This window comes from Aotus nancymaae, unplaced genomic scaffold (genome assembly GCF_030222135.1).
Source record: "Aotus nancymaae isolate 86718 unplaced genomic scaffold, 86718_ANA_hifiasm-v0.15.2.pri h1tg000010l, whole genome shotgun sequence".
NCBI classification, from domain to species: Eukaryota; Metazoa; Chordata; class Mammalia; order Primates; family Aotidae; genus Aotus; species Aotus nancymaae.
The window spans coordinates 31038026-31109640 of NW_026988421.1; the positions used below are offsets into that span (position 1 = coordinate 31038026).

Here is a 71615-nt window from a genome sequence, read left to right on the forward strand (position 1 = left end):
AACAAATCTGTGTACCTCCCAGATAATTCATTCTCAAGATGGTCCCAGTGAGACTTTGAAGATAACCCTTCTCAATGAACCAGGAAATAGGTATGAAATATTGATGAATCTTGCATATAATTTTAAGTTGTTCATCACTTTTTTATTATTTGAAACCCTCAACTTAAAAAAGAAATTCTGGGTTATTACTCATATTTCAAATGAATCCTTCACTTTACAAAATAATTCAGTTTGGGATAAAGAACAAAGTCCAGTGATGAGTTTAAAACGTACTCAGTTTTTCTCCCTATCCACGGCAAAAAGCTCTTTGCATACAACTTTCCAAGAACTCATTGTGTCACACAAAGTGAATTTCACTGGTATTTTAACATAGCAAACACTTTGCTTAATTTCCAACATATAGGTGGTCAATGGTCAGCTGAGGTCCATCCAAAAGGAGGTGTAACATAGAGCATCTAATTTGATCCAGAATTTCAAGATCTGCACTAGTCGGTTTACCCAGAGGAGAGAGGTAGAAAACAGAAATGTTCTTAGTGGCACTGGGTGAAAAGTCCTATTGAGGTTACTGCCACTGTTTACTTGCTATGGCCTTTCGGGAGAGTGACTTAACCTCTCTGAGCCTCAGTTTCTTCATGTGTAAATAAGGAATCCTCACATGGCTATTCTGAGGATTAAAGAGAATGTCTACAAAGCAACACACACACACACACACACACACACAGCCTGACACATAGTAAGACATCTCCCTACTGCCTCCACAGGGTTGACTTTGCTTTACTTCTCAGCAAGCACACCCAAGGATTGTCTTTTGTTTTTGTTTTTGTTTTGAGACAAAGTCTCTCTGGGTTGCCCAGGCTGGAGTGCAGTGGTGCGATCTCAGCTCACTGCAGCCTTTGCCTCCAGGATTCAAGCAATTCTCCTGCCTCAGCCTCCCAAGTAGCTGGGACTACAGGCATGTGCCACCATGCCTGGCTAATTTTTTTTTCTTTTTTGTATTTTTAGTAGAGATGGGGTTTCACCATATTGGCCAGGCTGGTCTCAACTCCTGACCTCAAGTGATCCTTCCACCTCAGCCTCCCAAAGTGCTGAGATTACAGATGTAAGCCACTGTGCCTGGCATGTTTTTGTTTTTGAGACAATCTAACCCTGTTGCCCCAGCTGGAGTGCAGTGGTGAGATCATAGCTCATTGCAGCCTTGACCTACTGGGCTCAATCAATCCTCCCACCTCAGCCTCCCTAGTAGCTGGGACTACAGGTACACACCACTGCACCCAGCTAATTTTTTTTATTTTTATTTTTAGTAGAGACAATGTCTCACTATGTTGCCCAGGCTCCTCTTAAATAACTGATCTCAAGTGATCCTCCCACCTCAGCCTTACAAAGTGCTCAGATTATAGGTGTGAGCCATTGCGTCCAGCCCCAAGGATTGCTAATGCTGTTTTACACATGGCAAAGCCAAGCCACAAACTAAAACTGCAACCAGAACAAAACCTGGCTTCTCTACCCTGGTTGCAGCCTGCCAAGCAAGCTCACCACCTCCTCTGGTGAGGCATTCTAATAAGTAACAGTAGAAGAGGGGACACTGATTTTGAGAAGGCATAAAGTAACAAGAGTTATGGGAGATGGAGAACCTCCAAACACGCACTCCCTCCCTCGTGTCCTGCTGATGCCTTAGGTCTAGTTCCTAAGGGAGAAGGCTGATGGAGTGGGAGGTCTGACTGCAGGCGGGGTCATAAAAAGGATGAGCTTTAGACTCTCAGCCTCTCTCAGCCTCCAAGAAACCCCCAACCACCACCGCCACCACCATCTTCTTCTTCGCTATAGTTACATGGCAATTTCACAATCTTACATAAAAGTGAACAAAAGTGGCTGGGTGCACCTGTAATCTCAGTACTTTGGGAGGCTGAGGTGGGCAGGGATCACCTGAGTTCGGGAGTTTGAGACCAGCCTGACCAACGTGGAGAAACCCCGTCTCTACTAAAAATACAAAATTAGCCAGGCATGGTGGTGTGTACCTGTAATCCCAGCTACTCAGGAGGCCGAGGCAAGAGAAGTGCTTGAACCTGGGAGGTGGAGGTTGTGGTGAGCCAAGATTGCACCATTGCACTCCAGCCTGAGCAACAAGAGCAAAACTCAGTCTCAAAAAAAAAAAAGGAACGAAAGTCTCTTTTAACTACATGCTCACCAGAAAGAGAAATGAAATAAAAAAAATACTAAGTATTGGGGACCATGTGGTGCTGATACTGGTAGGAGTGTAAATTGGTTTAACCAACGTAGAAAACTGCTTGGTAGAACCTGTTAAGGCTAATATTTATATCTATGACATAGCAATTGCACTCCTAGGCATATACTGAATAGAAGTATGTATTATGGTCACCAAAAGACAAGCTAGAACTGTGCTGTCCAATACAGCAGCCCTAGCTATGTTAGCTATTTACATTTAGATTAATTACGATTTTAGAAAATTAAAAATTCAGTTCTTCAGTCACACCTGTCATATTTTAAGTGCTCAAAAGTCACATGTCACTAGTGGGTACCATGTTGGATGGCACAGATATAGAACATTTTTATCATAGCAGAAAGTTCTACTGGACTAGAATATTGTAGTGGTGGTATTCACAACAGCCTAAAACTATAAACAATCCAAATACCTATAAACAGCAGAATAGATACACTATTGTGGTGTATTCATTCACACCATGAAACACTCTAAAGTAGCTGAAATGAACGACCTACAAACACACGCAGCCGTATGGATAAATCTCACCAACGAATGACGCAGGCGCACAAGAGTGCGATCTATATGATTGCATTTAGATAGTGTTCCCAAACAGGCAAAACTAACCTGTGCTGTTAGAAGCCAGGACAGTGGTTACCCTTGTTGGCTCCAGGCAGTAATGACAAGAAGGGAGCTTGGGGGAACTTTCCTGGGACTGATAATGTTCTGCTGTTTCTTCATCTGGGTATTGGTAGCATGGAAGAGTTCCGTTTATAAGACAGAGCGAGCCGTACGCTTGGGGTTTTCAGAATGTATCTCTCACTCCAGTAAGAAGTTTACTAATCGCCCTCTTCTAAAAGGGCGATTATTAGAAAACCTTAGCTGTTATTAATCTGTCACTTACAATCTAGGTGGGGTGGGGGTGTATTTTAAAGCAAAGCAGACGTGGTTTAGAGATCAGTGCTCCTCCCCCAGACGCCTACCCAGGACTCCTTGCAGAGGCCTCCCCTGGCCCCCTAAGCCCCACCCAGGCCGTCCTACCTCCGCGAGCAGGTTGCTAACGTCAGGACTGCTGGCTCTTGCAGTTTGGGCTCTCACCCGCAGAGTCGGCTAGGCTCTCCCGGGGCTCGCCGGGCACTGCTGGCCCAACTGGCTCTGACCGCGCCGGGCCCGCCTGGGAAGCAGCTGCCGGCCCCTAGCGCCCGCCCCGCCCCGCGGCACCTGCGCTGCCCCCGGCGTTTCGAAGGTTCCTTCCCTCTCGCGCGTGGCCAGACTGCGGCTGAGCACTGAACTCTTCTCCAGTCTCGGACAAATCAGTCCTTCCAGGGCTCGGGCCCCTGGAGTTGGGAGAAGGCGCCCAGGAAGTCCCCACTGGCGTCCTGAACCAGAAAGCGAGGGACTCGACGGCTGCGACTGGGGCCTCGGACCTCCCGGTCTCCTGCACGCGCGAGTCTCCAGGGAAGCGCCCGCCCACCCGGCCCCACCCTGGCAGAGGCGCGGCCCCGAGTCACTCCAGCGGCGCCTGCGGACTGGGGAGAAGCCCTGTGGAGAAGTGTCGGGTTTCCCCTCTTTACCCTCTCCTCCCTGCAGTGGTGGGCTAGAGAGGACGCGTGCCTCCTTCAGGAAAGGTCCTTTCACCTTCCCCTTCTGTCAAATGTCCCAGTTGCGCCTAAGTCGAAGCCCTGCAGACCCCCCAGGCGCCACTTGTCCGGGGTTTGCCCGCAAAGGCTCTGCTGGATCTCTGTGGAGAGGCGCCCCGCGGAGCTGGGGTATTCGGTCCTAGTGCCGACCTGCTTCCCACTCCCCCACCCCTGTCTCCAGCCCCTCACGCCGGGGACCTGGGAGTGCCTCAAGGGCAGAATGAAGTCCTAGACAACTTCCTAGAACGTCGAGGCAGAGCCTGATCATCTCATTTTGACTTTCAAAGCCAAAATGATTGATACACGAATGTTTACTATATAAACATTCACTGAGTTGTATACTTAACTGCTTGCATGTTTTTCTGTAGGCAAAAAACAAACCAAAACACACACACACACACACACACACACACACACACACACAGAGAGAGAGAGAGAGAAGGTGCTACAAGCATACCCATTTTATAGAGGAAGAAACGGATTCAGGGTACTTCTAACTTACTCAGGGTCTCCAGTGCTGGTTGTGGTGGTGCTGAGATAGAATGGATGCAGTCTGACTTTAGAGTTCACCTCTTGACTCCTCAAGGTCAGGCTTGGGGAAAAAGTTCTAGCCACCTAAAACCTATCCTACTTCTTCCACCCACCCACCCTGAGCTTAGTGGGTGGGGAGGGGTTACACACTCATCCAAGGGAACCTAGGAGGGTTGAGCCTGAAGTGACCTCTGAAATCATATGGTTCACCCTTCTCTCTGCCATAGATCTCAAAAACCAGAGCCCAGAAGAACAACTTACCTGGCCTGTTCCAAGTCTCATGGGTCATTAGAAGACCTGTGTGGATTTTGATTCCTTCTGGCTCAAAGGACAATTTAATGAAGGAGCAGTCTGTCCTGTAAGGGGGAACTTTTCCCCTGGAGAGGAAGCCCAAGGAAGAGGTAGCACATTGGTCAAGGGTTTTCAACCTCCAATGGCCTCGGCTCTGGAACTCCAGCAGTGAGCAGTAGGGAAATCCTTCAGTGAAGTGATGGGAGCTATCTATACCTGGAGACTGCAGGCTCTGGAGCAAGGTAGGAAGTGGACTGGTCTAGGCTGGCTTTAAGTATCTAAAGACAAGCAAACTTGTGGAAGTCAATCCACAGAACCAGTTCTGTTTCCTCTATGAGGATCACAAGCCACTTTTCCAGGACAAGAGGGAATGCAGAGTGAAGGAAGACCAACGTAGGGCAAGAGGAAGCCCAGCAAGGAAAATGGAGGTGTGGTGTGGGGGGCACTGAGAGGCCAAGGCCCAGGAGGATAGGGGACTGGATTGGAGACAAAGTAGTTGCTTACTCAGGAAACCCCCAATGGAGAAAGGGCAGCTACTCCTAGAGCTAAGGTGCTGAAATCCCACCTGGGGAGTGAGCTCTCACAGGGTGCTGGCCCAGGTCTTGCTCACCTTTCATTCTCTGCACCTAGTGAATGTAGGGGAAGTCAAATTGGGTCCCAGATGTGGGTCCTGGGTTTCTTACACATCCTAGTTTTCCCCAGTCCCCAAACTTTGTGTCCTGGGGTCAAGGTCTTCACCAAGTTCTTAGCCCCTATCCTAGGTATTGAGCTGTAGGGTGAGGTGCAATATTGTGAGGAGGGATGCATCCTGAGGTAGCATCATTGGGTACAGAAGAGGGGGACCTTCTGCTGGGTTGGGGATGAGTTGCCAGGTGTCCTGCTACTAGGCCCAGGGAAGCCAATATTCCAGTTCCACATTTCCCTCAAAGCCAGCAGCCCAGGCCACAGCTCAACAGCACCAGGGCAATTCATGCAGCCCTGGAGCACCAGGGAAGAGGTGTTGAAGGAGCCTCAAGGGCATCCCGCAGCCTCCTACAGTGGTACCTGTCCCAAAGGGAAAAGATGCCAACCTGGCCCTCCACAACCTCCTGGGGAGGGAGAGAGACAAATAAATCTTTGCATGACACCATGTTATGATATTGGAAAGTACCTAAGACTCTGGTGGCACAAATGTGAGAGTGATTACCTCTACTTGGGTGGTTCAGGAAAGAAGCTTGGCCTTGAAGGAGAGGCAAGAGTTCACCAGAAAAATGGGGGTGGAAGGGAATTCCAGCTGGACGGGAGGGCCTGTGCAGAGGCAGGGAGGCTGAGATAGCAAAGCACTGTTGGAATGACTTCCTTCTTGTCATTCAGGTATTGACTTAAATGTAATCTCAACAGGCTTTCCCCATCGCCTACTTCAAAGGACCCCCACTCCCAGCGTTTGGTTCTATTTCCTTTTTAGATTTCATCTACTGTTTTTGCATTGTTTGTTGTCTCCTCCTCCTTTCACCCACACCTGCACACCTGAAAATAAAATCCACCAGTCTAGGGACACTTTCTTTTTCATAGTTCCCGTCAACAGTGCAAGTGAATACATAGTAGGTTCTCAGTATACTTGATTGAATGGATGGATGGATGGATGAATGAATGAATGAATGAATGAAAGTCTGCAGCTGCAGGCTGTGAGAAGCAAGTGAGGAACCAAGAATTCCCTCTCCAGCCCTTTGCCTAAGCAATCCATGGGAAGGTAACGGCTCCAGAAGAGAGAGCGCGGTAGGGAGGAGGATTGGGGCATCACCGTGGTGGGAGGCTGTGTCTCAGCTCGGGGGCGGCGTGAAAGAGGAGGGACCCGGCCTCGAGGGGCTGCGGGACGGCAGTCGGGCGCACTGGCTCACGCTGGGCTCCGGGTCTTTCTGCCGCCTGAGAGGCGAGGGGAGGGGAGAGAAGGTCTTCGGCCACCAGCGCCGCTTCTCCAGCCTCCCGCTAGGCCCTTTCGGAAGTGTCCAAGTCGCATCCTGGGCGGTCAGAGGGCTTCGGAGGGCTCCCTTGCCTGCCTGCCTGCCTCCCTCCCTTCCTTCCCTCCTTCTCTTTCTTTCTCCTCCTTGCGTCTCTCCAGCTCCCCAGCCGGGCGGCCCCGCCGCAACCTAGCAGCCCCACCCCCTCCTGTAAGGGTGAAATTGCTAAACTTGTAGCAATAATGACCCAGCATTCAGGCTGCCGACTCCCGCTGAACGTCTCAGCGCCCCGGCCGACCAGGCCTAATCAGTGCTCCCCTCCCTGCTGCCCGCCCAGCCCCCGTTCCCCTGTCCGCCCCCTCCCCCAGCCCACAAAAAGTGGGGAACAAAACCCCGGCGCATTTCTCCGTCCCTCTGTTGAGCAGACTGCTGCACAAAGCCCCCGCTCTAAGAAGCAATGGGGAGCTCGGGGGGGACGTCAATCCGACGCGCTGGGGTTTTTGTTCGTGCAGGGGACCTCGCCTTCCTACCACACCTTTTGTTCGGGACTCCAATAAAAAGCCATTCTTTCCGCACCTTCCCGGCCCGGAGCCGCCTTTCAGCGAGGCCCGGCCCCACAATGGCGCGGCGCTCTGAGGCCTCCCCATTCACCCGCCTTGGCACGCTCACAATCGGCCGTGTGGCAGCACAGGCCTCGCACAGGCATTCTCCCCAAGTGACAAGGAGCCACATAAAGCCGCGGCAACCGGGGAGGAAGGGAGGGCGGCCGAGGGGGAGAGCTCGGCTGCGGCGGGGCGCAGCGCAGCGTCCCCGGGCGCGCTGGGAGCCCCGGCTGCAGTCAGGGAAGGAGCAGTCTTCATGCCGCCAATAGCTGGGCCTGGGGGCGAGGCTTCCTTTTTCCCCACGACCCTCGAGGTAGGGCAGAGTCCAAGACTTGACTGAACGCAGGTCTATACAGCTAGTCCAAGCATCTGGGTAAAATTTGGGGGGACCGCAAAGTCCGAGACTTCAAAATGGCCCTGAGCCTTCGAACTGTCCAGCCGGCAAGAGTAAACAGAAATTAATGAACAAAGCCACGAAGAGACCAGACTTGCAGCCTGGGGCCTGGCTCATGGGAGACCAGGCCTGCGATCTTCCAAGGAAGGTGGCTTTCCCCCTCGCACCTTTTTCTCCCCTTCCCGCCCTATCTAAAGGATTCTTCTCCACTCTTTGGGGCTAAGCAAATTCTGTAGCCGGCCAACGGTATGAAAATATTGCACCTTGTTTATTGACTCCTGTAGTGTGTGGCAGCGGGTGTGTACACGGCGTGTGGTTATAGTTATATAGATAGATAATATGTGCTGAATATAGAATACGAAACAGAAAGGAAACCCGGTAACACCTCCGGTGGGCCACCGGGTCCCATTATTTGTTCAGCCTCCCCGCCCCAGCCCCAACTTTTGATCTTATTTGACTGGTTATCCTCGAAGAGTCCTGAGTCCCTCGACAATCCGACAATCCGTAGATCTGGACCGAGGTATCTGCTGCGGAGGGGAGGCAGCTGGAAAATGAAATCGACTGTGCTATGGCGCTCCAGGCCCGCAAAGGTGGCAGAGGATAGGTAGGGCCTGGGATTTCTCAAGCCACGACCCCTATTTTTCTCTCCTTCATGCTTTTAATTTGTTCTGTCCTTGGGCTCCCCGACAACGCTTCGCCAAGTCCGCAGAAAGGCCGAGGGAGAGAAGCCCTTCTCGCTTTGGAAGAACCAAACGCGGCCAGGGTTCTAGCCTCCTGCACTCCCCTCGGTGCCAAGATCGCCGGGGCCATCGTCCTCCGCGGCGCCCAGCCCGCGTTTCTGCCTCAGAGACAGTCCTGGCGAATAGACCCGGGCATCCTCCTTGCCCCTGAGCCCCCTTCCCTAGGCCTCGAGTGAGCTGCAATCCGAAGCCCTGAGGAGCGAGAAGTATATATATATTTTTAACGAGGGGACCTGACCCTTAGGTCCGGCCCTTCTCGCGCTTCAGTCCCGCGGCGCCAGGCTGCGCTGGGGTGCCTGCCGCGTGACCCGCCCAGTCCCTACCAGGCCCGGATGCCCTGCAAGGTGCCCTGAGCGCACGCGGCCCCGGTTGCAGCACCCTGGTGCAAAGGCTGTGCGCCACCGCCGCCGCCGAAGCCTCCTAGATTGCTCACGTTCACAAAGGGGCCGCCTCCTGCTGCGCTGCAGGCGGGCTGCATGGCAGTGGTCGCCGCGGAGGTCCCGCTGCCACCGCCGCCGCCCGCCGGGTACGCACAGCCATAGCTGCCGCTGTAGGCCGCGGCGGCCGCGGCGGCGGCAGCTGCGGCGGCGGCGGCCGCGGCCGAGTTCCCGTAGCCGTAGGCGGGGAAGCTGTTGTAGGAGTAGGCGCTTGCGCCCACGCTGTAGGGCGCGCCATAGGCCTGCGCGCTGGGCGTGACGCACGGCTTGCCGTCCCGCACCAGCACCGGGACCGCCACGCGGCGGGGCGGCGGCGGGGCCGCGTGTGCGCCCAGCTCCAGAGACTTGTCCTGCCGCTGTCTCTTGCACTTGTACCTGCGATTCTGGAACCAGATTTTCACCTGCGTGGACGTGAGCTTCAGGCTGCTGGCGAGGTGCTCGCGCTCGGGCGCCGACAGATACCGCTGCTGCTTGAACCTGCGTTCCAGCTCGAAGACCTGGGCTTGCGAGAAGAGGACCCGAGGCTTCCGGCGGCTGCGTGGCTTCGGCCTTTCGCTCTCCTCCGCCGCCTTGCAGTCTCCGGCCGCCTCTAGAGGCTTCTTCAGCTGGCAGCTTTCTGCAGAAGAAGCAAACAACAGCGTACTTAACTGTTCCCGGCCGCACCGCGGCTCCTGTCCTGGAGCACCGCGGCCCCTTTTGGTGGCTGCGCAGAGCGTGCGGTAGTAAATGCCTGGACTTTTTGGAACGTTTGTGGCTCCTGGCGCTGTGGGACCCTGCGACAGCCCCAGTACCCAAAGAACGCCCTCCGCCGGCGGAGGCGCGTTTCGTGGGGAGGGGTAGTTAGTGCGTGTTTATTTGGATCTTGAGCATCTGCAAGAGAAGAGATTACTCTGTATTAAATGTGCGGCTCGACGTGCTAATGACTATTTTCAGGATAAAGGCTTGCAACTACATAATAACTACAGTATTTGCAAACTCGTTTGCCTTCTATTCCACAAAGATAGCCGAAGGTGTGAGTCGTGTTGGTATAAGTGGGGCGGTGTGCATAGATTGCGTGAAAATCTGTTCCTAGTGTAACGCTTGTGCATGGCCCAGGGACTTGTGTGTGTGTGTGTGTGTGCCTTATAAAAGACTACATGCAAGTGTGATGACAATGTCTGTGTGCCCTTTGAAAATGAAGTTTGATTGACTAGTTATAGACAGTTTCATGCCGATTTTAGGCCCTGGAAACTGTGAGAGCATAGGCCTTGGCCTCTGCCACATTAAATCGCCTCTTGGGGAAAGACTGTGATTCTGTCCTCTCAAATACACTTCCTTGGGGACTTTATTCGATTATCCTGTCTCCCTATCAATTCACTTTGGATGTGAGCAGCCAGGATCTCGGACTAAGTTCGGCGCGTTTTCTATTCCGCCCGCAGCCTGAGACACAAAGCAAAACGTTACGGATTTTCAAAAACGGCTGGCGCCTTAGGGGTGTGAGAGCTATGGCCCCTTGGAATAGGCAATGTTCCCACGCACTCTCTGACCGTCTTCTCTCTCTCTACCCGGTACCATGGATTTAGGGAAGCTGATCTCCAAGCCGAGAAGGGAGGAAACCACCCAGCTGGCCTCCACCAAAGTTCCTGCGCCCTGTGGATGGCACACAGGCTGCTTGGGCTGTCTTTTCAGAGACGAAGGGGTGGCTGCCGTGGGCTAAGAGAACTCATCTCACCCTGGAGGGAAAGTGAAAAACGTCCAGTCTCCTGCCTTTTTTGGGGGAAGAGTCTTTTGGGGTCGGGGGGGAAGAGCAAAAACACTGCCTGTTATGAGGACCCAGGCGCTGAACACTCCTAGCCTCTCAGCATCAGGGCAGCAGTAACCACCTCCCCTTTCCTTATTTCCCCCTTTGGTGGAGAGTAGTTGTCAGGGTCACCTCATCCTTGTCTCTCCGCCCCGGGTCCCTTGCAGGTACCTGCGCTTTGTGGAGCTGTCGGTGACCAGGGCGGAGGCTTGGCCCCAGCCAAAGGGTAAAGGGGTGGGCAGCCGCGTTGGCAAGGTTTGTGGGCTGTTTGCGGGCGCTCTGCCATTGCTCCAGGTGTGCGGGTGCGTTTCCTTTCCCCCTCTACTCACTTTGGCTCCGGTCCCTCACGACCTCGGGCTCCTCTTCATGTTCCTTGGGTCCGCTGCACGAGTCTCGCAGGACCGTGTGGACATAGCCCTGGGTACACAGCCCTGAATCCCCGTGGCCATCGGCTGCAGATAGTGAGTTCAAATAGGACAATTTCTCGCCCTCTTCTTCCTCCTCCTCCTCCCCTCCGTCAGAAAATTGCGTCCCGTCAGCTGCGGCCAGCATGCAGGGCGCTGAGTGGAAGTGGTGTTCCAAGTCCGCCTGCAAGTGCGCACCATGGAAGTGCTGCTGCTGCTGCTCCAGATTCAAAATGTCTTTGACTGAGAAAGGGGTGGAGGTGACCGGGCTTGGTAACATCATCAGGGCCACTTAATTGTCCAGTCCAAATAATAAATCCCGGCGGGGGCGGGGAGGCAGCGCGGCGGCTCCAGCTCTCCTCTTGGACTCCGCCGCTGCTGCTGAGTCGGGCTTTTGACAGACGCGGTCCCACTCCAGTCTAAATCGCCTCCATTGGCCGGGACCTGGGGGTCTGGGTTTTGTTACAGCCACTGCAGGGACTGGGGCCCGGGCTGCGAAGCCTCTGTCCGGGAGCCTTGCGTCACGTCGGGGGGCGGGGCCGGGGCCCCAGACTCCCTCCCCATTGGTTCCGGCTCATGGGGCTACGCCCCCTGCTCTCACCAAATGGGTTGTTGCGGCTCTACCAGAAATTCGCAAGGACTAGTATAGAGTCCTGAAGTCCGAGACGCTGCGGGCCGAGGCTGCACGGATCCGGTTCCTGAACCACTGATTCCCGCGTGGCTGCACCTTCCCGATTTAGGCCAGTTCTGAGAGGTTTGCTGTCCACGAACCAACGCCAGGGAAGGGTGCCCCAGGAGTGTGTTTTTTTCAGCTGCCGCGCGGGGCAGGAAAACTTCCTGGCGGGTAAATACCCAGCGCTGGATCCACGCGGAGACGGAGTGTTTTCTCTGTCTACGGGTGGGCGACACGTCCGTTTCCAACTTGTTGACTTTGCTCAAGCTTTCTGTCCGCTTGGAACATCTTTCTTACCCGTATCCTCCACGAGTGAAAAGCTGTTCTCCAAGGAAGAGCTCCTAGATCCTCTAGCCGGAAGTCCCCTCTCTTCAGCCTCTGAACCTGCAGCTCGTGTTAGCAAAGGACACGCGTGTCACTTATCACTTCCCACTTAATTCTATAGCTGTACGTGCCTGCCTGGTCACCCCAGTTAGACTGTAAGCTCCATGAGGGCAGGGTCCCGGGGTTGATTTTGCCCTTGTATCTCTGGCAGCACAGAGCAGTATGTAAAAGGAAGACAGAGTTGTGACTAAACTTTGGTATTCGACAGCTCTTGCTTGGCCTCGTCAGTGTGTGTATCTTGGGCATTTCTAAATCTCAGTTTCCTTGTCTATAGAATGAAAGCAATAATACCTTTTTCAGGGTTGTTGCTAGGGTTGAATGAGGCAAAACGGCCTCACGCATGTTAAGTGCTCAGTACGTGTCAACTACTGCTTTTCTGTATGGGAGGTGAATGAGTGTTTGTTGACTGCATTGGTGGTGCGTGGCTGGAGTGTGGAACACACTGGGTGGCTTCATACGGTTTTGAGAGCAGGAACTGTCCTCACAAGGGAGGGACCCCAGCCTTGTCGGCCTTCTTTTCCGCCTATTGAAATCAGGAGGCTGAGTCTAGGCCTTGACTCTCTGACAGGCTTTTAAAATTTCTCTACCTACACGCCTTCTGGCACCTTCATGAGGCCCTGGTTGTTTTCTGGGGAAATCTATGCCGTCCCCATAGATTCTGGAAACTCCGTGCTGGTAGGGACCATTTTCTTCCTGTGCAATAGGCATTTGATCGCTGCTATCAGGCCTAGCCCAGTGAGGAGCAGCGGGCGGTGCTTTGAGGGCCATAGAAAGACCTGTGTGCAGCGCTGGCCTTGAAAACGTAGGGACCGGTTCCAGCTCAACCGTGGCTCTCCTTATCCGGCCCCAGCCGCTCCAAGCATTTTTTGGCAGTCAGGATGGCGGAGCTGGAAGAAAGCCGTCTCAACTGGAAGGGGCGGATGAAAGGTGCAGGGAGGGTGGACATTGCCTCCGAGCGGCATAAGACACCGGCTGAGAGTGGGTACGAGGGTGAAGGGCTGCCACGCGGGGCCCGCAACGGCGACAGGAGTGGGTGACCATGGCTGAAGGGAGAAAGAACAGCCTGTCAGGAGGGGGGAGAGGCGGGGCTCTTCAGAAGGGAGCGGAAATGTTGTGGAGAGGCAGCCCCTAAGTCCGCCGGGCGAGCTGGGATGCCGCGAGGGCCACGTGCGCCCTGGAGTGCTTAGGGTGGCGGCGGCCCGCAGGCGGTGGGGAGAGACCCTCTGTGGGCAGTGTCTTGCGCCGGAACCGCCATTCCTCAGCCACAGGGGCGCCCGGTGTCTTTCTGCTTTAAATCCTGAAAGTATTGACGCCCCAGGCGGAGGCTGGTGTCTGCAAACCGGGCGGTGAGTCTGCAGAGGGAGGAATGTGCCTGGTTTTGCCGTGGATCCCGAGCGCTCCGCTCGGGCGCAAAGATTCCGAGGTGGGGGCAGAGGGGTGCAAGGCACTGCGGGGTGGGGTGGCGGACCTCGAGTGTGAGTGCATTACGGTGGCAGCTGAGCACACAGGCAGGAAGCTGAGCTCCAGCCCCACTTCCCCACTCTACCTCCGGGGCAAAACCGTCTCGGGGAAATGTTTCTGCTCTCTTCTAGTCCCGTTTTCTTCTCCTCTTGGGTGATTTCATGATTCTGGAAAATAAAAAGGACAAAGGCTATCGAAACAATCTCTCTCCCCCCAGTTTCCAACCGAAGCCTGCATTTCTCCTTGCTACATTCACTTGCTTCTCAGCCTTGCTTCTCTCCTAGGCCTTACCTAAATCTGGCCCCAACAATCCAGGTCTTAGAACTGCGATCGGGACAAAGCGCCCTACCAGCGCCTGATGGCCAATACACGCCCACAGACGCGCTGCACCCGCCGGAGCCCGCCAGGGCCCCTCTGTCAGCTCACGCAGAGGGCCGTCTCCTTCCCACCAGCAGGCCCACGCAAGCCTCTCTACCCAAAATTCCACCTCGGCGGCCCCGGGTCAGGTATCTTACACCAGGCCTAAGCAGTTGTCTCTTGAGGACCCTGGGCAGGTAGTTCACCAGGGCCTGTGAGGACTCCCAGCGTGGGGAACCCAGGAAAAGTGGTCTAGTGGGTGTCATCTAGGCCTTATCGCCGCTTCCTTTCCCCATTTCCAGCCCTGCGCAGGGCTGATCCAGCGTGCGGAAAACCTCTATCCACTACTGCATCCCTAAGGTTGATCTGAGTTTTATGCCCAGAGCAGGGGTTTGGGTTGTCTCCAACTGCCCTCTCAGTGTTGTTCAGGCTTCCGTTGGTTGCTCCGGTTCCCCAGTGGCCGAGCTTCCCCGCAGGGATTCTCCCAAAGCCAATCCCATCTAGGTGTCCTCCTTTTCGCTCGCGCGAAGCCGGTACCCGCGACGGCCGCGGGCCGGAAAGGAGGAGAACCCGAGAGCGGTAGTTGTACAGCAGCAGTCGCAGGAGTCACTTAGCAGAGGGTGGGATCTGGTTCCAACTCCTATCCAGTTACGATCGCCTTCTGGGGCATTTGCATTCTCTTGTCTGAAAAGGAGATCTTTGAAATCCTCGAGGTGTGCTCTACTAATAATAGGTTTTCGTTCCAGACAGTTTAGCTAATTACTAACAGATAAAGTAAGTGTGGTTGCATCCATGGAAGCGTTTGATTTTATTTTAATCGAGTGTATCTACCTTCCTACTCTTTCATCACCTCATACATTTATACAAGCTCTCTCTCCCACCCTATGATTAAAGATCATCAGTAAATGGTGGCAAATTCCGTGAAGGGGAAGTGCTGTATAGATGCATAAACGTTTGTATCTTTTTTTTTTTTTTTAAAGAAAAACCACATGCTTGCCATTACAATAAATGCATTGTCAAATGAAAAATGTGACAATTTTTTGAAAGCTATAAAGTGTTCTCATAACTGTTATTATCTGCACAAACATTGCTTAATTAATGTACCTATAAATATAGGCAGATAATGGATAATTTTAGTTATAAATGCCACTGCTTATCCCGTTGTCTCTCAACTATTCAAATAGTCATTTAATTATGTAACCAATGCCACAAACAGGTTGAAAGTTATCGTGGTTTCTAATCGAAATGTAACAATGTAACACTATAATCCGAAGTGATTTTTCTATTAAAGCATGAAAAATTATCCTTTGATGAACTCGGATAGCCAAAACATTTCAGGGAAATCTTTTCATCATTTTTTAATTGCTTTCCTAGAAGTTTCATTTTCAATGACAACTTTTGAGAGAGAAAGAGAGAGAGAAAGAGAGAAGGAGAGAGAGCCACTAAATGGGTTTTTGTTAATTTGTTGGTGGTAGTGGTGGTGGTGGTTGTGGCGTGCGTGCGTTTGTGTGTGTGTGCACGCACGCACATGTGTGCTTTGCTTTGGTTTTTAGTTAAGGAATGTTAGAAAGCTATCCAATTTTTTTTTAAAAAGCAATTCAGAAGCAATAGCATTTTAATTTCGAGACGGGTGAATACACTTTGGGCTTTTAAAGAAATGTCAACTGGGTTGGTGAGTCCTAGAAGGCATTAAACTGGTCTAATTTCTTCAGAGTTTTTTTCTTGTTGAAGGAATTTCATAAGAGATTTTGAAATGCTGTTTTCAGTATTTAGTTTGTTTTGCATGTGTTTGTAGGAATATCAAATTTTCCTAGATTTTATTTGGAATTGAGTTTTCAAAATTAACCAGTATTTCTCTTTCCTGGGAGAAAATTTGTCCAAAATCAGTAATTTGTGTAGTTCTTTGTAAATTATAGGCCCTTGCTGAGAATGTGACTTTTGATTTCTCAGGGAGATAATTTTACAGCTGTCTTTGTGGATCTGCCCCCTCCAAAAATTTTAAAGATAAAAATGTAAATTACACTTTCTTTAACAAAGCCAGTTCTGTCAATAAAACAGTAATGTTGAAAACACTGTATCTTTGTTGAATGAAATCAATTCAAAATTTTTTCAAACAAAAACACATGAAAAAAAGGACGTCTGTATACAGACATTTGTTTGTACTATTTGCGTGTGCTATTTGGGCGTGCGGTGAGCAGTTTTAACTTCAGGATTAAATTGGAATTCTGAATGCATTCCTTAATTTTTTTATTGTTGCTAGCGTGCGTTTAGCTTTCTGTAGCGAAATTTCAATGTGTATAACCCTTTTAAAATGTAATCTGACTTCAGAAGAGTGGCTACAGTCCTGGGCAAATTAATTCATTTGAACCAGAGCTCCTGCCTGCTCCGTGAGGATTGCTGAGCAGTAAGTAGAGGGGAAAGAGAGAGAAATGTGGTTTCGCGTTCCAAGAAGCAAGAGAGATTCTTTGTGTTTCTTCCAGCGCTATCTACTCCAAACTGTCTGCTCTCAACCGAACACCCGCTCAGGATCTCGGCCTCCAAGGACGTAGAAAGCTTCCTCCAAATTTCCTGGGGGTCACGTTGGCACACCGTCTGGGAACAAAAAAGACCTTTCTCACTTGGAAAGAAATGTTTACTGCAGTCTTTTCTAAGTAACATGTTTAACGTCTTATCCGGTCCTCACCGCGTCCAGCCTGGAGATCTGGGTCTTTGGTCGGCACTGGGAGAGCGATCCCCAAGATTCGTCGAGACCTTCGCTGCGTCAGCGGATGGCTGGGTCTGCGGGCCTAACCCCTTATTGCCCTTGGTCCTGAAGTTGCAGGGACCCCCCAGCCATCAGCAGTGCCCCGGCGCAGTCCCAGCTCGGCTCGCCTGACCCTGCAGATATGTGGGGGTTGGCTTGGGCCATGGGCTGCTGGCCTTGCTCAGAATCAGCCAGAGAACCGTAGCGAGGGCCGAGGCACCAAGCGGGCGCGATGCGTCAGGACGCACGCTACAGGGGTCAGGAGTGGCGCTCCCTAGGAGCCAGGTCCAGGCTCTGGACCTCGCAGCCTCGCCTGGGTATCAGGTCGGAGGTCCCTGGTTCGGTGGCTCCAGGTTGCAGGACTGTAAGGGCTTCAGCCCTCACTGTGCCCTGCCCGCCTCTGGCGCTGCGTCTCCAAGCCCGTGCAGTTAGGGCCTGGCAGTGCTGGTTTTTTTCCTGGGCATCTCTCTCCAACCTCCCGCCAAGGGCCCTGGGCCCTAGCGAAGAGGGCTAGGGAGACTCGGTTGGCCCGCACAAGCTGGGCCTTTATCCTAGAACATGCCTCTAGGTTCTCCAACTTCCCTCCGCCTCCCTGCGCTCCTGCCAACCGGAGGCAAGGACCTTCTTACCTCTCGATGCTCGCCATATTCAGAGACCGCGCAAAGCCTCTGAGTCTGGGACCCTAGAACCGCTTGTGATCTTCCCCCTGCAGTCCTTCTCCACTCCCTCCTGCCAGTCTTTTCCCCCTCGTGGCCCCTTCCTCTTTCACAATCCCATTTTACTCTGCCACCCATTTTCCCTTCTACACTCCCCCCACTTCCTTTCTTCCTCACCTCCTCCCCCATCTCCTCAGCTTCCTTTCTCACTGTCTCCACTCCTTCCCACCCATTTCCCTCCTACCCATTTTCTCACTCTTCCCTTATCTTGTTTCATTCCCCCTTTCCCTCCCTACTTAACCCCTCCACTCTGATGCTCTCAGTTTTTTGATCATGACCCCTGCAGATGTTTGATGTGAAGGAAATCAGGTCAGCACAGGAGGGCTGCAGGAGGTGGGGTGAGACTAACTGAATAAGACCCCACTCCTGAGCCCCACACTCCTTCCCCCATCCCACCCCTGTATTTCTGACTCTCAGGGGCTGCTCAGGAAAATGCCCATGCACCCCTGGGGCTGGTGAAAGGGAAGCTACTCTGTCCCCTGATCCAACTGGTAAGACCTCTCCCACCTCCCAGGCCATCACTACCTCATAGCCTCAGCAGTATGCCCTAGCTGGTCTGTGGGGCTCCAGGTGGCAGGCTTGGCCGCCCTCCCCATGGAAATCTCCACTCTAGGCAGATCATGAGGAGCTTCCATTTCCTGCTATTGTGGCAGTCCGAAGAGAACCGGAGCAGAGCTGGAGGTGACTGTGAGGCCTGGGCTCCAGGCATCCCCTGAGAGCAGATGGGGGCTCCCAGACCAGGAATGCCCCACCACCACAACACCACACAGGTGAGAGCAAACTGACCTGCCTTCTTACCCAACAACCCCACTTTAGACTAAGGGTTGTATCACCTTGAGATCAACCCAACTGGAAGGTGTTTCAGAGATTGCCTTAAAATGCAGGGGCCAAATCTAGAAGAGAGTGGGGTCCGGGCTTCTCACACCAGCCAAGGACTGAGCACTCCAGCTGCTCTGGGTTCACCAATAATCTCCTACCTTCTCCCTAACTGGGGCCAGTTGCGGGGGGCGGGGGCACTGAGTCACTGGCCTCTTGGGAGGAGACTAAGTCTCATGCCTTCTCTGGGAGCTGGGCTCCCCAGGTGCACGGCAGGCAGCCAGCCACCCTCTACCCTTTACCTTCCAGCTGCAACCATATTTTTGAGATTGGTGGCCGTTTCATCTCCTGAGAAATATAGGTTTCCAGTAGGTAGATGGAGACATGACATAGATGTTTCTATAGACTTGTCTTTTTGAGTGAGGAGGAAAGTGCTTTCCTGTGTGAACACATGAGTGAATGCACATGTGGATGGGCATGGGAAAGAAAGCACTCAGGACTCCCCATAAATGTAAACTCCACATTAGGGCTCTCATCTTTCAGATCATGTGGTCATTACCGCAGGGCTGACCAACACTCATTCTAAATTCCCTCCCTCCTTTTTTCCCCCCACAATAATGTGAATTACTGGTAGTGACACGAGATTTGGAGATACATGTTTATATGATCCAAGATGAAAATTAACTTCCATGACTATCAGATGCACTATTTCTCTAAGACAATTTATGGGATCATTACAATTAGCTTTGTACAAAGGGGTTTCATAAAGGCCTGTCTAAGCTGTAGTCAGAGAAGAGGGAATAGATTTTATTACCAGAGTTGTAATGACCATGTGTGTTTTTGAAAGTAATAAAACTACATTGAAATATTCTGTAATTTAGACTTTTAAAAACTCCATGTGTCATGCCCTCCACAGTAGTGTAGTAGAGAGGGTGGCTGGTGTGTATATAAGTGTATGTATGGTGCCCCCACATGAGTGAGCAGATGTGAATATCTTATACCTCCCACAACCGGCAAGTCAGTAAGCGTGTACATGAGTGGCTGTAGACAGACCTCCTGAGCATTCATGTACAAGGGTTGCCCTGGTGACACCCTCCTCTGCAAGGACAGCCCACAGATGAGGAGGTTGAGTTTGCCGTATGGGGCTCAGGGAGACAGTGTTTTCTCTAAGTCATAATCATACCTCATGCCTCTGTCTTGGGCTGGAGCACGGGCCCTGTAGTCCACCAGATCTAGGTGTGGAGTCCTGCTGGTTTTGTAGTCTTGTGACATTGAGCCAGTCCTTCAACCTCGTTAAATGGCAGTTTTCTCACTTACAAAAGAAGATAGTAACGGTGTGGACTTTGTAGGCCTGGCGTAAGGATTAAGGAAATGATGGAAGAAAATCGCTTACAGAGCATTCCACACCTATGCGAGGAGAAAACGGTTCTTGTGGTGGCGCTGGGGGTGTGCGTGTGAGAGGCGATTGTTAGGCACAGAGGTGCCAAGCATCTCCTCTAGCTGAGCAGAGATTGGAGAGTGGGGTTCCCAGGCACTCTTTTTTCCCACTTAGAAAAGCATTAATTATCCATCAAATTTTGTGCTTTTTTGAGGTCTTCTAATAAGGAGACTAATCCTCTTAATCATTAGTTTTAGGAAATACTCTCAGAATGACCAGCAGTCTCCTTTCAGTCTCCCCACTCCCCAATAGCCACTCTCCACCATCTGAAGCCAAAGAAGCTGCAAACAAAACCCGCCCTCCAATTCAGCTTCCCACTCCCACAAATGCATCATTTTTAGCTGCTGTAAACAAATCCCTGGTCTCCTGTCATTGTTATCGTGTTGAGATAAAGATCTGCCCAATTAGCGTCCCTGCTGGAAAGCAAATAAATCAGCTGCTGGGGACCTACCCTTACGGTGGGCGTCCTTCTCTCACCCAGTCCTCGCCCTACACCAGGCTGTGCCCTCTTTCCTTTTCCCTCTGCGGTGGGTGAGAGCCTCTGGATTTGCTTGGTTTCTTATCTCTCTCCTTGGCCCCACACCTGCTGTGTGACTTTAGGCAAGTCACTTACCCTCTCTGAACCTGTTTCCTTTCCATAAAGGAGTTAATGATGACTACCTTTTAGGGTTGGTAGTGAGCGGCTATGGCAATAGAAATAATGTAGCTGACAACAATAACATTAACAATCCCACCACCAACAACCACATGGATAGTACTAGCTACTGTTCATGGCTGTTCTACAAGCATCAATGGGCTCAGAGGTTAAGAGCCTCCCCGCCCCACCCAGCCCCCACATAAGCTGGCAGACCATGGTCAAGAGACTTCTACTGGGCTAGGAGAGTTCCCTGTCTCATTGGGTATGAAGATCCCAGAACATCGCCAGGCTGCTACAAACTCTTGCTAAGTGTCCGCCATTGTTACTGCTTCTACTTCTTGCAACAGCTCTTGTCTTTGGCCCTATTAATATAACCATTTCAGAGGAGGAAACCGAGGCTCAGAAGGGTGAGGTAAATTGCCCAAGTTTGTTAAAATTTCTTGCCTTGAACACTCAGCTTCCTCTCTTCCCGCTTCTGCTTCCCCTGCGCGACGTAGGGACTGCCTGTCCAGACGCAGTTTTCTCTACTCTGCGAATTCCTCCTCCCTACTCGACAGCCCTCCCCCTCCTCAAATCTTCCTGCAGAGCCCAGACGGTGGTTCACAGCCCCCGAAAAGAATGTGCCCTGGTGACAGGATTGACTGGAAGCTGCCTTGAAAATAAACACGACCGGACGGTGGGGCGGAGCCACCTCTAGCCCCCTCCCCTTCCCTCCTACGTGTACCCCCACCTCCGCCCCCAAGAGCAGTTTCCTTTCTCCCCACCTCGGTCCTTCCCTTTCTATTCTGTCTGGGGCTGCCAGCCCTCGTCCCCGCCTTCTGAGGTGCCTATTGTCAAGTTAACACTGATCATGATAATAAACGTTCCACCGGTGAACAAAGCGTTCCACACAAAGGTCTCTTCCGATCGCTACATCCCTAGGAGACAAGTATCATCGCCCCCCGCCCCATGTTAGACTTTGAGGCACCAGAATAAAATTATATGTCCAAGGTCACGAAGCAAGTAAAGAGTGGGTGCAGGACGCCTCTGCTCCATGCCTGGGTGGCAACGTCCCGCCCCAGTCAGATTTGGGGAACCATGACTCCCGGCTATCCGACCCCAAGGAGGCGTTTATCCAAGTGCCCCCACCCCCCACCCCGCGACCCCTGCAGGGCTGACCTACTGTCTCCGAGGACTCGCTTGCCTTCTCCTGGGGGGCCTCTGCAACCCCGACGCCAGAGCAGGGCCCGCTGGGAGCCTACTACGGGGTCCCTGGGAATAGGTGACAGGGCTTTCCGAGGAGGCTCCCCTCCTGCCTCTGTCCTGACCCCTCAGACCACTCTGCCCAGGCTCTCGGGAGAAGTAGGAACTTCCCACTGGAAAGCAACCCCCTGCGGCCCGGCGGGGCCGAGGATGCGCTGGAGCTAGGCTTCAGACCTCGGCTGCCAGGCACCCTGGAATCTGCGCAAGTGGCTGCTTCTCGGGTAGACACCGCGGGCTTCCTGGAGCAGAGTTGTGGATTCAAATTCTGTCTCCATGAGTCTCCAGGAAAATTCCGTCACCTCTCTGAGGTTTCTGCTTTTCTGATTTGTGGAACTGGGAATACTAGAAGCATCTAGCTCTTAGGTCGCCTGAGGATTCAAGGAAATTACCTCTGTGAAGCACTTAGCGTGGTGCCTGGCACAAGAAACGCCCAAATAAATGTTGGTTTATTATTACGAAGCCCGGGAGAAGTGGAGGCTGACTTTTTCCGTTTGGGGTGTGAGCTCTGTGTCCCTGCGCCCACGGAGGCTGTGGATGTGACCAGGTGGCGCCCTTTAAGGCTGCGTCTGGCCACAGGGGAGCGAGAGTTTTTGAAGAGCCAGGCTCACCCTAGTTCCTCTGTTTGGGGCGGGCCCCGGCAGTTACGTTAATGCGAGCTGCGGCCGCGCGGCGACCTCACTGTGTGCGTCTGTCCTGAGCCGCGTGCGTGTCGCGGCCTGTGCGTGTTAGGAGCCGGGTCCCCGTTGACGCGCTTCAGGGGACCTCACCTGCGCTGGATTTAGATTTCAGCCGGGACAAGAATCTCAGATTCACCTGATAGATGCGTGGCGTCCACGCTGTGTACACAAATCCCAGCGAGGCTGGAGTCCCGGGTGCTCGGCCTCCGGTTCATCAAACAATTTGCGCTATTAATGGTTATTTTATTTATATCGTTAGAATTGTTCCCCCGAGTCTGTTTACACCAAACGTCTGGCCGTTCCAGCCACAGTGTTTGGACAGAGGATTATACTAATGGATAGCGAGCTAGGAGGGGAGAAGAAGGCGTGGCTGGAAACGGGGCTCCTGGACACCGCGCCGGGTGGGCTTGGTGGGAAGGGGGAGCAGGCCTCTCCCAGGCTCGACCTCTGACCTCAGAAGGGAAGGAAACTTGTCTGCCGCAATTGGAAACCTTGGCCTCCAGCGGGGTGGAGGCTGGCTGCTCCCGGGACCCTTACCCTTCTTCTCGCAAGGCGGACACCAAACTCTAGGTCGTCTTGCTTGGGTGAGCTCGCGTCAACAAGTAAACAAGACCGGGGGCTACCAGGATGGCGGCCGCTTTGATTTCCTCGCTGTCGGTGGCGGCCGGCTTACTGTTTCGGCCTCCAAATCCGGATTAGGGCCAAGCCCCGGGCGCCTGGCGGCCGGCGGGGTTAGGACTGCGCTCAAAGGGCTGCCGCCCAGAAAGTGCGCACCTCAGGGAGCTGGAGAGGCCCTGCAGCGCCGGCGCAAGATGCGCACACACTCACACACTGCTCGCCCTGGAACAAAACGCGTCCTGAGCATCCACCCAACGCAGTGGAAAGACTGCCATTTGGCAATGGAAGAGTTGCCCACTGGCGCCCAGGATTAACGTAGGGTTTCATGGATCTTGGCAGCCTTCAGTTTGAAAAGACTAGGCCTGGAATTACTGACTTTGGAGACAAGTGTCTTTGCTACAGGGATAGGGGCTGATGCGTGAACATAGATAATCATTTAGTTAGCATTTACTATGTGCCACACACCGTGCCTAGCGCTTTTACTCCCCACAAAATCCTAGGAACGATTATCCCTTTTTACAGAAGAAAAAACAGGAGGATTCGGTTACGAGCAAGATCTCACAGCTAGTGAGTAGTAGAGCCAGGATTCTAGCCATGTAGTCTGTCTACAGAGTGGTCTGAGCACTCGCTTGGGATCCTCTCCCCATTAGAGTGCGCATGGTACACGTGACCCTTTGCCAACAATTTCAGGGCCTTCAGGGAACCTCCTAGGTCGGGTTATACAACTCTCATTTGATTTCACGTTAATTTTGAACACAGATTAAGAAGGTAGTACTTTCTGTTTTACATCTGAAAGTTCCTGAAACTCAGAAGGGTAAAGTCACTTGCTCGAGATTACACCAATGGTAAACGTGGAGTTAAGTCTTTCGAGTTTATGAGAGGGTTTTGCTTTCGCGAGCACCACTTCTCCAGTCTCTCCAGACCCTGAAGTTCTCCTTTTCCTTCCCGCTTGGCTTCCTATCGCCTCTCTGGCAGGAGGACGTGGGATCAGCCCTTGGGAGGATCTGAGTTTCTTGGGGGGCCTCTAGGAGGTGATCGGCTGGCGGGGGCGCAGCGCCAGACCCGAGTTGCCCTGTGCTCTGCGGAACGCGCTGCCACAACCCGCGCTCCGGTAAACCGTTTATCTAAAGACAACTTCTGTTTCTCGTTCGTGATCTGGAGTTGCCCTGCAGGCAGCAATGAAAAATGCTCCTTTTCCCGAGACTCTGGCGCTGGTGATTTATGTGGGAACCGTGCTCGCCCGCGAGGCCTGGGCTGCTCAGCCCGGCCTAGCGTGTGGAGGGCGGAGGCGCCAGCCTGAAGGAGAATCTGGTGCCCCCGCCCTTCCAGCCCCCGCTTTTACGGCGCCCCCTTCCATCCCTACCCCCAGAACATTTTACAGCCTCTCCCCCAGGAAGCCCAGCGCTTTATCGCGGTAAAGTAAACACCATTATCGTAGATCCATTAACACGGAGATTTCGGCGTTGTAAATAGACTGCGTGAGGGAGAAGGGCAGCCCCTGCGAACTCCCCTTGTAAAACGGTGAAGGTTCTCTAAGATTTATGGCCGCTGATTGGCCCCGCAACCTTCTAAGAAATCCCAGGCTTACCCAAAGCCAGAAGATGGGGCATTCCCCCTAACCTAGAAATCTCGCCCCGAGTGTTAGGACTGCGAGGGTAGGGGGTCCTTAGGACGTGTCTGGCTCAGTCATTAATTTTCTTTAAGTCACAAGCCTAGGAATGCCGATTCCTTTCCGGCTGTGGATGCAGAGATAAACTCTTAGCAGGAGCTGCCAGCCCAACCACCAGGATGCTTGTGTTCAGGCTTCTTTCTCATTTATAAACTGGATAATGCTTTCAGCAGCTACTTTAGGAGTCTATAAAGCGGAGGGACTTGTAATTGGTGGGCACTGCCCAAACACCCATGAACCCAAGGCAGGCGTCTGGCCGGCTTGTTTGGCCTTACTTCTTTAGTCTCTCTTTCCAAAATGATATGGCCACCCTATTTATTCTTGGGCCAGCCTGTAAATATGAAATCAAATAGGGATGACGGTGCTGGCACAGAGTGGGCAGTCCTAGTTCTCCACTTCTCCGAGTTTCTATTTCTGAAGGGTATTTTGTGAATGGTTCCAGGAAGTTTCTGCTCATCTATAGAGTGGTTTTCTTAACCCCTCAAGTCAATACTGATATTAAACAATGGATTTTGAACTAGAAAGGGTGGCTCAGTTTGATTGGGAAAACAAAGGGACAAGTTGTCCAGGCCCAGGGAAGCTGCAGGAGAACCCAGCCTCTCCTAACCCTTGCCAAAAACATGTTCAGGACACAGTCCATGCCCAGAGTGGCTCCCTCTTTATCCCTGAGAACTCTGTAATTCTGGTGCAGTCTACCACCTGGCTGAAAGGTTGGCTTTTAGGGAGAAACAAGAGAAAGAAACCAGAAAGCAGGGTTGCCAGAAATTGTTTTCTGGTGTAACTGGCCTAGAGCAGGACTCTTTAAACTTTTTTTTTTTTTTTTTGTGCCAAGGACCTCAGTTGGCAGTCTGGTGAAGCCTATTGACACCCCCTAGGATAGTATTTTTAAATGTATAAAATAAAATACATAGATCACAAAAAGAAATCAATAATATTAAAATGCAATTATCAAAATATTTTTTTAAAAATAATGATATGGTAATATACAAAGTTTTTATTATTTGATTAAATAACAAAATCTAGTAGCAGGTCTATCTAAACAACAACCATAATTTTAAAGCACTGATGAATGTAAATAGAATTTCAAGGTATCTGCAGTAGCAGTAATGTGCTCTAACAATATCAATGATTTCTACTGGTGGCAGAGTCACAGGTACTACTAATACTACCAGGTTTGTTGCCTATATCAAAAGACTTTTAGAAGAAAGAAATGCTAGGCAGGGTGCAGTGGCTTATGCCTATAATCCCAGCATTTGGGGAGGCCAAGATGGGAGGATCCCTTGAGCCCAAGAGTTCAAGCCCAGCCTGGGCAACCTAGCAAGATACCATGTGTACAAAAAATAAAAATTAAAAAATTAGCTGGGCATGGTGGCACGTACCTGTTGTCCCAGCTATTCAGGAGGCTGAGGTGAAAGGATCACTAGAGCTCAGGAGGTCAAGGCTACAGTGAGCTATGATCACTGCACTCCAGCCTGGGTGACAGAGTGAGACCCTGTGTCAAAAAAGAAAGAAAAAAGGAAGGAAGGAAGGAAGAAAAAAAGGAAGGAAGGAAGTAAAGAAGGAAATAAATGTTAACATCTAGTTACAGCTAATAAAAATAAAAAAGATGCACAGATAACCTCATTTTATTACACTTTGTTTTATTGTGCCTCACAGATAATGTGTTTTTAACAAATGGAAGGCTTGTGGCAACCCTGCATTGAGCGAGTCTATTGGTGGCATTTTTCCAAAAGCGTGTGCTCACTTCATGTCTCTGGGTCACATTTTGGTAATTCTTGCAATATTTCAAACTTTTAGATTATTATTTTATCTGTTATGGTGATCTGTAATCAGTGATCTTTGATGATACTATTGTAATTGTCTTGGGGTACTATGAACTGTGCCACACAAAATTTATTGAGCTTAATCAATAAATGTTGTATGTATTCTGTCCGATCCACTGACAGGTCATTTTGCCCTCCCCTCCTCAAACCTCCCTATTCCCTGAGACACAGCACTATGTAAATTGGGCGAATTAGTAATCCTACATGGCCCATAAGTGTTCAAGTGAAAGGAAGAGGAGTCCCATGTCTGTCTTTAAACAAAAAGCTTGAAATTTGACTAAGCTTAGTGAGGAAGGCATGTCCAAAACTGAGATAGGCTAAAAGCTAGGCCTCTTGCCCCATTTAGCCAAGCTGTGAATGCAAAGGGGAAGTTCTTGAAGGAAATTAAAAGTGCTACTTCAGTGAACATACAAATGACAAGAAAACAAACAGCCTTATTGTTATACGGAGAAATTTTGAGTGGTCTGCATAGAAGATCAAACCAGCTACAACATTCCCTTAGGCCAAAGCCAAATTCAGAGCGAGACTCTACCTCTTTAATTCTACGAAGGCAGAGAGGTGAGGAAGCTGCCAGAATAAAAGTTGGATACTAGCAGAGGTTGGTTCATGAGGTTTTCTGTTTGTTTGTTTTGTTTTGTTTTTTTGAGACAGTTTCAGTCTTGTTGCCTAGGCTGGAATGCAGTGGTGTGATCTCGGCTCACTGTAACTTCCGCCTGCTGGGTTCAAGCAATTCTTCTGCCTCAGCCTCCTGAGTAGCTGGGATTACAGACGCATGCCACCATGTCCAGCTAATTTTTTGTATTTTTAGTAGAGACGGGGTTTCTCCATGTTGGTCAAGCTGGTCTCAAACTCCTGACCTCAGGCGATCCACCTGCCTCAGCCTCAGTTGAGATCTGCTGCTCAGAAAAACAACAACAACAACAACAACAAAACACATTTCCAAATATTACTGCTCATTGACAGTGACCTCGTCACCCAGAGCTTTTATGGAGAGGTACAAGGAGATTAATATCATTTTCATGCCTAACACAGTATCAATTCTGCAGCCCATGGATCAAAGAGTAATTTCCATTTTCAAGTCTTATTTAAGAAATACACTGACTGGGCGTGGTGGCTCACGCCTGTAATCCCAGCACTTTGGGAGACTGGGGCAGGTGGATCACCTGAGGTCAGGAGTTCGAGACCAGCCTGACCAACATGGTGAAACCCCATGTCTACTAAAAATGCAAAAATTAGCTGGTCATGGTGGCACATGCCCATAATCCCAGCTACTCGGGAGGCTGAGGCAGGAGAATTGCCTGAACCTGGGAGGTGGAGGTTGCAGTGAGCCGAGAGCACACCATTGTACTCCAGCCTGGGCAACAAGAGCAAAAAATAAAGAAAGAAAAGAATTAATTGTGTAAGTCTACAGCTGCCAATATGTAGTGATTCCTCTGATGGATCAGTGCTAAGTCAATTGAAAACCTTCTGGAAAGGATTCATCATTCTAGATGCTGTTTAAAACATTTGTGATTCATGGGAGGAGGTAAAAATATCAACATTAACAGAAGTTTGGGAGAGGCTGATTCCAAGCCTCATGGGTTACTTTGACAGGTTCAAGACTTCGGTGAGGGAAATAACTGTAGATGTGGTGGAAACAGCAAGAGAACTGGAATTAGAAGTGGAGCTGTGACTGAACTGCTGCAATCTGAGGATAGAACTTGAATGGATAACAAGTTGGTTCTTATAGATGGGCAAAGAAAGTGGTTTCTTGGGATGAAATCTGTTCCTGGTGAAGATGCTGTGAACATTGTTCAAATGACAACAAAGGATTTAGAATATTCCATAAGCTTATTTGACAAAGCAGTGGCAGGATTTGGGAGGATTGAGTCCAGTTTTGAAGGAAGTTACTACGGGTAAAATGTTATCAAACAGCATTGCAGGCTACAGAGAAATCTTTTGTGAAAGGAACAGTGAATTGATATGGCAAACTTGCTTGTTGTCTTCTTTAAAGAAATCACTACACCCATGCCAGCTTTCAGCAGCCACTGCCTTGATCAGTCAAAAGGCCCATCAATGTCAAGGCAAAAGCCTCTACCACCAAAAAGATTATGACTTGCTGAAGGCTCAGATGATTGTTAGCATTTTTTTAGCAATAAGATATTTTAAAATTAAGGTATGTACAATCCTCTTGCACACTTAATAGTCTATAATATAATGTAAACATAACTTTTATATGCATTGGGAAAGCAAAAAAAATTGTTTAACTCACTTTATTGCACCATTAGTTTGATTGCAGTGGTCTGGAACAGGATATACAGTATCTCCGAGGTATGCCTATATTTTTTCCTTTTTAAGTTCATGCACTTAACTGAGGACCTGGATTTGGTCCTCAGATCCCTTGGGAATTTGTAAACTGTCAGGTTAAGAACCTGTGGTCCAGGGTCAAAACCTAGATCACTTCATCTGAAAGAGTGATCTTTGGATCATCTACATCAGAATCTTCTAGGGGAATTTGTTAGGAGATTCTAGAGTCCCTTCTCTTTCTAAGACCTCCTCTGTGGGTAGATCCAGAAAGCTGCATTTTCATCTTAATGCTCAGAGGATGTCTTTCACACAAAAGCGTAAGAATCATTGTATCTCATCCTCAGTGATTAGCATCAACACTTTGGTTGGCTGCTTGGATGATGAAAGGAAGATCTCCTTGGAGAGCTGGGAGGTGGGTGGGAAAGCAGGGATTCTGGGCTCTTCTGTGGCGACTGCTTGGAGGTGGTGTACATGACCTTGGTGGGCACAGCAGGTGAGGCATGTGAGAATAGCAGGGAAGGAAGTGGAGATGGGGCATCTTGGTGAAGGTTCCCAAGTGCTGGCAAAGGCTCTGAAAAGACTTCAGAAATTAACTGAAACTAATCCTGTATTTAATCTGAATCCCCATTCCCACCTTGACCCAATATCTTACACACAAAAAGAGAAGGTCACATTGTTGGTGGAAGAGGTAGCCCACTAGACTTAAGTTTTAATTCTTACCCTTGGTGGTAGTGAGTTCGGAGTGTAACCACATCAGTGGCAAGCTGGATATAACTTCTCCTTCTTCTTTAAGCACTGTTCTGTGCTCCTTTACAGAGTCTTCCTGAGTTGGCACATTTGGAGCTTTCACTTAATAAGAAATTACTTGCCATGGACCAGGTGTTGACCTAGATGCAACGGAAACTACGGAAATGAAAAAAAAAAAAAAAAAAGAAATGATCACTATTCTTCAGGAATTTTCACAGATACCCTCTCCAATACATCCAAAATATTTTGGATCTACTCTCAGCAGATTTCAAGTGTACAATACAGTACACACAGTACCTGACTTATGATGGTTCAACTTAGGATTTTTCAACTTTATGATTTTTCAACTTAATGTGTACATTAATATTCATCTGGCCAGTCTGTTTTTCACTTTCAATACCATAGTCAATAAATTACATGAGATATTAAATAAATACTTTATTATAAGATAGGCTTTGTGTTTGATGATTTTGCCCAACTGTAGGCATCAGAACACTGTAAGTGTTCTGAGCATGTTTAAGGTAGGCTAAGCTATAGCTATGATGTTTGGTAGGTTAGGTGTATTAAATGCATTTCTGACATGATATTTTCAATTTATGGTGAGTTTATCAGGATGTAACAATATTGTAAGTTGAGGAACATCTGTATTATGAACTATACTCATTATGCTGTACATTAAATCCCCAGAACTTATTTATCTTGTTAACTAACGTTCATTCCCTTGGACCATTATCTCCTCATTTCCCCTGGTCCCTAGCCCCTGGCCCCCACTATTATTCTCTCTTTTTCTATGAGTTCAGTTTTTTTAGATTCCACATATAAGTGAGATCATACAGTATTTGTCTTTCTCTGTCTGACTTATTTCACTTAGTATAACGCCCTCAGAGTTCATCCACATTGTTGCAAATGGCAGAATTTCCTTCTTTTTTTATGGCTGCATAATATTCTATCTATAAATCACAATTTAAAAATTCGTTTACGAAATTTGTGTGGGTAAATAGCTGTGTATATTTATGGGACATGAGATATTTTGATTCAGGCCCACAATGTGCAATAATCTCACATCAGGCTAAATGGGGCATCACCTCCAACATTTATCCTTTTTTTGTGTTATAAACATTCCAATTACAGTCTTTTCATGATTTTAGAATGTACAATAAATTGCTGTTGACTGTAGTCACCCCATTGTGCTGTCAAATACTAGATCTTATTCATCCTATCTAACTATATTTTCCCCACTCCTCACACCCACTCACACACTCACTACTCTTCCCATCCTCTGGTAACCATCATTCTACTGTCTGTCTCCATGAGTTCAATTGTTTTAATTTTTAGTTCTTATAAATGAGTGAGAACATGAAAAGTTTGTCTTCCTGTTCCTGGCTTATTTCACTTAACGTAAGGACCTCCAGTTTCACCCATGTTGTTGTAAATGACAGGATCTCATTATTTTTCATGGCTGAATAGTACTCCATTGTGTACATGTATCACATTTTCTTTACCTATTGGATGTTCATGAGCATTTAGGTTGATTCCAAATCTTGGCTGTTGATATGGTTTGGCTGGATCCCCACACAAATCTCATCTTGAATTGTAATAATCCCCACATGTTAAGGGCAGGGCCAGGTGGAGATAATTGAATCATGGATGTGTGTAGTTTCCCCATACTGTTCTCATGGTAGTGAATAAGTCTCACAAGATCTAATGGGAGGTCCCCTGCACAAGTTCCTTTTGCCTGCCACCATGTAAGATGTGCCTGTGCTCCTCCTTTGCCTTTCACCACGATTATGAGGCCTCCCCAGCCATGTGAAACTGTGAGTTGATTAAACCTCTTTCCTTTATAAATTATCCAGTCTTGGGTATGTCTTTATTAGCAGTGTGAGAACTGACTAATACAGCTATTGTAAATAGCACTGCAATAAACATGGGAGTGCAGATATCTCTTTGATCTACTGATTTCCTTTCTTTTTGGTATATATTAATACTTAGCAGTAGAATTGCTAAATCACATAATAGTTCTGATTTTTTGTTTTTTGAGTAATGTCCATACTGTTCTCCAAAGTGGTTGTACTAATTTACATTCCCACCAACAGTGTACAACGGTTCCCCTTTCTCCACATCCTTGCCAGCATTTGTTATTGCCTGTTTTTAGGATATAAGCCATTTTAACTGGGATGAAATTATATCTCATTATAGTTTTGGTTTGTATTTCTCTGATGATCAGTGAAGTTGAGCACCTTTTCATATGCCTGTTTGCTATTTGTTTGTCTTCTTTGAAGAATCCCAGCACTTCGGGAGGCCAAGATGACCTGAGGTCAGGAGTTCGTGATCGGCCTGGCCAATATGGTGAAACCCCATTTCTACTAAAAGTACAAAAATTAGCTGGGTGTGGTGGCAGGTGCCTGTAATCCTAGCTACTGAGGAGGCTGAGGCAGGAGAATTGCTTGAACCTGGGAGGCGGAGTTTGCAGTAAGCTGAGATTGCGCTATTGCAGTCAACCTGGGCAACAAGAGCGAAACTCTGTCTCAAAAAAAAAAAGTCTATTCAGATCTTTTGCCCATTTAAAAAATTGGTTGTTAAATATTTTCTGCTGAGTTGTTTGAGCTCCTTATATGTTCTGATTATTAATCCATTATCAGATAGATAATTTGCAAATACTTTCTCCCATTCTGTGAGGTCTATTCACTTTGTTGATCATTCTTTTGCTGTACAAAACACAATTTCTTCAGCCTTTCATCTGTTGGAAATGCAATTTTTAATTTTACAATGCTGTAGGTCAGAAATCTGACAAAAATCTCACAGGGCTAAAATCAAGGTATAAGCTTTCCTGGATGCTCTAGGGAAGAATCCATTTCTTTGCATTTTCCAGCTTCTAGAGGCTACCCACATTCCTTGGCTGGTAACCCCCTGCCTCCATCTTCAAAGCCAGACATGATGGGCCATGTTTTCATGCTGCCATCTCTGTGGTTCTCTCACTGACCCTTCTGTAGTCACATCTCTCTGTGACCACAGATTGGAAAAGTTCGCTGCTTTTAAGAATCGATGTGGCTGGGCATGGTGGGTTATGCCTGTAATCCCAGCACTTTGGGAGGCTGAGGTAGGTGGATCACCTGAGGTCAGGAATTCAAGACCAGTCTGGCCAACATGGTGAAACTCCATCTCTACAAATACAAAAATTACAAAAAATTTTGTAAAAATACAAAAATTAGCTGAGCGTGGTGGCAGGCACCTGTAATCCCAGCTAGTTGGGAGGCTGAGGCAGGAGAATTGCTTGAACCCAGCAGGCAGAAGTTGCAGTAAGCCAAGACTGTGCCACTACACTTCAGCCTGGGCAACAGAGTAAGACTCCGTCTCAGGAAAACAAGCAAACAAACAAACAAACAAACAAACAAAAGAATTGATGTGATTGGATTGGGTTCACTTGGGTAATCTAGGTTAATTTCCTCATGTCAAGGTCAGTGCTCCTAATCACAGTGCACAATTTTGCTATGTAAGGTAAAATATTCACAGCTTCCAGAGATTAGGGTGTGGCATCTTTGGAAACCATTATTCTGCCTATTGCAGTGGGAGAGGGAGGTGGATGGCGTGGAAGGATTTCCCTGATGTCTTTACCAGAAAAATGTTCTTCTAATACCTGAAAAGTTAAGAATTAAGGATGCAGCTAAAGGTCAACATTTTCTAGTAAACTATATTTCACTCTGCTGCACAGTCAGCAGCTGAAGACATAAGACATGACACTCAAGGCACAAGTCAGTGCTATTAACTTCTGCCCCCTTCTCATCCAGGAGCCCCTGCTACATGCAAGCTAACTCTGTGCAGGCAATCAGATCTGTGTTAATCGCCCTTTAATCTTTGTTGTATTTTCATGTTCCTATCTGATGTCGGATGAGTCCGAGGCCATGTGATGGAATAGCTGAAGTTGGTCTTTGGTGCTACCCTTGTCTTCACCCTACTGCTAAGCAGACTCTTCTGTTTAAAGCACACACACAAGTATCTGAGGATTTTTTTCTTTTTTCTTTTCCTTTCTTTCTTTCTTTCTTTTCTTTTTTTTTTTTTTTCTGAGATGGAGTTTTGCTCCTGTCACCTAGGCTGGAGTGCAATGGCACAATCTGGGCTCACTGCAACCTCCGCCCCCAGGGTTCAAGCGATTCTGCGGCCTCAGCCACTCAGGTAGCTAGGATTACAGGTGCCCGCCACCATGTCTAGCTAATTTTTTGTATTTTCAGTAGAGATAGGGGTTTCACCATGTTGGCCAGGCTGGTCTTGAATTCCTGGCCTCAGGTATCTGCCTGCCTCGGCCTCCCAAAGTGCTGGGATTACAGGCATGAGCCACCGTGCCTGGCCTGTTTCTTTCTTTCTTTCTTTTTTTTATGAGATGGAGTTTCGCTCTTGTTACCCAGGCTGGAGTGCAATGGTGCGATCTTGGCTCACCGCAACCTCTGCCTCCTGGGTTCAGGCAATTCTCCTGCCTCAGCCTCCTGAGTAGCTGGGATTACAGGCACGCACCACCATGCTCAGCTAATTTTTTTTGTATTTTTAGTAGACATGGAGTTTCACCATGTTGACCAGGATGGTCTCGATCTCTTGACCTCGTGATCCACCCGCCTCAGCCTCCCAAGTTTTTTTCTTTTTAAAGGTGTGCATATGGGGAAAGACTGGAAGAGAGCACTCTAAAATGACAGTAATTGTCAGGTGGTGAAACTGGATTTTTTTCATTTCTCTTCTAAACATTATCTAATATTCTTTGTATTTATCAATAAAATATATATTCACAAGCATCAGCCATTTGATGGAGAATGGCTTTCAATATGGAACTGAGAGTTGGAGGCCAAATCTTAGATTTTCTACTTTTATATCTGAGGAGAGAGTGTTGCTCAGAAGTGAGAAATATGAGACTCATGTGTAGCCAAGTTGGAGTTCTAATTCCTCCAAGTACAACCTAGTTGACTCCAGGCAGATGACTTCATTTCATCAGCTGTAAAATGAGAAAACTCAGTGTCTTTTACCTTATAGTGTTACTGTAAGAACTAAATTACAGATGCATGAAAAGTTTCTGGGCTGGTGTCTGGCATGTAATAGGCCCTCAATAAACATAAATGTTATTTTTAGAACTCAACCATTGCTTAACCCAGCCCTCAAAGCAAATATAAAATCCATTATCAGAGACAGCAGGAGTGGTCATACTCCTAGTTTCTGAATGTGGCAATCATGAACAAGCAGAATGTTTCCATTTGAGAACCTTCAATTTGAGTGAAAGCTCACAAATGACCTAATTATACAGATAAACTATTTGCAATGAAGAATATTAAAGCAAATAGAAAAACAGTCTTCCAAATTTATTTACTTATTAGTCTGGAGCACTTAGTATGTTCTAGCCCCTCTAGAAACAGGTTTCTATTCCTAGGAACTTATAGTATACTAAGGAGAAAAGAAATGAGTAGATAAAAAGCTTTATAAAAAGAGGCAAAGAGGCAGAGTAGCTGGCATGGCATGGTGGCTAACACCCATAATCCTGGCACTTTGGGAGGCCTAGGCAGGTGGATCACTTGAGCCAAGGAGTTCGAGACTAGCCTGGTCAACATAGTGAAACCCCATAGTTACAAAAAAATACAATAATTAGCTGGGCATGGAGGCACATGCTTGTAATCCCAGCTACACTGGAGGCTGAAGTAGGAGGAGCACCTGAACCCAGAAGGTGGAGGTTGCAGTGAGCCATGATCACACCACTGCACTCCAGCCTGGGCAACACAGTGAAACTCTATCTTGAAACCATCCCCCTCCCCCGCCAAAAAAACCCCTGCAGAATAGACAAGAACTCTTGACTCTGGAAGGTTAGAGGAGAAGGCTTCTCTGGAGGGGTCAGGGAATGATTCATGGAGGAGGTGGGGTTTGAGCTGGACCTTCAAGGAAGTGTATGGTTTTGACGGGTGATGAGGTGGTGGGAGGACATTCTGAATTTTCCTGCAAGTGTTTTCACATACAAACTGTTACCAGCACAAAGATTCAGTCATGTCATTCCCAAGAGCTACACTCTTTGAAAGAGGAAAGAGTTTCGGTGCAATGTTACATGATTCCTAATATGATAAGTATGCAAAAATTTAACATAAGATGCTTATGCTAAACAATCTCTCACAAAAGAATATATCAAAAATGTAGGCACAGTATCATCTTAATTATGTATGTCAAGTACACAGAAAAAAGATGAAAGGAAATACTTGAAAATGTTAACACCTGTGACTACGTATAAAGAGTATATATTTTTTCTTCTGTTTAGTTATTGTGCATGTGTGTGTACTAAATACTCAGAAAGGAGTATATAAAACATATGTTCAGTTTTAATAACAACAAGAATATGAACACACTTATGAACTCACCACCCAGGTAAAGAAACAAACCATTGCTGGGACTTAGAAATTCCCTTCTTTCATTGTGTGCCTGCCTTTACTGCCAGATATTACTGTCTTGCCTATTTCCTCAGAATTTTTCAATCTATGTCTCCCTAAACATCCTACTGTTAAAGTTTTAGGGAAAAAACCTGAATCTCAAGAATAAATCTAGCTGCCTATGAAAAAGACAATATTGCCACTCTTAGATGATGGCACTCAGGAGGAGCTAAGGTGAACAGAGCCTCTGAGTCAGAGTTCTGCTGTAGCTTTCCTGAGAGTTTACCTGCACCATCTTGGACAAGACACTGGGCAAGACCCCTCTTCATGGGAACAAAACTGTTCTCCTAGGTTCTCCATCACTCTCTTCGGGACTGCCTTCACCCCTCTCTGATGCTGGCTCAACGTTTTCCTTTGTCCCATATTCTTTTCATGATTACTGCCTTATTTTGTAGGAGCACTGCTTCCAAGAGCTTTTTGGAAAAGGGAGGATACGTGGGATATTAACAATCTAACACCTTAAATAGGTTAGCACTACTTTTATTCTACCCTCATCTTTAGTAGATGGATTGTCTAGATCTAGAATTTTTGTTTAGAAAATGATTTTTCTTCATTATTTGGAAAAGTTGTCTCCCCTCACCCCACTTTTTTTCTTTTTTGAGACAGAGTCCTGCTCTGTCACCCAGGCTGGAGTTTAGTGACACGATCTCAGCTCACTGCAACCTCATGAGAATCAAGCGATTCTCATGCCTCAGTCTCCTGAGCAGCTGGGACTACAGGTGCACACCACCACACCTGGCTGATTTATTTTTTATTTTTCATTTTTAGAAGAGATGGGGTTTCACCATGTTGGCCAGACTGGTCTCAAACTCCTGACTTTCAGTGATCTGCCCAACCTGTCTTGGTCTTCCAAAGTGCTGGGATTATGGGCATGAGCCACTGTGCCTGGCCTTTCCCCTTTTTAAATTATTTTATTTTTATTTTTAGAGATAGGGTCTCACTATGTGGACCAGGTTGGTCTCAAACTTCTGGCCTCAAGAGATCCTCCTGCCTCAGCCTCCCAAAGTACTGGGATTACAGGCTGAAAACATTGTTCCGTGGTCTTCTAGCTTCCCATGTTAAGTGTTGAGAAGTCTTCATCCTCCCTAAATCGCCTTTGCTTTCTCTGGACTCTTGTAGAAGCTTTCTTTCCCCTCAATATTGTGAAATTCCACAATAATGTGCCATCCTGTGGGTCTATTTTTCATCTGTTGTGTTAAGTACTTGGTGGATCCTTTCTGCCTATCAATTCATGTCCCTCAGTTCACGAAATGTTTTTGGGTTATTTTATTGATTTTTGTCCCCTCTATTTTTTTCTTTTCCTCTTCAATTATTTGGATATTGGGTCTTTTGGACTGGCCCTTTGTTTTTCTTATCTTGCCATTCTTTTTCACCTCTTTGACTTTTTGCTTAACTTTCTAGAAGACTTCCTATGTAGTATCCTGTTCAATAGCTGAGTTTTTCATTGCTGCTTTCATGTTTTTAATTTTATGAGCTCCTTTTTATTTTGTCCTCTGAATGCTGCTTTGTTGAAACACAACATTCTGTTCTTGTTTCCTGGTTGTAATATCTTCTTTCCCTGAAGGTAATATTGATACTTTTGTTTTCTTCTCTCTGCATAATTGCTGTATCTTTCAAGTTACATTTGACTTAAAGAAAAAAACAACTTTGTTTTTCATGATAATGGCTTTCCTTGAATGTCTAGTGATACTTAAATGTGTATGTAGACTCCTGATTAAGATCTGATGGGAACCTTGAAGAAGAGTGGGACTTTTGACTCTGAGCTTCACTGTTTGTGATTTGGGTGAGCTGTTTGTTGCATAGCCCTCAATGTCAGAATCTGTAGGTACTTCCTCAGTCTGGTCAAATTCTCAGGGAGGAATCTTCCAGTCTCCTGCCGGATGCTGCTTGTTCTAACACTTTGAGGATACATTGGATTGGCTTTCAGCTTTCCCCATTACTAGTTTGGAATTCAGCTTCTTGATTCTATTACTTCTCTCTTTTCTTACAATTGGGAGGTGAAAAAAACTGAAAAACAAACAAAGGTAGGGGTATGGTGTGAAGTTAAATTCTGGATCCTAACATACAATTTTTATTTCAGGAAAGAGCCAGACCTGTGTAAGAAGATCCAAAAAATCAAGGACATTATGTATGTCTAGTTGTTCAGCTAACTTTTCAGTCCTTGGGGTAATAGAGGAAATCCAGGATTTCTAGAACAGCAGAATGTCAGAATTGGAGGCACCTTGGGGCTAATCAAGCCTGACACTTGTGCAGAAAAACCCCCAAGCCAATCAGCCTATATTTGCTCCAAATGGCATTCTCTGAGCTTTGTGTTTGCCTGGCCTAATGCACAGCTAGCCCCAGAGCCTTAAATACACATCTCCCAAAAGAAGAGGGAGAGCCCAGAAGTCTAGGATCTAGAAGGAAAGGAAACATTAACAGATGATCTGCTCAATGGACTATGTACTCACAGAGACACCAAAACAAACTGTATACAATTTGCCCTCATCAGGTTTTGCCCTTTGTTTTTTCTCCTCTTCTTGTTCTCCTCCTCCTCCTCCTCCTCCTCCTCCTCCTCCTCCTCCTTTCTTCTTCCTTTTTGAGATGGAGTTTCACTCTTGTTGCCCAGGCTGGGGTGCAATGGCATGATCTCAGCTCACTGCAGCCTCCTCCTCCTGGGTTCATGTGATTCTCCTACCTCAGCCTCCAGAGTAGCTGGGATTACAGGGGCACACCACCGGTGACACCCAGTTAATTTTTTGTATTTTTAGTAGAGACAGAGTTTCACTATGTTGGCCAGACTGGTCTCAAACTCCTGACCTTGTGATCCACCCTCCTTTGCCTCCCCAAGTGCTGGGATTACAGGCATGAGCACTGCACCTGGCCTTGGTTTTGCCCCTTTCAAAAAAGTTTTGAATATTTAGAAAAGGCCTGGTCCTAAAGGGGAGGGTCAAAGCATGATTATAAGAAAGAATGATGGAGAAACCTTTCATCTCCCATTGCCCTACCATGGTAATGCAAGGCTATAAACCTGATTTCCAAACCCATCACTAAAACCTGTGCCATGGGGCAAGTAATAAAAACTATTTTTATAATACTTCTAGTAGCATCGATTGGTAGAATCACAGTGAAAAAAAAAAAATAAAAAGAAGGAACCAGAGGCTTTTAAGATGATCTTAGATGTCATTCTGGTGGTCCTTTCTCTTGGACTTGCTGTCACTTGGAAACATACTGACTTGATGCCACATCCTCCCTTTTTTGTTTTGCCATATTTTCTATTTTCTTTTTTTACTGGAAAATCTGCTAAACAAATTCTAAAAGAGCTGTAACTCATTTTCATATTTTGCATTTAATTGTAGTTATGTTTATTTATATGAATGAGCATTAAATTCATGTTTTTCAAATTTCAAAAATGTGTAGGTATCTATTTTTTCCAGGTACCCAGCCCCTAGTTTCCTTCTCTAGAGCCAACCAATGTTATCCGCTTTTAAAATGTATCTTTCAGAAACATTTTATGTGCATACAATAAGCACATATTCCTTTTTTCTCCCCTTTCACTTTTTGCACAGATGGTAGCATTTTACCCAAGGTTTCTGCACCTGCCTCCCCAGCGAAAAGTACTTACTGTTGCTTAACATACTTCTGCATAGTATTCCATTGTGTGGATAAACCATGATGGATTTAGCCAGTCCATTATTGATGACCCCCTGGGTTACTTCATCTCCACTTTTTCTTTTTGGGGCTTTATTTTCTTTCTTTCTTCTTTTATTTATTTCTGAAACATAAGACATAAACATTTAGAATTTTAATAGGTATTACCAATTTACTCACTAAAAAGATTATAATAGTTTACATTCTCATCAAATAGGTGTGGAAGTGCCTGTTTTTTTCATAACTTCACCAAGATAGGTTATCCTCAGTCTCTGAAATGTTCATCTTTCTAACAGATGTTATTTGTTGATTTTTGGATAGCATTTTCCACAAAAGGCACATAATTATCAGGTAAAAATTACAAAATAGGAAAAGCAAAATAAAATGATTTTTGAAATCACAATCCCACTCAGCAATAACAAAGTTATAATTTGGTGAATATTTACTGCCAGTGCTAAAATTTATATTCCTTTTCTTCCCTTTTTTTCTTTTTTTGGTACAAGTATGGTAACATACTCTATTTATTGTTTCATAGCTTATTTTAAAAGTTAATAGCATATGATGAATATTTTAATATTAATTATATCTGTCTTTAATATATTCAAAATTTTATTATTAAAATTTTGAAACATGTAAAGTAGATAGAACATCATAATGAGCAGCTACATATCCACTACCTAGATTTAAAAGTTACTAACAGTTTTCATTTCGTTTCATCTATTTCTTTTTCTTTGCTGAGTATTTTAACATATTTTCCAGCTACTATGACATTTTGTCCTAAATATATTTATGTATATTTCTAGATTTTAGTAAACCACTACTCCTCAGTTCTCTTCATAATGTGGTACTATTACAAGTAATTATACACATATATATGTGATTATGTTATATAATATATAATTATGTATGTATCTAATAGGTGTTATTTTTAAAGATAATCTTAAATGTCATTCTAAGATGACATTACATATGTAATATATATTATATGAGATATGTATTTTATATGTACATATACATATGATTATAGATATGTATCATATATACACATAATTATGTGATAGAGTAACAGGGCTGTTCTGAGGCAAAATGGTGGAACCAGGCAGGCTCCTTCTCCTTCAACACCCAGCACCTTTGTCCTTTCTCTTAGAGAAGCAGCAAAACCATTTAAACAAAGTTGCTGGGGGCATAACCAAATGATACATATTGAAGAGCACATAGGTCTTTTAAAACTTCTCTTCAAAGCAACATTAGCTGTGAGGTAGCTAGGGAAGAATGAATATCCTTATTTTAAAGACGAGAAAACAAAGGTTCCATGAAGTTCAGGACTTGCCGAAAGGCCACACACTAAAGAACAGAGTTGGGATTCAAACGCTTCTTACTTTAAAACCATGTCCTTCCTCCTAAGAGTTTCGCATCTTAAAAGAAGACTGCAGGAGATGGTGGTACTTTACACAATATGACAATTTGGTGATGTGGAAAGCTTTGGAGGAAGATATTTGGGTAAGGAACTACCTTTTCAAAGACTCCAATCTCCCTGCCTACCCTACCAGGAGTTTGAGGTGAGCTGATGAGGATCTGCCTTGGAGAAAAACTGGTTGGGGAGATTTTGCAAAGAAAGAGGGGATGAAGAGATTTTACTGGACATTGGAAAAGGGGAAGAAGCATTGGGGAAGATGTCAAGGTTTGAGCTTGGATGAAAGGAAGAATTCAGGCTTGGAACTGATTGTGGGGAAAGGTTAGTACCCATCCATTTTCACATGCTGCTGTTGGAAAAACCTCTAGATAGAGGTGTTGAGTAGTCATTTGGAGATGCAGGATTACAGTTCAGAAAAAATATCTATTATAATAGGATAATAGATAATATAATATTTTATCTATAATGCTAAAGTTAGGACTAGAGATAGAGGTGATGGTAGGTAGAGGCCATGGCAGGAGATGAATAGAGACAGAATTGAGAGTGAGATGTGGAGAGGCCAAGGATGAAGTCTTAAAGTAGAGTCATGTTCAGGGTCATCAGGAGAAGGAAGTGACAAATGAAGGAGACAGGGAAGCAGCACTGGAGAGAGAATGAGAGGATAGTGTAGTACCACCAAGTCAGATGAAGAGCCCCACCAAAGAAGGCAGGGCTTGGTCAAAATACCAAAGGTTACAGTAGAACATCAAGGTGGATGACAACAGAGAAAAGGCCACTAGATGTGATGAGAGCTGCGAGCATGTTTTGCACTGAGTGATTTTGGAGTAAATGAAGTTGAAGGATTATGAAAGGGGTGAAGTATGGATGAAATAATATATCACTCCATCACCTTATGTGCCTCAGCAGAGGTTATCAGCTCCTGACCATGGCAAAGCAGTGGGACATACACTTCTCTCTGCTGTTCCAAGCCCCAGCTTCCATTCTCTTGCAAGTACATATTGCATCACATCTGTTGTTGTTCCTTTAAACTACGTTCTTCCTAAATAAAAACATTGAAAAAGGCTATAAAACAATACTTTTTGCCCTCTACCACTCAATTACCTAAATGGCTGCATGATTCAAAATTTCATAAGGAAGGCCCTGGCAATAATGAGAAGGGAATAGAGAGGAGAAGGGAGAATGAGGGAGATTGTGTGTTTGTATGTTTAATTAAGATATACTGTGTGCATACAGGAAAGCACATAAATCTTAAGTGCACAGCTTGATGAAATTTTTGCACAATATATACTGTATAACCAATATCCAGACCCTGATATAGAACATTTCTAGCATTCTAGAAGTTTCCCTCCATGCTCTTAGCTGTGATTATGGATAACTTATCCAACTCCTGAGAGGAGAGCTGGATAAGTTCTCTCCCCCATGGGGAGAGAAAGAAGGGGCAAGTGTTGGGAGCAGCAGAGGAAATAATTTTTTAATATTCACACTCCTAGATAATATCTGCATCAATTGTCCTGACTTTCATGTTTTGGCTGCTCCTGAGAAGCACTATAGCATGACGGTGGACACTGGGCTGCTACATGGGTTTGAATCTCAGTTTTACCACTTACTGGCTTTGTGACCATTCATAACTTATATAAATAACATACCTCAATTTTCTCATCCGTAAAATCGGGGCAGTAATGATACCTACTTGATAGGATGAGGGAGAAAACTGAATAAGACACCGAGAAAAGTGCCTGGCACACAGTCAGCACTCAATAAATGTTAGCTCTTTTTAAACCATTAATGGGAATTCCAGGTGCACTACCAGAGCCAATGGGGCATAGATGTTGTGGTGGGTCAAGTTGACCCTTCAAATCTCATCCTCAGCTGTATCTATAATACTGCTTGTAAGAAGCCAGGGTTTTTCACTGCATCTCCCTTCTCTTACATGGGTACACACTCTTTTCAGGATTCAGTCTCTCCCTCACATCTCTGATCTAGCCTATCCCTGAGCTCTGCACATGCAGCTGAGGGAGTGGAAATGCCAAGCCTAGCTCTGGTGGTGACCTTATCAAGACCTTTCCAACATACTTGCTGGATCATCGGAAAGACTTGCTCACTGTGCAGTCCAGCCAGCTTCTAAGGAATTCATCAGTGGGCTGGAATTGAGGTGTATGTGACCTTGGCTGCTCCCAGGGCTTGCTCCTTCCTTCTCCCCATCCTGACTTCACTTCTGGAGTTGGACCAGTTCTTCACAATCACGGCCAGGGTGACAGCCAGGTGTGATGGATGGACGAGGAGCCACAGAGTGGCAGGGTGCTTGGTCAGAAACTCAAGGCTGTGTTTATGAGAAGGAAGAGGCTGTTTCCTGGAGCAAGCATAATGCAGCTCTAAAAAAGGCAGGGGAAATACATCATGCAAGGGAGCATAACCCTGGGAGGGCCGCTGGGAATCAGAGTACCAGAGAAGCCCTGGCAGGTCAAGGTGCCTTTGACAAGGCCTTTTTTATAGGCCATTTGCGTGAGGGTTTGTTGCTGTTCCCTGCAGAGCTGACAGTCACTCAAGGTCTCAGTGGGAGCTTGGAAGCTAATCTTAGCTGTTGCTTTCCAGACCTTCTCCACTGGTCCTGCTGATGCATTTGGAAAAGAAATAACAAACTCTATTGTTTTAAAAAACTGCAAAAATGAACATTTTGGCTGTTGACTCTTGCATTGCTGCAAATAGACTGGGATCATCAGCTCCTTCCTTTCCCTCCAAACCCAGGGCAAGAGAAAGTGTAACTGGATTCTCCCAATGGTTAAGAGAGGTACCAAAATGTGTTTTCTCCAAAGAGTCTTAACAGCTCCGTTTATCCCTAAAGCATTCTCGCTCCCCTGATTTCCTTGAAGATCCTGTTGTGCTATAAAGGAGCCTCTGGATAAAATCAGCACTCTGTGTTAGTTTCCTGTGGCTGCTGTAACAAACAGTCACAAACTTAGTAGCTTTATACAACAGAAATTCATCCTCTTATAGTTCTGGAAATGCAAAGTCCAAATTGAGTGTTATGAGGTTAAAATCCAGGTGCCAGTAGGGCTGGTTCCTTCTGGAGGCTCCAGGGGAGAATCTGTTTCTTGCCTCTTTCAGCCTCTGGTGGCTGCTGTTATTTCTTGGCTTGCAGCCCCTTCCTCCAGCTTCAAAGCCAGTGGCATAGCATCTTCTGTCTCTGAGCCTGCCTCTCTTGGCTTCTGTCATGTGTCTCTTTTGTAGTCTAATCATCATCTGCTTCCCTCTTATAGGACACTTGGGATTAATTTAGGGCCCACCTGGATGATCCATAATAATTTCCTCATTTCAAGGTCCTGCAAAGACCCCTTTGCCCATACAAGGAAACACTCACAGGTTGCATAGGGTGAGAAACTAGATATCTTTGAGGGCTATGATTTTTTTTGTTTGTTTGATTTTTTTGAGTTGGAGTCTCACACTGTCGCCCAGGCTGTAGTGCAGTGGCACGATCTTGGCTCACTGCAATCTCCGCCTCCTGGGTTCAAGCAATTCTTCTGCCTTAGCCTCCTGAGTAGCTGGAACTGCAAGCATGCGCCACCATGCCCAGCTAATTTTTTTGTATTTTTAGTAGAGATGGGGTTTCACCGTGTTGGCCAGGATGGTCTTGATCTCCTGACCTCATGATCTGCCCGCCTTGGCCTCCCAAAGTGCTGGGATTACAGGCATGAGCCACTGTGTCCAGCCGAGGGCTATGATATTTAATGTTATGCGTTGACTTGATTGGGCTAAGGGATGCCCAGAGAGCTGGGAAAACATTCTTTTGGATGTGTCTGTGAGGGTGTTTCTGGAATTGGTAGACTTAGGAAGGAAGACCCACCCTCACCCATGTAGGTGTGCATCTCCAAACTGTTGAGCACCTGGGTAGAACAAAAAGATGGAGGAAAGGTCAAATTTGCTCTCTTTCTGCTTAAACTGAAACATCCATCTTCTCCTGCTCTCAGACACCAAATAACAACACTCTTGGTTCTCAGGCTTTAGGGCTCAGACCAGCACCTACACCATGAACCACTCAATTCTCAGGCCAGATGGCAGATTATGGGACTTAGCCTCCATAGCTGCAGGAGCCAATTCCTGCAATAAATCTCTCACTCTCTATCCATATATATATATATATATATATATATATATATATATATATATATAGCTTTGCTAACAAAGCATTTTAAAAATTGAATCTTTTTTTTTTTAAGTTTAAGCATGTACTTTCGAGCTCACACTTCTCACACTCTATATTGGCATATTTCCAATGTATTCACTACTTATCCAGCCCCTGAAGGCATTTGAGTTTGCAGTCTCTGGGGTAAGGGCTTTTGGCATGTGATAGAGGCTGCCACATTTTCAGAATGAAAGCTGTTAAGATAAGGACAACTATGCTTACAGCTGTATCCTATTATATAGGATAGCTATCTATATCTATATCTGTATCTGTATCTGTATCTATATCTATATCTATATATCTATATCATCTATATCTATCTCATCTATTGGTTTTGTATTCTCTTGATGAATACAGGGGCCTTTAATTAGCCTACCATACCCTCAAGTAGCTATCGGAATTTATTAAACATTTACTGTGTGCTAACTTATAGGATCCAGCCCTATAGGGTTCCGTGAGCCCCTCCCTGCTGGTATGGAGACAAGAAACTGTAGAAATAGAAGACACAGAGATAGAGAAAAGAGAGTTTGGGCTCTGGGGTCCACTGCCAACGAAAGCTCGGAGACCTGCAGTGGCCCTGAGTGCCTGGACACTCTGACTTTTATTGAGTACAAAGCAGTGGGCAGGGAAGGTAGGGTGAGGTAATGGTGGTCGGTGATAGGGTCAGGTAAATCTTGAAGGTAGGGGGCCCAGGACTTTCAAGTTGCTGAAAACCTAATGCGTCAGCGCTCTTCATGTATTTGTCAGAAATATCAAGGACACTAAGATTATGTTACTATTATTAATTCTTATCTTTTAAGGAAAAGAGAAACCAGGTGCAGAAGCAGGGCGTGAGAGTGGACATGGAACGTGACCACTGAGAGTGGACATGGAACGCATCACACAGAGACAGTTAAGCCCCCGGATGTCTGCGGGTTTCCCTGACAGCCATCAGGCCTTGCCACGAGAGCTTGGAGAAGCGGAGTTTTCTCCTAACTTCCCCAGGAAGGAGATGTCTCGGTCATTTTGGATATCTCCTTCCCTAGCTGGCTAAACAGCGGGTGCTTTCACAGCACTGGCACTGCCGTACAGCCGAGGCACCCTCCAGCAGCCCTTATGTGGGCGTGACAGAGGGCTTAGGGCATCTTGCCTTAGGATCACTTTGTTCACAATGTCACCTCAGTTCCATGCTTCATAACCTGATGGTCATTAGTAAAATTAAAGGTTATATTGAGTATATATCTTTATGATGATAAGTGAGTAACTATAAGATTATATATGATTATATAAAGGAATAACTATGTGTCTATATTTCTAATTCTTTTCTAAATCAATATTTATATGGGAACAGGCTGAGGCTTCAGACCCTTGCCATGGCACTTGTGGGGTTCTCCCCTGCACACTAAGTATCATGCTAAGTGCCTTAATGCAGGTACCCTTAATTCTCCAACCTATGAGTAGCCACTGCCCCTAATCTGCAGGCAGTAACAGCTCACACTCATTTGATTCTTATGTGCCAACCTCTCTTCTTGGGCTTTAGATGTATTAACTCTCCTAACCCTCACAGCAACCATAAGGTGTGTATTATTATCTCCATCTTAGAGGTAGGGAAACTAAGGCATAGACAAGTTAAGTAACCTGCCCAAGATAGTCTAGTAAGAAGCAAAATTGGAATGTAAACCAAAGCACATAATTACTAAACTTTCTGCCAGTCCATCTTTGTTCTTCTTACTTTGTGGCAGAAGAAAATGTACCTGGCTCCTTACTCCATTGACACAGTGAAAGTGGTACTGTGATCTGAGGGTCCCCTGGGAGGTCAGTGGGCCAAATATTAGGGTTTTTTTTCACTGCCTGGATATGTTCCTTTGCATTCAGTATTGCCCTTATATCCCCTTTGAAACTAAGCATTCTTGGAGGAGTAACATGTTGTCATTAATATCGTTGTGTGAATAGGTTTACTGATAATTTTTTTTGAGATAGGGTCTTGCTCTGTCATCCAGGCTCGAGTGCAGTGGTGCAGTCACAGCTCTCTGCAGCTTTAACCTCCTGAGCTCAAGTGATCCATGTACCTCAGCCTGTATATAGCTGGGACTACAGGCACCTGTCACCACAACCAGCTAATGGTTTTGTTTTTGTGTAAAGACGGGGGTCTCACTATGTGGCCCAGGCTGGTCTCAAACTCCTGGGCTCAAGCAATCCTCCCACCTTGGCCTCCAAAACTGGCATGATTACAGATGTGAGCAACCATGTCTGCTCTTGAGAAGTTTTTGTAATAGAAAGAGAAGCACAAACTTGAAGAGTTAAGAAAGAGAAAGCTGGTGTGTGGCATGCCAGGGTCAAAAAGTGGGTGGAAGTTTTCAGAACAAAGTAAACCAACTTCTGTCCTGGGAGGAAGAGAACATGGTGAGGAGAGAGAGAGAGAGAGAAAGAAAGAGAGAGAGAGAGAGAGAGAGAGAGAGAGACATAAAAGTGCCTTGACTTGACAAATAAGAATTGGAGTGTCAAATTTGCTTCAAGGTGGTCAGGCTAAAAGTGTGGAACAACCGGAAATTAGAGCAGGCACTTTACTGGGAAGCAAGGTGGAGAGAAGGGATGATAAAAGGAAATCACTTCTTTAGACTTTTCATTCCAAATAAAACCCCAGTCTGTAACCACAATCCATTAACTCAAGAAATATTCATTCAATTCCTACTCTGTGCTCCGGGCTTTTGTAAGAGCTGCCAATGGAGAGACTCCCATCATCATGAATACAATCATGATGTAATAGAAAACTGGCAACCCAGAGGCCTAATTCTAAAAGCAATCTTTTTGCCAGCAAAACATTTAAAAAATTGAATCAGATTTTTGAAGGGGCTTATGACTATAATCCCAGCACTTTGGGAGGCCAAGGTGGGTGGATCACAAGGTCAGGAGTTCAAGAGCAGCTTGGCCAACATGGTGAAACCCCGCCTCTACTAAAAATACAAAAATTAGCCAGGCATGGTAGCGGGCACCTATAATTCCAGCTACTCGACAGGCTGAGGCAGGAGAATTGCTTGAACCCGGGAGGCAGAGGTTGCGGTGAGCTGAGATCGCGCCATTGCACTCCAACCTGGGAGACAGAGTGAGACTCCGCCTCAAAAACAAACAAACAAACAAAAAAATTGAATCAGATTTTTAAGTTTAAGCATGTACTTTCAAGCTCACTACACTTCTCACATTCTGTATCGGCATATTTCCAATTTATTCATTACTTATTCAGCTCCCGAAGGCATTTGAGTTTGCAACCTCTGGGATAAGGTCTTTTGGCACGTGATAGAGGCTGCCAAACTTTCAGAGTGAAATTTGTTAAGCCAAAGAAAACTATGCCTGCAACCATTCTAGTAACTCTAGAAGGTCATGCACCTGACCTTTTAGTCTCGTTTGTCCACTAAGTGTACCCCATTAGAAGACCCATATGTCATAAATTTTACTGCCACAAATTATAGGGTCAGATCGTTTGTCACTTTGTTCTCCATCCTTGGCTGTCCTGGGAGGCTGAAGGTTGTTTCTCTTTCTGAGTACATGGGAAGTGTTTGTCTCAATGGCTTTTAATGGGTGAGCAAGATTCACCTTTAGTCTTCACATGTACATGGGTTGTGTGGCTAGAAGGATAGCTGGGTCAAGGACACTAAGATTATGTTACCAGAGGTGGCTGGCAAGGGCTGGGGTACCAACAACATGTCAGATGATTCTGCCAAAAGTGATTGTATGTCAGAGCTAGAAGAGAAAGCTTAGACTCATTCATTCATTCATTCAACAAATATTTATTGAATGTTAGCATTTTGTTGGATGCACAGCAGTAAAAGACAAAGTTTCTGTCCTTGCAAAACTTACATCTATCTAATAATGCAGCTATGCAGAAATCATGTATGCAGTCTAGTGCCTTTAGCATATAGACAAGAAAATCAGGATCATATGGTGCACATGAATTGCCTAAAGTCATACAGCTTGTAAGTGACAAAACAGGATTGATAAAAGGTTTGACATGGATTGCCTGGCTTTTTCTACTTCTTCCTGCCTTCTTACCTTCACATCTTTCTAAATGGTTTTTATTCGCTTTCATTTTTCACAATGATCCATCCTAAACCACCCAGCTACTGAAGTTGATCTTATTGAGGTCCCCTGAGCTTATCTATTGATTCTCCTATAGAAGAATCAATATTTTTCACCATGTAAGCTGAGTTTACAACTTAACTATCCCTTGTTTAAAAATCAACTCCACTCTGTTTTCAGCATGATTGGGCTAAAGAACAGAACCAAATTCTAGGTCCTTCACACTCTAACTTCCTTCTGGGATATTTGATGGAGAATTGAGCATTTTGTCCCTTATTTGTAGAGCAACTTCCCTCCTTCATATTATGTTCTTTTTTTCCCTTTAAGTTATATTCAAAGGCTTTACTACCTTCTGTAGTTATTATATTTCTACAAATGGGTTAAATCCTTAATTTTTTGTTTAAATGAACTTTTTTTTTCTTTGAGATAGAATCTCACCCGGTTGCCCAGGCTGAAGTGCAGTAGCTCTATTTCGGCTCACTGCAAACTCCACCTCCCGGGTTCAAGAGATTCTCCTGCCTCAGCCTCCTGAGTAGCTGGGGCTACAGGTGTGCACCACCACATCCTGCTAATTTTTGCATTTTTAGTAGAGACAGGGTTTTACCATGTTGGCCAGACTGGTCTTGAAATCTTGACCTCAGGTGATCCGCCCACCTTGGCTTCCCATATTGCTGGGATTACAGGTGTGAGCCATGGTACCCGACCTTAAATGGGTAATTTTTACAGAAGAGTACATGCTACATGACTCCATTTATATGAAACTCTTGGAAATGGAGATTCTAATTATATGAAATTCTAAACATTCTAGAAAAGGGAAATATATCAGTAGTTGCCTAATGTCAGAGGTGGGAAATTACTGCAATGAGCCACAGTGGAAATTTTTTGAGGGACAGAAATATCTTATTTGTTCAGTTTGGTGGTGGTTACATGTGTATATACATACGTCAAACTTGTCAAACCATATCTTAAAATGAATGTGTTTTATTGTTTATAGATTATACTTCAATAAAGTTGATTTTTTGAAAAGGAACATTTTGAAATAGGCTTGCCTCTCTGCAAAGAAGCAAATAGGATCTGCCAACGACAGAATTCAGACTTAAAATGCAAAGACTTAACTTCAGAGATTGAGACTGGAGGGGCGAATCTGCTCGGCGCATTTGGTCTCATTTGCCATGTGCCTGTCATGGTGTAACATTTTGCAGCAAGGAACATGATTCTGGTATCTATCTATCTATCTATCTATCTATCTATCTATCTATCTATCTATTGATTGATCTATCTATGTTATATAGATACATATTTTTGTGCATTAGGGGAGGGGTTAGGGGTGAGGAGTGGAGAACAACGTGGTCTTTAAATATGAGCCAAATTCTCTACCTAGTACTCAATTTATAGAGCACTGCTCTTGTCCAGGAGAAAATAACTGGCTTTGGAGATGTCTTTAGAGAGGCATGTAAATATGGGCTCAGCTATTCTACTTTAGCACTGAATTATGGACTTTTCAAGCATAGTTTTTATTTTACATATTTTTCACCATGTAAGCTGAGTTTACAACTTAACTATCCCTTGTTTAAAAATCAACTCCACTCTGTTTTCAGCATGATTGGGCTAAAGAACAGAACCAAATTCTAGGTCCTTCACACTCTAACTTCCTTCTGGGATATTTGATGGAATACTTTTCCTGGAGTCTTGACTCCGTTTATCAACCTTCAGCTAAGCCTGGGCAGCTCCATGTCTCTGAGTATGGATGTCCATGTGTGTGTGTGAGTATGTGCTTATGGTTGGTGGCTTTGTCTCTTCTATTGACTTAGAAGCATCTCCAAGCTCCTGGAAGTAAGAGGTTAAGTTCATTTTTACAATAATCTGAGTCTGTGCAATGGTTTCTGTGGTTACCTGATAAATACTTGCAGACCATTTGATTCTCTCTGCTTTTCTTATCTCCAGCTGTAATTGCAATTTCATGTTTAAGGTCTCAGTTAAACACCCTTGGTGTGCAAAACCAAATGTCCCCACAGAAGCACCACAGAGCTGGTGAAGGTATCCCGGGAGGGGTCCATGCAATTAGTTCACTGAAGTTACCCAGTCTTTCTCCAGCCTCAACCTCACCTCTGGGTGATGGATATTCCATTTTGGGGAATGATTCATGTAATATTTATTCCTGGTAATATTTTAGATTTGCTGTGCACTTTATGTATTTCATAGTACTTTCACATTATCCTTATAACAAGCCTGGGAAGTATATTGGATAGATATCCCTATTTCATTGATGAAAAACTGAGGCTCAGAGAAGATCTGAGATTTGCCCAAAGTCATATGGTGAATTAGCAGCAGAGTTGGAACAAGCACCAAGAGGTGTGGACAATTAACTAGACAAGGACAGAATAGAAACCTATAGAATTATCATGAAAGGCTTTATCAGCCAAATATATGAGGAAGGCAGCCACAATTTATTGAATACCTACTATGTGTCAGGCATTAGAAGAAAAGCCTTACCTATATTACCACATTGAAGATCATAGAAAACATGTGGAGTTGTGATTATGGAGGGGATGGTGAGATGTGGCTTTATTATTATTCCATTTTACAGAAAAGAAAATTAAAGGTCTGAAAGAATGAATAACTTGTTCAAAGTACTGGAAAGAAATCCAGTCACCATTCCCTTTATTTTCTCTTATTTTTATTTATTTAATTGACAAAATAGTATGTATATGTGGAATAAAACATGATGTTTTGAAATATGTATACATTGTATAATGGCTAAATCAAGTTTATTAACATATCAACTTCCTCATATACTTATAATTTTGTGTGTGTGTTGAGAACTCTTACATTCTATTCGCTAAGCAATTTTCAAATGTACAATACATTGTTGTTAACAATAATTGCCGTGATATACAACAGATCTCTCATTTCTCCTGCTTAACCAAAATGATGTATATTTTGATCAACATCTTCCCAATCTACCTCCTTCTTCCCCAGACCCTGGCAATAACCACCGTTCTACTCTCTACTTCTGTCAGTTCAACTCTTTCACATTTCACAAATAAGTGAGATCACGTGGTATTTGTCTTTCTCTGCCTGGCTTATTTTACTTAACATAGTGACCTCCAGGTTCATCCATGTTGTTGCAAAAAGCAGAATTTTCTCCTTTTTAAAAGCTTAACAGTGTTCCATTGGGTATATTTGCCACTCTTTCTTTCTTTCCTTCTTTCTTTTCTCTTTCCTTCTTTTTCTTTCTCTCTTTCTTTCTTTTCCTTCCTTCCTTCCCTCTTTTCTTCCTTTCTTCTTTCCCTCTATTCTTTTCCCTTCCTTCCTTCCTTTCTTCCTTCCTCCCTCCCTCCCCCCTCTTTCTTTCTCTCTTTCTCTCTTTCTTTCTTTCTGGGTCTAGCTCTGTTGCCCAGGCTGGAGGGCAGTGACACAATCTCTGCTCACTTCAATCTCTGCCTCCTGGGTTCAAGTGATCCTCCCACCTTATCCTCTCCAGTAGCTGGGGCCACAGGTACGAGCCACCATGCCTGGCTAATTTCTAAAATTTTGTAGAGAGGAGGTTTCACTATATTGCGCAGGCTGGTCTTGAACTCTTGGGCTCAAGTGATCCACCCGCCTTGACCTCCCAAAATGCTAGAATTACAGGCATGAGCCACTGCCCCCAACCTGTACCACATTTTAAAAATCCATTCATCTGTTGATGGATGGTTAGGTTGATTCCATACTTTGGTTATGCTACAATGAACATGGGAGTGCAGATATCTCTCTGACACACTGATTTCACTTCCTTTCAATATATTCTCAGTAGTGGGATTGCTGAATCAAATGAGTTCTATTTTTAGTTTTTTGAGGAATCTCCACAGTTTTCCATATGGCTACACTAATTTATATTCCCGACAACAGAGTATGAATGTTCCCTTTTCTCCACATCCTCACCAACACATATCTTTTGTATTTTTGATAACAGACATTCTAACACGTGTGAGGTGATACCTCAATGTGGTTTTCACCTGCATTTTCCTGGTGATTGGTGACATTGAGCATTCTTTTTCATATGCCTCTTGGCCATTTGTATGTCTTCTTTTGAGAAATGTCTATGCAGGTTCTTTGCCCATTTTTAAACTAGGTTACTTGTTTTCTTGCTATTGAGTTGTTTGAGTTCCTTATATATTTTGGATATTAACTCATATTGGATGTATGATTTGTAAATACTTTCTCCCATTCCACAGGTTGTCTGTCTTCACTCTGCTGATCACTATCCCTTTTATCAGAATATCCCAGAATACACAGATGATCAAGCCCCAGTCATTCCTTAACCTCAGCGTCAGTCTCTACTTCCTCTTCTCAGTCTCCACCCTCATTAGCAATCTTTATCTTCAACTTTATTCTGAAGTTCAACCTTATTCTCCATTTTCATCTTCTCCGAATAATCAAAATCGGTCTCAATAAACAGTATTTGATGATAAGGAATTTCATGTTTCCTGAGTAACCGCACCTACTCTCCAACTTGCCAGCAGTTTTCTGACACGCTATTTTTCTCCTGACAGTTGGTAGATAATTGTTTTTATGTATTTCCACTGAATAAGTTTGTGTGTTGTTTTCTCCAGCAATTGGTAAGTCCCCCAGGATAGGAATTGTGGTTTCACTTTAGGCTAAGAATGTAGCATAGCTATATTTGCATTGTGGACAGTTAATACATGTTTGTTCCTGGTGATGACATGAGTACTCTCACTTTGAGTACGCAAGATTTCTTCACTGATCATTTTTATCTGCTGTTTGTGTTGGATCTAGTTTACCACCCCTTCTTGTTTTCATGATACATTATTTACTATTATCATTAGATTTTACTCGGTGTATATATATTGTGCTATGTAGCAGGAATAGAAAAAGAACAGACACAAACTCAACTCAGACTTTAAGTCTAGTGGCACCAGCTAAGTTTTTTTCTCGCTTTCTTGCACAGGCTGAAGTGCAGTGGCTTGATCATGACTCACTGCATCCTCGACCTCCTGCGTTTAGGTGATTCTCACACCTCAATCTCCTGAGAAGCTGGGTTTACAGGCATATGCCACCTTACCTAGCTAATTTTTTTGTTTTTGATAGAAACAGGGTCTCCCTGTATTGCCCAGGTTGGTCTCGAACTGCTGGGCTCAAGTGATCTGCCCACCTCAGCCACCCAAAGTGCTGGGGTTACAGACATGAGCCACCGTGTCTAGACTGTTTGTCTTATTTTTAAATGGATTTTATTTACTTTGGTTTTGGTACTTGTTTTTAAAAAGTTATTCAACTTGAAAGAATAGCCATAATTTTGTAAAAAATTGTTGATTTTTTCTTGCAAGGACCAGGAGAGACAGCAGCTTTTGAGATGTGATTCTTTTCAATGATTCTTTAACCACAATATAGCTGAATTTGCTCTTATATTTGGCATGCTTTGCATTGTTCTAGCATTCAACCTGATTCCTCTATTTCCTTTTAATAAAGAAGAAACTTAGGTTTAATAAAAGTGTCCCCCCGCCAAAGTAGTAAGATGCTAAAGAAAGATTAGGAACAATTGTACAGAAAGCAAAAAGGAGAACTTTTTATGATTTGTGATCTTTGCCCTGGAAGGAGATTGATTTGTTATATTGGATTACCCCAGCCACAGATAATTGCAAGAGTCCATACTTGGGGAGTAAGACAGGCTGGAGCTGTGGAGTTCTAGCCTGACCAAATCTTAGTGAAGGAGTGTGTAGAGACGCACGCTGCCCTTTCCTCTCAGTATGCTGATTTAGAGCTGGAGTAGATCAATGTGTGAAATAAAAGTACAGGGTTCCCTTTCCTAGAACCTTCTAGTTAGGAAGATACTTTGTCACATCTTTTAGAAGGCAGCCAACATCATTTTGTTTCTCAGAGCAAAAAGAATAAATTCTAAGCCGGACACAGTGGCATGTGCCTGTAGTCCCAGCTACTCGAGAGACTGAAGTGGGAGAATTGCTTGAGCCTGGGAGTTAAAATCCAGACTGGGCAGTATAGTGAGACCCCTATCTCTAAACAAACAAACAAGCTAAAACAAAAAATGAAACAAACAAAAAGAATAAATTTCAAAGTGTCCCCTTGTATTGATAGATATGGGATCTATCAATATAACTGATTATGTTATTACTGCTGTTTCAATTTTCACTGTCTAATGTAGTTTACTATGGTGGTTTCACAGTATAGACCAGAGCGGTAGATACTTTAGAAGAACGGGAGTTGGGGATATATTTTGTGGTACAGAGCAGGTGGAAAGGTGCACATCATTTGCCCGATATCTTTATCCTGTTCTACATCTTAATTTTTTTCTAGATCCTTCATAATCAGGGGCTCCCTTATCTCCCTAAGCTTGTTTTCCATATGGTTCCTCAATCAAAACCCCTCTCACAGGTTAGGTCAAGTTTCCTTACTCTCCTCCCTCCCCCACAGGATACAGATCCCTCCCTCAGTTCCCCTTGGGAGAAATGCCTTTTCTGCCTTTTCCAATCCTTTCCTTCCTCCAAGGTCCACTTTAGACCAGCGTCCTCCATCAAGTCCTCCCTGACAGCTCCTGCCCAGCGCCCTCTTCCTTCTTGGACCTCCTAGCACACAATGGCATGTGATAATAATAGCCTCCATTGGCCCAGTGGTTGACAAAGCACTCCTCTCACTCTGGATTTTCACCAGCCCCTGGGATTGGTAAGGAGAATTTTCTTGTCCCCTCAGAGAGAATTGACCAATAAATGGCATATTCCGTATTCCCAGTAAATGGCAAAACTGGGATGTCAATCCAGGCCCTTGAAATCCAAAGCTTTTTCACAACAGTCCTTTGTCTCTGGCTCACACATCTATACCTCAACAGTGCCTAGCTTAGCGTCTCGAAAAATCAGATACTTCAATAACTATTTGTGGATTGCTGTATGGATCTTGACAATATCACCCTATATACTCCCTGCTCCCAACTCAAAGTGGCTGCCTCTATTTGTCATGAGCCATCAGTGTGCATGAGTGAGAGTCTGCAATGCACCAGAGGTGGAAGTTCTGCTCTTTCAGGCATCATCTGTGACGGAAGCTGTAGTTGAGGACTGGGGTCTCCAGGGGTGCTATCTGGGAGGGGCACGATCTCCCTGAAGGGAGAGGGAGGTGGAATACCTCTAAAGCAAGGCAGAATGAGGACATGATTTCACTTGTTTATGAGGGGATTTTCAAAACCAAAGAAAAGGAGTTTTTAAATAACAAGCAGAGAAAATCTGTCTCCTTTGGCTGAGTGACATTTCATGCCTGTTCATATCGTTATGTCAGTCTTTGAAAAATGAAGAACTAAAGCAGTCTTTTCTCACTAGACAAAAGGAAGAACTGGGTGTTTCCCCACGAGGAGACCCAGATGTGATGAGTGAAGCATTAGGATTGAAGTTGAGTCACCCCGCCACTGGGGCTGTGGGGTGGGGTCAGAGCTTTCTCCTCAGCCTTCAAAGCCAGCAAATTTGCATAGGGCCATAGCCACACATACTTGCTGGCTGCAGCCAGTGCTGGTATTGTCAGCATCTGGGACATGGTTCAGGGAGAATCTCCAGCTGTTCTTATTTATTTCAGAATGAATCTTCTCCAGATCAGGTGGACTGGTGTTTTGTTAATGACGTAAAATATAATTTAAGAGTCACAAGAAGGTGCAAAATAGTACAGAGAATTCCTTTGTACTCTTCACCCAGCTCTTCCCAGAGATAATATCTAACCATTATTCATTTATTTTTAATGCAGTATTTAAGAACAAATAATTTGGCCGGGCGCGGTGGCTCAAGCCTGTAATCCCAGCACTTTGGGAGGCCGAGGCGGGTGGATCACGAGGTCAAGAGATCGAGACCATCCTGGTCAACATGGTGAAACCCCGTCTCTACTAATACAAAAAATTAGCTGGGCATGGTGGCGCGTGCCTGTAATCCCAGCTACTCAGGAGGCTGAGGCAGGAGAATTGCCTGAACCCAGGAGGCGGAGGTTGCGGTGAGCCGAGATCGCGCCATTGCACTCCAGCCTGGGTATCAAGAGCGAAACTCCGTCTCAAAAAAAAAAAAAAAAAAAAAAAGAACAAATAATTTATTACTATCTCATGGTTCTGAATGTTGATGAGCTCTGCTGGGTGGTTCAGTTGCTATCACATGACAGCTGAGGCTAGACTCAGTTGAAAGTTTATTCTCCTGTGTGAAGCTGATCTGGTCAGGCATCTCTTTCTCCATGCAGCCTCTCCAAGTGGGTAGCTCAGGCATTCTAACAGCAGAGTGGTGTCAGCATGAAGATTTCTTCTATGATGGCTTCCTTGAGAGTGGTTGCTCCAAGAGGCCTGAGTGAAAGCTGCAAGGCTTCTTATGATCTAGTCTTGAAAGTCCCAGAACATTTTATTGGTCACATTTTATGGGTCAAGCAAGTCACTAATGCCAGCCATATTCAAAGTAAAGAGAAATTAGACTCCACATCCTAACAGAAGTAGAAAAAAAAAAACAAAAAAAAACTGGATGGCTATCTTCAATCCACTATAACTGCCCTGCAGTTTGGTGGTTACCAAATGAGTGGATGAGCATGCCAAGGAAGAGATCCTTAGAACTGGTGTTACGGTCATTAGTAGGAGAAGTCCTTATGTCTGATTGGTGCTATGACAACTTTCATTCAGTCATGGTGTCACGACACCAGTAGGCAGTATTTGTTCAATAAATGTGTGACAGAGGCCAGGTGTGGTGGCTTATGTCTATAATCCCAGCACTTAGGGAGGCCGAGGCAAGAGGATTGCTTGAGCTCAGGAATTTGAGACTAGCCTAGGCAACATGGTGAGACTCCTGTCTCTACAAGGTATAAAAAAAAATTAGCTGGGCGTGGTGGCATGCATCTGTAGTGCCAGTATAGTGCTATGCATCTATACTCCTCAGGAGGCTAAGGTGGGAAGATCACTTGAACCTGAGAGTTCAAGGTTGCAGTGAGTTGTGTTCTCGCCACTGCAATCCAGCCTGGGTGACAGAGTGAGACCCTATCTCAAAAGCAAACAAAAAAAGAGTGTGACAGAGCAGTTGAATCACCTTCTCAACCCACACGTAGTAAGTGGAAGTAAGTAGAAAAGTAGTGACTATCTCTGTGGACTTTAGGGTAAACCCTGGAATTGGCCTTGCACTGCTGTATCTCCTGTTCTCCAAACAGGCTAGAATCCATAGAATCCTTTTATACATACGTCCGTTACAAAGTAATCCACCTGGAAGAGAAAGGCACTGTGCTTGGTGTTCTGTGGGATGCCAAGATGGCTTCAGTATGGCCTGCACTCTTCGGAACATTGAGAACAATTCTTCCCCACCTTCTGCTAGAGTCTTATTTTCCAGCCTGGGTGTTCATATAACTGGAAAATGGAGAGGACCTAGGCGGTAAGGGGAAAGGGCTAGGGCAAGCAAGTGGCACGATTGTTGTGATGGTTAAAACAGGTTTGCGTGGTTGTCCTAAGGGAATCAGCAGCTTGCTTCTCAACAGCAGCCTCTCTCTGCCTCTTCTGCAGGAACTGCCCCTTCTGGCTCTCTCTTGGGCAGAAAGCAGGGAGTGGAGATTGGTATCCCGGATCTTGACATTTTTTCTAAAAAAAAAAAAAAAAAAAAATCCTCTTCCGTGCCTAGATGTCCAGTTATCCAGGGAACAATTCTATGAGCAGGTATTGTCTGAGTGGAAAGAATCTTTACTGAGGGGTAGGGAACATCCAGCCTCTGGTGAGTGGGGTTGGGGAAGCCTTTCAGGCAGGAGCAGAGGGAGCTTCCCAGGGGCTGGAGAAGGCAGGAGAGAGCTAACAATGATCATGGGCTTCTTGAATTAGGAAAAGGCTCAAAGTGAGCAACCCTGGTTTGTGTATTGAACACGCTTCCTGTGATCTTCTTCCTCAAATTAAGGATGATGATAGTTCCAGTCCGGGGGTTTGTGGGGAGGAAATTCAGTGGAGAGGAAATGAGGTAGGAAATGTAAAATGGGCGTGTAATAGCAAAAGAATGGAATGAAAGGGCTCCACCTGGAGGCCTTTTTTGGTGGCGGTAGCGGAAAAGTGGGGCCCAGGTGTGTCTGGGCAGTGGTCTTGGAGTCGGAAGAAGAGAGGAGGAAGGTTCTCTGGCTGAGACTCCCTCATAAATAGCGTCAGATTGTGGAGTTCTGGAATGATGGAATGGACTGGAAGAGAGCTGTGCATGTGTGGAGTCTGGAGAGAGTGACGAAGCAGTGGGGGAAAGGCTGCCTTTACCAGGAGAAGCGGTGAGCCAAAGCCGAGGGCCAGGCTTATGGGGCGCGCTGTCTGCGGTGGCGTGGCCATTTCTCTGGAAGCGCTGTCTTCTTCCACACCTCGTGCCTTTACCCGTGCTGTGCTTTCTGCCTGGAGTGCTGTCCTCTCTTCTCGGGCCTGGATGATACGAGGTTTAAAGGTTCGACGGAAGTCCCGGGACCACAGAAGGGCCCTTTCTGATCACTCCAGTTTAGAGTGGGGTCCCCTCTTCTGTGTCCTCTGTGACTTGGATCCCACTGGACATCAGTTCCGTGGAGCTAGGGATTGTATCTGTCATGCTCACAGTAACATTCCTAGTGCCTAAAACTTGTAAATTCTCAATAAATGCGTATTTACTGAATGAAATATCGCTATTATATGTCTGCCAGTATCAGTTATCATAGATACCGAAGTTGCGAGTGGACTTGTCTGTCTTTCTCACCACATTATGACCTTCCTGAGGGCAGGACCATGGCTTATCCATCTCGGTATACCCGGCACGTTAGCTCAGAGTCTGGGAAATAGTGGCTTAGCAATATTTGTTGAATGAATGTTAAAAAGGAAGGGGGTAGTCTGGGAGCACAGGAAGGGTTTGTCAGTGATTATAAGCTCTGGCTCACAGTAGGATCACCAGGGGAACTTTATAAATACTGATGCCTAGGTTAGGCATGATGGCTAACACCAATAATCCGAGCACTTTGGGAGGCCAAGGTAGGAGGATTGCTTGAGGCTGGAGTTTCAGACCAGCTTGGGCAACATAGTGAGACCCCATCTTTAAAAAAAAAAATTAGTCAGGCATGGTGGTGTGCACCTGTTGTCCTAGCTACTTGGGAGGCTATGTATGGCAGGAGGATCGTTTAAGACCAGGAGTTCAAGGCTACAGTGAGCTATAATTGCATCACCACCCTCCAGCCTGAGCAACAGAGCAAGATCCTGTCTCTAAAAATGAACAAACAAACAAAACTGATGCCTAGGCCTCACACCAGACAAATCAAAACAGAGTCTCTGGGGTGGGGCCCAGGCATCTGTATTTTTAAAAGCTCCATGGGTAATTTTAAGGTTGAGAATCTCTGGGGCTAGGCTCTAAAGAAATGTCTGAATTTTAGAGCAGTCAAGGGAACATTACAGAACAGAGTCCCTGTCTGCTGGAGAGGAAAGGGCTTTATTTCTTTTCTCAAACTGTGTAGGTACCAGAGCAGAAGAGAATAAGAAAGACTAGGTTCCATCCTACCACTCAATGCATTTTCTCTGGAAGAAAAACGGAGGTAGTCAAATGTGCTCTGTTTTTAAGAAATTAGGGCATTTCCAAGAACAACAGTCTTTGCCATCATTCCCAGAACCAGCAGAATCAGCATTACTTGGGAGCTTTTTAGAAATACAGAATCTCTTGGCTGGGCTTGATGGCTCACAGCTGTAATTCAGCACTTTGGAAGACTGAAGTGGGAGGATCAATTGAGCCCAGGAGTTTGAGATCAGTCTGGGCAACAAAACTGAAACCCGTCTCAACACCACCAACAACAAAGTAGAAAAAATTAGCTGGGCATGGTGTTGCATGCCTGTAGACCCAGCTACTTGGGAGGCTGAGGCTGATCACTTGAACCCAGAAGTTGAAGGTAGCAGTGATCCATCATAATGGCACCAACTACACTCCAGCCTGAGTGACAGAGAGAGACCCTGTCTCAAAAAAAAAAAAAAAAAAAAAAAGGCAGGATCTCAAGCCCGTCCCAAACCTATTGAATCAGAATCCATTTACACAAGATCCACAGGTGATTTCTGTGCACTTAGAAGTTTGAGAAGCATTGTTTGAAGTAGTTGTTCTCAAAGTGTGATTGGGGCACCGGCATAGTTGGGGTAGGGGTTGGGGTGAAAGGTGGGCTGTGGTTCTCACATTCTGGCTATCTTCAGAATTATCTGAAGTGTTGAATTACTGATTACTGAGACCATTCCCAGTTCAAAGGGAAAGTGATTAACTCATAAACCATCTCATTCTGTAAGTCTGGGGTGAGGTATGAAAATTTGCATTTCTAACAACTTCCCAGGTGCTATTGATTTTGCTGATTCTGGATCTTGCTTTTGGGCTATTACAAATAAGACTGTTATGACCATTCATGAATAATTCTTTGTACAACTACATGCTTTCATATCTTTTGGGTAAATACCTAGGAGTGATGTTGCTGGATCATAGGATAGTTGTATTAAATTTTTTAAGAAACTGCCAAACTATTTTCCAAAGTAGTTGGACTATTTTATCTTCCCACCAACAATGTATGAGGGTTCTAGTTCCTTCATATTTTCAACTCTTGAAATGCTCTATTTTAATGTAACCCATTCTAATAGATAAATGTGTGGTTTTAATTTGCGTTTCTGTAATGACTAATGAAGTTATCTTTTCATGTGTTTTTTTGCCACCTACATGTTCTCTTTGGTGAAGGGCCTGTTCAAATCATTTGCCATTTTCTTACTGGGTGGGTTAATTGTTTATTATTGAATTTTTTTCTAATTAGGTTTTGAGTATTCTTTATATATTCTAGCTACATGTTTTATTGTATATATGACTTGCAAATATTTTCTTCCAACTTTTGACTTGTCTTTATTCTCTTAGCAGTGTCTTTCAAAGAGAAGAAGTTTTTAATTTTGATGAAATCAATCAATTTCTTTTTTATAAAATGTGCTTCAGTTGTGACAGAAGCCCATTTTTTAAAGGGGGTTGTTTCTGGCTTGTTGATTTAAGTTCCTTTTAAATTCTGGATATTAGACCTTTGTTGGATGTGTAGTTTGCTAATATTTTCTCTCATTCTATAGGTTGTCTCTTTACTCTGTTGATAATTTATTTTACTGTGCAGAAATTCTTTAGTTTAATTGGGTCCCACCTGTCAATTTTCATTTTTGTTCCAATTACTTTTAGGGACTTAGCCAAAAATTCTTTGCCAAGGCTGATGTCAAGACAGGTATTTCCTAGGTCTTCTTTCAGGACTTTTATAGTTTGCAGCCTTACATTTAAATCTTCAATCCATCTTGAGTTAATTTTTAAATATGGTGAAAGGTAAGGGTCTAGTTTCATTCTTCTGTATATGGCTAGCCAGTTATCTCAGCAGAATGTACTAATTAGGGAGTCCTTTCCCTATTATTTTTGTTGGCCTTGTTGAAGATCAGATGGTTGTAGATGTGCGGCTTTATTTCTGAGTTTTCTATTCTGTTCTGTTGGTTGATGTGTCTGTTTTTGTATCAGTATCATGCTGTTTTGGTTACTGCAGCCTTATATAGAATAGTTTGAAGTTGGGTTAGTGTGATGCCTCTGGCTTTGTTCTTTTTGCTTAGGATTGCTTTGGATATTCAGGCTCTGTTTTGGTTCCATATGAATTTTAGAATGTTTTTTCTAATTCTGTGATGAATGACATTAGTAGTTTGTTAGGAATAGCATTGAATTTGTAAGTTGCTTTGGGCAGTATGGCCATTTTAATGATATTGATTCTTCCTTTGCATGAGAATGGAACGTTTCCCATTAGTTTGTGTCATATGATTTTTTTGAGCAGTATTTTGTAATTCTCATTGTAGCAATATTTTACCTCCCTGGTTAGCTGTTCCTAGGTATTTTATTTTCTTTGTGCCTATTATAAATGGGATCGTGTTCTTGATTTGACTCTCATCCTGGACATCATTGGTGTATAGAAATGCTACTGATTTTTGTACATTGATTTTGGGATACGTTGATTATTGTGGCTTTATAATAGTGTTAGTCCTTCTACTTTTCCTTTTTCAAAGTCGGACAATACTTCGCTTCAAAGTTCTTTGGATGTTGCATTTCCATATAAATTATAGATATAATTTTTCAAAATCTATTAAAAAGTTTGCTGGGATTTTTATTGAAATTGTATTGAATCTACAGATCAATTTGGGGAGAATCAAAACCTTAAAAATTGTGTTTTCAGAGTCATGAATATGGTATATCTCTCTATTTAGGTCTTTAATTTCTCTCAAGGTTGCTTTGAAGTTTTCTATGTACAATTCTTTCACATCTTTTGTCAGATTTGTATATAAACATTTTACATCTTTTAATACTCTTGTAAATAGTATTTTTAAATTTCAGTTTCCAATTGTTCATTGCCAGTGTATAGAAATACCACTATTTGACCCGTTGTGGTGGTTCACGCCTGTAATCCCAGCACTTTGGGAGGCCAAAGCAGGCGAATCACAAGGTCAAGAGATTGAGACCATCCTGGCCAACATGGTGAAACCCCGTCTCTACTAAAAATACAAGAATTAGCTGGGCGTGGTGGTGCACGCCTGTAGTCTCAGCTACTCAGGAGGCTGAAGCAGGAGAATCACTTGAACTTGGGAGTCAGAGGCTGCAGTGAGCTGAGATTGCACCACTGCACTCCAGCCTGGCAACAGAGCGAGACTCCATCTAAACAAACAAACAAACAAACAAACAAACAAAAGTAATATCATTATTCTTTGCATATTGATCTTGTGTCATGCAACCTTGCTGAACTCATTCTAGGAGTTTTTTGGTAAATTCTGTAAGATTTTCTGCCTAGATGATCATGTCACCTGTGATTAGAGAGAGTTTTACTTCTTTCTTTCCCACTGGATGCTTTCATTTCCTTTTCTTTATTATTTCATTGTCTAGATTCTTAGTGCAGTGTTGCATAGGAGTAGTAAGAGTACATATTATTATCATCTTTCTGATCACAGGGAGAAAGCATTCAGTCTTTCATCATTAAGCATGTTAGCTGTAGATTTTTTAGAGATTAAAAAAATTCAGGTTGAGGATGCTCTGAACTATTCCTAGTTTGTTAATTAAAAAAAAAATCAGAACTGGATGTTGGGTTTTATTAATAATTTCTCTGCATTTGTTGAGATGACTATATGGTTTTTAAAAATTTAATTAATATGGTGAATTACACTGATTTTCAAATGTTAAACCAACCTTATATTCCTGGGATAAACCCCACTTGGTCATGAAGTATTATCATTTTTATATATAGCTGGATTCATTTTGACAAACTTTTGTTTAGCACTTTAGCACCTATGTTTATAAGGGACATTGGTCTGTGGTTTCCCTGTAATGCCTTTATCTGGTTTTGGTATCAGGGTAATGCTGGTCTCATCAAATGAGTTGAAGACTATTCCTACTTTTTCAATTTTCTAGTCGAGTTAATGTAGATTTGATATTATTTCTTCCTCAAATGTTTGGTAGAATTCACTAGTGAGGTCATCTGGACCTGAAGTTTTCTTTGTGGAAAGGTTTTTAAATTACAAATTCAATTTCTTTAATAGATAAAGGGCTATTCAAGTCATCAATGTCCTCTTAAATGAGCTTTGGTAGTTTGTGTTCCTCAAGGAATTTGTCCATTTCATGTAATTTGTTAAATTTACTGGCATTGATTTTTCGTAATATTCCTTCATTATCTTTTCATATTTGTAGGATTGGTAGTGGTCACTTGTCTCATTCCTTATATTAGTAATTTTTATTTCTTTTTTTCCTGATCAGTCTGGTTAGAGTTTTATTAATTTTATTGATATTTTCAAATAATCAACTTTTGGTTTCATTGCTTTTTTTCCTATTTTTCTCTTTTCTATTTTATCTCTATTATGTCAAGTCTTCTATTTACTTTAGATTTAATTTGCTCTGTTTTTTCTAGTTTCTTGAGGGAGAAGCTGAGGTCCACCAGTGATTCAGTTAATTGACTTGACATCTTTCTTCTTTTCTAATATAAACATTTAATGCTGTTAGATTCCCCCAAGTGGTATCCCACAACTTTTGATATGTTGTGTTTTCATTGTCTTTCAGTTAATATTTTCTGTTCCTCCTCCTCCTCCTCCTTCTTTTTTTAAGATGGAGTCTCATGCTGTTGCCCAGGCTGGAGTGTAATTGTTCGATCTTAGCTCACTATAATCTCTACCTCCTGGGTTCAAGCAATTCTCCTGCCTCAGCCTTCCGAATAGCTGGGATTACAGGTATGTACCACCACACCCAGCTAATTTTTGTATTTTTAGTAGAGATGGGGTTTCACCATGTTGCCCAGGCTGGTCTCGAACTCCTGACCTCAGGGGATCCACCCACTTCAACCTCCCAAAGTGCTGGGATTACAGGCGTGAGCCACCGCACCCAGCCTTAATTAATGTTTTCTAATCCCCCTTTTGATTTCTTATTTGAAGAATAAGGTAATTTAGAATTTGTCATTTAATTTCCAAATACTTGGGGATTTTCCAAAGACCTTTGTTTTCTGTGTCTACCTTAATTCCACTGTGGTTAGAGAACACACCTTTTATGACTTGAATTCTTTTGAATGTATTTAGACTAGTTTGTGGCCGAGTATCTTATTTATATCTTGGTAAAAGTTCCATGTGCAGGTAACAAGAATGTGGACTCTGCTTATGTTGCATAGCATGTTCTATAAATGACAGGTCAAGTTGATTGATTGTGTTGTTTAACTCTTCTCTACCCTGATTTTCTTTCTACTTGTTTTATGAATCATTGAGGGAAGGGTATTTAAATGTCAAATTATAACTGTGGATTTGTCCACTTCCTTTTGTAGTTCTACCGGATTTTTGCTTCCTGTATTTTGAAGTTCTGTTCTTAGGTGCCTAAATGTTTTTTGATTGTTATGTTTCTTTCTTTCTTTCTTTCTTTCTTTCTTTCTTTCTTTCTTTCTTTCTTTCTTTCTTTCTTTCTTTCTTCCTTCCTTCCTTCCTTCCTTCCTTCCTTCCTTCCTTCCTTCCTTCCTTTCTTTCTTTCTTTCTCTCTCTCTCTTTCTTTCTCTCTCTCTCTCTTCCTCCCCCTTCCCTTCCCCTTCCCCTTCCCCTTCCCCTTCCCCTTTTCCTTTTCCTTTTACTTTTTTTTTTGAACATGGTCTTTTTTTAAAATTTTTTTAATTTTTTTTTAAAGATGGGGTTTCACCATGTTGGTCAGGCTGGTCTTGAACTCCCGACCTCAGGTGATCCGCCCACCTTGGCCTCCAAAGTGCTTGGATTACAGGCGTGAGCCACCATGCCTGGCCCGACATGGTCTTAATCTGTTGCCCAGGCTGGAGTACAGTGACACAATCATGGCTAACTACACCATCCACCTCCCAGGTTCAGGCATTCTTCCTGCCTCAGCCTCCCAAGTAGCTAGGACTACAGGCACATATCACCACATCCAGCTGATTTTTAATTTAATTATATTTTTTGGAGAGATGGGATCTCACTTTGTTGAGATCTCATCTAGTCTTGGCCTCCCAAAGTACTGGGATTATAGGCATGAACCATCACACCTACCTGTTATGTTTTTTTGATGGCTTGACAACATTATCACTGACAATGCTCTTTGCTCTGAAATCTATACTGCCTTAAAATAGCAACTCCAGATTTCTTTTGCTAAGTGTCGGCATGGAATATCTTTTCCTGCCCCTTTACTTTTAACCCATTTGTGTCTTTAGATTTGAAGTACATTTCTTATAGATAGCATACAGTTGGTTCTTGCTTTAAAAAAAAAAAAATCTAATCTAACCATCTCTGATTTTGAATCATGGTAGACCATTTACATTTAATGTTTTTTATATGGCTAGGTTTAAATTTATCATCCTTTGCTCTGAGGACTTGACTGGTGGGGAAAATGGATGGGTGGAACCAATAAATCTATTACCTTGCTGTTTATTTCATCTGTTCTTCTACCCCTTTCCTCCTTTTCTGCCTTCTTTTGGATTAATTTTTTTTATGATTCCATTGTATCTCCTTGGCTGCCTCATTATCTCTAACTGTTTTATTTTAGTGGTTGCTTTAGGGTTTATAGATATATGTCTAATATACTGCAGTTTACTTTCAAATGTAGCATTCCACTTTATATTTAGTAGAAGAACCTTACAATAACATACTTTCATTTCTCCCCTCCTGACCTTTGTGCTATTGTTGCCATACATTTTACTTTTACATATGTTATAAACTCCATGCTACATTGTTATTTTTGTTTAGACAATAGATGGCCTTTCAAAGAGATTTAAGGAAGCATAATAAGACAGCTATTTGCCTATTTCCAGCTTTCTTATTCCTTTTTGTAGATCCATATTTCCATTTGTTATAGTTGTGCCTCTGTTTGAAGGATTTCCTTTAATAATTCTTTTAATATGAGCCTGCTGATGATAAATTCTTTCAGTGTTTGCTTTAGAAAGATATTTTTCACAAGATGTAGAATTTTTGGCTGATTATTTTTGTTCTTTCGATATTTTAATGATGTTGCTTCCTTGTGTTTTCATTCATAATGTTTCCAAAACCAAATCTGTTAACCTGTCTTTGTTCCTCTGTATGCAGTGTGTCTGTTTTTCTTTCTTTTTCCTGGCTACTTTTAATATTTTCTCTTTATCACTGATTTTGACTAATTTGTTTATGATGTGCCTTGGTGTTATTTTTCATTTGCCTTATACTTGGGGTTCACTGAGCTTCTTGGATTTATGGATTTTCATAATTTTTCATAATGTTTGGAAAATATATTTTTATCCCTTTTCTCTCTCCTTTTCTTGGAGGAATCCAACATGTATATTAGGCTTCTTAAAGAAATTACTAGCTAGGTGCAGTGGCTGATGCCTGTAATCCCAGCATTTTGAGAGGCTAAGTGAAGCAGGTGGATTGCTTAAGCCTAGGAATTCAAGACCAGCCTGGGAAACATGGCAAAACTTAATCTCTAAAAAAAAAATAAAAATAATTAGCCAAGTGTGGTGTCATGTGCCTGTAGTTTCAGCTACCCGGGGGGCTGAGGTGGGTGGATCACTTGAACCTGGGAGGTTGAGGCTGAGTGAGCCGTGAGCTATGATCGTTGTGCCACAGCACTCCTGTCTGGGTGACGGAGCAAGACCCTGTCTTAAAATAAAAATAAATAAATAAATAAATAAATAAATTACTGATTCTCTGTTTTTTATTTATTTATTTATTGTCAGAGCTAATGGTGGGATTTTTAAAAATACTATATATATATTTTTGTTTCATTTTGGATAGTCCTATTGCTGTATCTTCAATGTCACCAATCTTTTCTTGCTTCATTTAATTTGCTACTAATATCATCCAGCATTTTTTATCTCACATATTGTTTTCTTGTCTGCAAATGTGATTTAGATTTTTAAAATTATATATTCTTGCTGCAGCTGAACAACAAAAAAAATTTTAAACTCTGCAAAAAGTTGTATAGACATTTCTCCAAAGATGATATGCAAATGAACAATTAGCATATTAAAAGATACTAACGTCACTAATCATTGGGGAGATGCAAATGAAAAACACAGTGAGATATTACCTCATACTCATGAGGATGGGTACTAGCAGAAACACCTAAGTTTACTTATATAACAAACCTGCACATGTACCCTGAACCTAAAAGTAAAAAAAAAAAAAAAAAAAAAGATTTAAACAAACAAACAAAAAGTACTGATGAGGATGTGGAGAAACTGAAATGCTTGTTTACTATTGGTGAGGCTGTAAAATGGTGTTACCACTGTAAAAAATAGTATGGTTGTTTCTTAGAAATTAAAAATAGAATATCCATTTGATAGTAATTCCTCCTCTGGGCATATATCCAAAAAATCTAGGCCAAGCAATATCAAAAAGAGACATTTACACTCTCCTGTAAATAGGCAGCACTATTCACAATGGTCAAGAGGTAGAAGCAACGCAAGTGTCCGTTGATGGATAGGTAAAATGTGGTATATATACACAATGGAACATTTTTCAACCTTAAAAAGGAAGGAAATTCTGACACATGCTACCACATATATGAAACTTCAGGACATTATGCTAAGAAGCCAGTCGCAAAAACACAAATTTTGTGTGAGTCTACTTATATGAGGCATACAGTGTAGTCAAATTCATAAAAACAGGCTGGGCACAGTGGCTCATGACTGTAATCCCAGCAGTTTGGGAGGCAAAGGCAGGTGGATCACCTAAGGGCAGGAGTTTGAGACCAACATGGTGAAACCCCATCTCTACTAAAAATACAAAAATTAGTCGGGTGTGGTGGCAGGCACCTGTTAATTCCAGCTATTCAGGAGGCTGAGGCAGGAGAATTGCTTGAACCTGGGAGATGGAGGTTGCAGTGAGCCAAGATTGCACCATTGCACTCCAGCCTGGGACACATGAGCAAAACTCTGCCTCAAAAAAAAAAATTTATAAAACAAAGTAGAATGGTAGTTTCCAGGGACCAGGGATAGGGGAAAATGGAGAGATGTTATTTATTTATTTATATATTTATTTATTTATTTATTTGAGACGGAGTTTCACTCTTGTTACTCAGACTGGCATGCAATGGCGCGATCTCGGCTCACCGCGACCTCCGCCTCCTGGGTTCAGGCAATTCTCCTGCCTCAGCCTCCTGAGTAGCTGGGATTACAGGCACGCGCCACTGTGCCCAGCTAATTTTTTGTATTTTTAGTAGAGACGGGGTTTCACCATGTTGACCGGGATGGTCTCGATCTCTTGACCTCGTGATCCACCCGCCTCGGCCTCCCAAAGTGGAGAGCTGTTATTTAATGGGTAGTTTCAGTTTTGCAAGATGAAAAAGATCTGGAGAGGGGTTGTACAACAATATGAATGTATTGAATACTACTGAGTTGTATACTTAGAAATGGTTAAAATTTTATGTACATTTTATGCATTTTTTACCACCATAAAAAATCCTTAACAAATTATAAACAAGATAATAAATAAGAAGTCAATTAACATAATGCCAAAATATTATAATAAACAAGAAGTCTATTAACATAATGCCAAAATATTTTTGGGAAAAGTAACATGTTGTTTGTCCCTCTGTACAGTCCATTTTTAAAACATGTCCTTTCTAACCACATAATTATAAATAAATGATATTTGTTTTTAAGAAAATTTATCTTCCATGTCTCTACTTAACTTTTGGAACCTACGTAATACTTATAACTATTTTTAATGTCCTTCTCTGCTAAATTTAAATCTGTATCTGTTCTTTTTCAGTTTCAATTGTTTAATCTCCTTGCTATAGATTATACTTTCTTGCTATTTTGATGCTTGACATTTTTTTTACTGGATTCCAGGCATTTAAGTTTTTTGTTTGGGGCTGGTTATTTCTGTATTCCAATATTGCTCTGCAGCTTTGTTCTAGAATTTGGATAAACCACTTGGAGACAGTTTGATCCTTTTGGCTCTTGTTTTTAGGCTTGTTAGATAGGACTGGAGCAGTGTTCGGCCTAGAACTAATTAGGTCTTACCACTAAGGCAGTGCCCTTATGTGCACTCTCACATACCCTACCATGAATCTTGAGGTTTTCAAGTCTGGCTGGTGAGAACAGATGTTATTCCTAGCATTTTGGGCGTGTCTCTCACTATTATCCTATTATCTCTATTTTTTCTTTCTTTTCCTTTTTTTTTGAGATAGAATCTCACTTTGCTGCCTAGGCTGGAGTGCAGTGGTGCTAACTCAGCTCACTGCAACCTCCACCTCCCGGCTTCAAGCAATTCTCCTGCCTCAGCCTCCAAGTAGCTGGGATTACAGGCTTGTGCCACCATGCCCAGCTAATTTTTGTATGTTTAATAGAAAGAGGTTTTCACCATGTTGGCCAGGCTGGTCTTGAACTCCTGACCTCAGGTGATCTGCCTGCCTCAGCCTCCCAAAGTGCTGAGATTACAGGCATGAGCCACTGTGTCTGGCCTCTTTTTCCTTCCCTCTCCTGCCCTCCCCTCCCCTCTCCTTCTTCCCTCCCTCCCTCTCTATCTCTCCCCCCTCTCCCCCTCCTTCCCTCCCTCCCTTCCTCTCTATCTCTCCCCCCTCTCCCCCTCCTTCCCTCCCTCCCTTCCTTCCTTCCTTCTTCTTTCTTTCTCTTCCTCCCTCCCTCCCTCCCTTCCTTCCTTCCTTCTTCTTTCTTTCTCTTCCTCCCTCCCTCCCTCCCTCCCTTTCGTTCATTCTTTTTTTTTTTGAGACATGCTCACCCAGGCTGGAGTGCAGTGGTGCAATCATAGCTCACTGCAGCTTTGAACTCCTGGGCTCAGGCCATCCCCCAACCTCAGCCTCCTGAGCAGCTGGGACTACAGGTGTATGCCACCAGGCCTGGCCAACTTTTAAATTTTTAGTAGAGATAGGGTCTTGCTATGTTGCCCAGGCTGGTCTCAAACTCCTGGCCTCAAGCAATCCTCCTGCCTTGGGCTCCCAAAGACGTGGGATTACAGGCATGAGCCACTGTGTCCAGCCAGTTACCTCTAATTTTTTGGGTAGTTTTTTTTTCTGGCCTCCTATAGTTTCCTTATGTGTATGTGCTGATCAGTCCTTGGCTGAATATTCGAGTGGGAGCCCTCTGCAAACCTCAGGAGTGTCCTCTCCCTGTGCAGTTCTTTCCTTTCTTGTACGCTGTCCTAAGAACCTTAGCAGCCTTGGTCTCCCCCGACTCTCTGCTCT

At 44.6% G+C, this 71615-nt stretch overlaps 1 protein-coding gene and 1 long non-coding RNA gene across 2 annotated transcripts; both read right to left on the reverse strand.

The window, feature by feature from the left end:
- Positions 1 to 7862: 7862 nt before the first annotated feature.
- On the reverse strand, positions 7863 to 11452 carry NKX2-3 (NK2 homeobox 3). The gene is made up of 2 exons (XM_021672908.2): positions 10900 to 11452; positions 7863 to 9406 (listed from the first exon to the last, which is right to left on the reverse strand). The coding sequence occupies exons 1-2, from the start codon at positions 11255 to 11257 to the stop codon at positions 8673 to 8675; spliced, it is 1092 nt and encodes a 363-aa protein (XP_021528583.2). The 5' UTR covers positions 11258 to 11452; the 3' UTR covers positions 7863 to 8672.
- A 3737-nt stretch (positions 11453 to 15189) lies between these two features.
- LOC135273990 (uncharacterized) lies at positions 15190 to 20818 on the reverse strand. The gene is made up of 3 exons (XR_010341758.1): positions 20644 to 20818; positions 19308 to 19475; positions 15190 to 16441 (listed from the first exon to the last, which is right to left on the reverse strand). It is a non-coding gene; the product is annotated as an uncharacterized LOC135273990 (long non-coding RNA).
- Positions 20819 to 71615: the final 50797 nt, after the last annotated feature.

What these genes read in the sequence shown, in the direction of transcription:
- NKX2-3 (XM_021672908.2), bottom strand. Translation starts at nt 11,257, where the DNA reads ATGATGTTACCAAGCCCGGTCACCTCCACCCCTTTCTCAGTCAAAGAC. An exon ending in CGTGAGGGACCGGAGCCAAA is followed by an intron (nt 9,407 to 10,899) that starts GTGAGTAGAGGG and finishes CTTCTTCTGCAG; the next exon opens with AAAGCTGCCAGCTGAAGAAG.